General features: G+C 41.2%; 1 long non-coding RNA gene across 1 annotated transcript; it reads right to left on the reverse strand.

Annotated features, from left to right (window-relative positions):
* Positions 1-12,117: 12,117 nt before the first annotated feature.
* On the reverse strand, positions 12,118-37,483 carry LOC120397011. Its single transcript, XR_005593616.1, has 3 exons — positions 37,313-37,483; positions 20,764-20,871; positions 12,118-12,260 (listed from the first exon to the last, which is right to left on the reverse strand). It is a non-coding gene; the product is annotated as an uncharacterized LOC120397011 (long non-coding RNA).
* Positions 37,484-72,089: the final 34,606 nt, after the last annotated feature.

The raw sequence follows: 72,089 nt of genomic DNA on the forward strand, positions 1-72,089 counted from the left end.
TGAATAATTGTCATGCTGTTTTTATGAATTTTGTTTTGTGTGAGCTTTGCATATTTTTCCTTTGTCTGGAATGTGCTGTTTTGAATGTGACAAAATAAGAGAATGGTCTTCATAGGAATTTGGATGCAGATTGGATCTTGCATTTTTTAAAACATGCATTCAAAATAAACAATGCCACCCATGCAGCGTGATTAAATTACCACTGTTACTTAATTCAGTGGCTATAATCACCAGTTTTTCGAAGCTACGGTCATCCAAAGTTCATCCAAAAGCTTGCCTAAACCGATACACCATATACTGTGGCCCGAATGCTCCTTAACTGTGGTTCTGGCAAATTGTCTGAAGGGGCAAGTTACTGCAGCAAGGCCCCTATACAAAAAATGCCGCCAGAGTCCGGGTTGGCGTCCGGCCGGGGACCGAGCCGAGCCGCCCGCCCGGCCAGAGTCCGGGTCAGCGTCCGGCCGGGGACCGAGCCGTGCCGCCCGCCCGCCCAGCCAGGGACCGAGCCGCGCCGCCTGCCCGGAGCTGCACTGCCAGCCCGCCCGGGGTCCGAGCCACGCCGCCCGCCCGGAGCCGCACTGCCAGCCCGCCTGGGGTCCGAGCCGGGGGCCGGCCTGGAGCTGCGCCGCCTGGCCGGGGATGCGCGGCGCCTCCCCCCACCCCACCCAGCTTACCTGCAGGAAGCTGCTGCTGCTTTCTTCTCAGCCCTCCCAGGCTTTCCGCGCTAACAGCTGATTGGCGGGAAGCCTGGAGGGAGAGCCTTCAGAGGAGGAGACAAAGCTGGAGCCAGGTGAGCTGGGACTGGGGGCGGGGCTGGGCGCGGCGCTGCTGGAACCTTTGTTAAATTTAAAAGCCCTTTACAACCGGTTCTAAAAGGGTTTCTAAATTTAACAACCGGTTCGCGCGAACCGGTGCGAACCGGCTGCAGCTCACCACTGCACACACCACCAACAGAAGAAGGGCAATGTGGAAATCAGCCACTGCAGTAATTACTGTGGTGGCTGTAAGTCGACCTAACATACATCGACTTAGGGCTATAATGTAGACATGCCTTCAGTGCCTTTCAACTGGCTGCCCCTATCGTCTGTAACCCTGTTTATTGGAAGGTTTCTGATGCCCCTGAGGCTTTTGGATAAATGGAGTTTATATTGTATTTGAATGATGTTGCTCACTTTCTCTCCTTGTTTAACTTTTCTTAGCTGTGAAAAACCCCTCCAACATATGTACAGTTTGTAGTAATTGGGAATTTAATAGTTGCATTTAAAAAATGTTTCAGATGGCCTCTGTAAAAGCAACCAAGGATATTTTCTTTAGCTGCTCTATGCTCCAAACTATAGTCTTTCATCTGAGTTATGTGTATTGATTTTTTTGAGGCTATTTTGATCTTGTGTTCATTTTCTGTTGTCGGGTTTTTTTCCGCAAGCTTTCTCTGCCAAGCATGATCAAATTTATTAGTTAAAAAAAAAACAAAACAACAACAACAAAAAGAAAAGAAAACCATAAAAGCCACAAGACATATCTAAAAATTCTACCTGGCATCAGTGTTGCATCACAGGGTGAATCATGATTCTGACCAGCAAAACATTACAGTTTTTTTCTTTCTTCTCTTGCTGGACTATCAAAAAACCTATCAATTATGTTTAAGCAATTCTAAAACCATAAGGTTAAACTAGGGACATAAATGTTTTTCATTAGGTAGCAAATACTCCCCATGAATCTACTACACAGAATTTACTATTCACTTAGGTAACAGAGCCTATGTGAAAATTCTCTTCCAAGAGTTTAAGTACTTTTAATCTTTAAAGTATTTTATAAACATTCATTTATTAATCCTCATAACGCTCCAGAGAGGGAGGTAAACAAGTATTATTATTATCTGTTATAGACTGAGAAACTGAGATGGAGAGGCTAAGTGACTTTCTTAAGGCCACAGAGGGAGTCAGTATCAGAGCTGGAATTGGCAGTCAAGAGTCTTTGTCATAGGTTGTAAAGGCCAGTGTCATGCATTTGATCCTTGGCTGATTAAGAGCGATGAACATTAGGTTGCAGTGAAAAGCCCATATTATTTATATCTTTTTTGAGAGTCAATGGGTATATGTTGTTGCTCTATCTCAAATGCAGTGACACTAGAGCAAGATTCAGTAGAATTAAATTGAGAAGAATGCAGGGTATTTGTTACAGACATTAGCCTAGAGTTTCCTATAATGACATCTCTATATAAATGATAATTCAACAAGTCTATGTTAGAATTATTTGCTGGTGACAAAATTTTCAGACTCAAAGGTATGGGGATAATTAGGCCTCTTGTTAATCATTCTGCAGTTTTTTTCTCCTCAATAAAATGAGATTCACACAGATTAATTACTACCTGCTATAAATAAACTCTGAGAAAGGCAATCTGCATAGCAGAGGCAGAGGGTAACTGTCATTTAATATATCACAGCTTTCCACGCACCTGTTCTCCCAATGCTGTTACCATGGAAACCACACTTTATAAGAGAAGCTATGCATAATTAGCATGGATCGAGGTCTATATCAATCAGAATAATTCGGAAGAATACTAGGAGCCCAAAGGAGAAGGCAAAGCTACTTGTCTCAGTAGGAAGGTATCAGACCTCTGCTGTGTGGTAAATAGGGAGGCAGCTACTGTGGGAAATCAGATCAGCAGAATTAGCAATTCTGAGGTTACTGAATTACATAAAAAGCAATGTTACTTTCACCAAAGGAGAAAAACTTTGTCCCCTTGGTTTTCATTAAAACATTGTTTAAAAAGGAAGGGCACTAAAAATGAACAAATACATAAACATATACTAATATATATACTAGCATTAATGCCTAGACACAAACCTGGAAATTCTAGGAATTTCACTGATAAGGCTGTCAGTTCTGCAAGAATGGTGTGACACAGAAGCATGCTGGTAAACTGATAACTTTACTGCCTGGTCCCAGTCACCTGACCTTCAAAAGGGTTACAAAGATTTATAAGGCACAGTTTTCTGACCTGTGAATTATTATAGTCGCAATACTGTGAACTATGGATGGAACAACAGCTTTAACTTCATTTTTTCTTGCTTTTGTCAGTTTGTGTCACAACTACAACTTTTAAGAGAGGGATTTAATGGATCTTTAAAATGTCTTTAAAAATCAAAAGTAGTTTTAAAAAGAAGTGGTAGGTGTGTGTGTGAGAGAGAATGAATCTTCTGCTAATATTGTCTTGGCTCTGAATCTCTGTTGAACTTGATAAAATTTTAATAAAACTGCTACAGTACTGAAGTTGCCTCACAGTCTTTGTGGTAGTACATGAGACAATATCTTTGAATTCTTAAGGGGTCCAATTTGCGTGCAAGTGTCAGTACGTAGCATTATATATTTCTATACTAAATATAATAAGCACTAATGATAAGATCCATCAAAAGGAAAAAAATGAACAAAAGGAATTTCAGCTCTTATCTTTGTGACGGTGTTTCTTGGCATTAGTGATAGTAGGAAATAGTTTCAAATACAAAGACCAGTATGCTAGCTACAGGTATCCAACTAAATAACCCCCACTTACCTATAATATGTCTAGATGTAGTAGGCTGTATTGTCTTGACTCTTAAAGATATATATTGAAATTACATCAGACCTGAAAGATTTGTAGACCTTATACAATGGAACAGTTAAAGTCTTTTCATGAAACCAGAATGGTCTTTGATACTATATAATACAGAGTTCAAGAGTTCACTTTACATTACTATATAGATTGGACTCAGTGTGAAATGGAAAGAAAGTCACAAATTGCTTCAGTTTATTTCAGTGGACTTTCGTTCCATATATTATGAAGGTAAACTCCACTTATCTCAAATATTTTCTTTATCCATAAGCAGATTCCACTATGAAGTGCTACAGTACAAACTGGTTAGGTCTCCTCCTTTGCTCAATGAAAACTGTAGTAGGAGAAGACAAGTTTGTTGACCAATATATGCGGATAATATGTATTATCCTCAGCATTAAGCACAAATATTACGGCAGTTATGTAGCTTAGATTGCCCTATACCTTTAGTACAATCCTGTTCACTTGTGCTAAGTATCCCATAACACCTTGCATTAGCTGAAGTAAGCTTTGGCTTAAGTAGGTAGGAAACTGCCAGGTTCAGGACATATGAGTATTTTACCATAGCAACAGGTAGGGAGTTGCCTTCATGGCTTTTAATACCCAAAACAAAAATAAGGAAAGGAACAGAACAACAAGTAAAGGAACTGGGACAAACTGATGGGTTGAATTTTAGTGACTTGTAAAGAAATGTGTAACTTGTAAAATTATCCTATAAATACTACCAGCTGAAATGTGTAACTTTGGGAACACACTTTCTCCATAAGGTGAATGTTGCATGAGCTCATTTCCTGGAGACTGGTATCGTGTAGAACCTTTGTCCTGTACTATATTACTATTATTGGCTCAGAACAATAAACCTGACTGATATTGGTTATTTGCTTCCTTGAGTATATCTAACAATGAACCAAAGTGTGGGCAAGCAATTAACTATACAATTTATCAACAAGTTGTTGCTATTTTTCATCTCCACACACCCCAGGGACTGGAGATGGTGGGGCAAAAAGTTGACATTGTCAGCTTCCACCCAGGGAGTGGAGGCCATGTCTTTTTTTTAATGTGACTGTGGCAGATAAAGAGATGATGATGTTGGTTCCCGTACGTCTATTGGGACTAGTATAGTCTCCAGCTTAGAACATGACTGTCAGAGGGTGAGATGAAGAGACCCTGTACATTATGCCTGATGCTTGTGGGGAAGGAGAGAGAGAATGCAGCATTGAAAAGCTGGGTTGAAGCTATAGTGAAACATTGTTTATAGGGAATTATTTGTGCCAGATCCTCACCCAGGCCAGTTCTGCACCTGTTATAGGTGAAGGGTACAGGGAACGGGACCCATAGGACATTAAAGCCTCTGAAGCCTCATGAGAACAGTTTATATGTCAGTATTGTTAATTATGTCACCGCCGATCATTTTAGCACTAATATCCAGGTGATATGCTTATCTCAGAATCTTTAACTGAATCTCATACCTTCCTGATGCCAAAAGCCCTGATTGTCCCCTAAGCAGCTACTAACATCCCCAGTTTCTCCTTTGATAACTTTTGTATCTGAACCCTTTGAGGAAGACTCAGGAAGCAAAGGTAAGGCGTATTCTTCTCAGTCTTTCACACAGCTCACACTCTTCTTTTCCTTCTCCTCTCTCACCTCCTCTTCCCTTGGTGCATCCAGGGAATTGTAGTTTCTGGACCAGAGGCTACAGGATCCACTGAGGAACAAACTTGCAAACACAAACTGTGATAGCTGTCTGTCCAACCTAGATACAGTATCTACACTACAAATATGTGTTGTTGGTACAGCAATACATAGGTGCAGGAACTAGGAGTGCTGGGGGTGCTGCTGCACCCCCTGGCTTGAAGTGGTTTATATCATATACAGAGTTTACATTTGGTTCAATGGCTCTCAGCACCCCCACACATTGTTTCAGCACCCCTGCAACAACATGTGCCATTTGAGTACTTCAGCCCACTTCAGTCACCCTAAATAACTTTTCAGACTGAATCACATATAGATCTGATAGTAATGATCTATCCTACGTGCCTACACAAATTCACTTAACGAAAATAACATTCCCTCTGGTCAAAAAAATACTTGATCTTGTAAAATATCCCTTTGAAATCTATAGATCTTAATAACAAACAAACCCCCAACACCAACCCCCCAAAACAAAGAATCCTACTAAATTATTAATATTTTTAAAAGAACAACTTTGCCCATAAGTTAGGAATTTGTTTAGTATGATTCATCCAGTTTCATAAACCTCTTATAATTGGAGTTAATCCTGATTTACATTTGTGTAACTGAGAGGAGAATTGGGCCCCTTGACTCTAGCTTTGCAAAACAATTTGCAGTTGTAGTGATATAATAAATGAAAGAGAAAACTTCAGTAAGAAAAGTCTAAAATGTATGAGAATATAAATTTGGAAGGGAATGTCTCTACTGCATTAAGGCTGAAGGAGGATGTGTAGCTGATCAGTTAGAAGCTCTTTCTAACCTAGACCAAATTATTCTGTGGTCCAGTAAAGCAGCAAGCTAAATCTTCTTTGTGTGCCTGTTTTTATTGTTTCTAGCATTCATTTTTGGATGAAAATAGCTATATATTTTGTCCCCTCTATCAAAACCAAGAGTGAAATTATGTATAAAGTTGCCTTGACACATAACACCATTTGTGCAAGTACCAGGCACATATTAGAAGGAAGATGATAAATAGGAAGTTCTGACGGTACAGAGCCATGAACAATGTAGAGGGAACAAAGATTATTTTAAGAAATTGCTTTTAAGGTTTGCTAAAGGTGCTGGGTTGACAGGACTGGAAATGGATGTCCTGCATTTGTCAACAGAAAAAATACAGTCTGGGCACATCTGTCACACTACTCCACCAATGTGCTTCAACACTGACACGGAGGGACCACCACACAGGATGAAAGAATAGTGCATTCTCTCTCTCTCTCTCTCAAGTCTTGGCCTCTGAACTGAGTCTGCCTATTGTGGTAAGGACACTTGTATACTAAGAACTGGATTGAGACCACTAGCTCATTTCATGCAGGTTACCTCAAAAAACCTTTCAAAGGATGATAATCTTTTATGACTACCAACAATGGCCACATTTGAACCCGTGAACTCAAGATGAGAGCCTCTGTATCTTATTACCAATCCTTCAGTGCCAGCCAGTGTGTTTGCAATAAAAATTTAATCATAGTCTCTGCCTAAATTTAATATGTCTTTTTGAGGAATGAAAGGAACACACAAAAGTCCTTCACACTCTGACCTTACAGTTATTGCAGCAGACCTGCATGAAGATGACAAATCCTCTCCCTTCTTAATTTAGGAAATTAGGTACCAAATGTTCCACAATATCTCTGCTACTTTGGAAAGCAGCAACAGCTGAGTGGGCATCATCAGTTGTTCCATACAATCTTTTGGTGGAGCTTTCCACCCCCACTTGAGATGGAATGTTCGGGGGAGGGGGGGGAGGGAACGACTGTTTTATTAACAATAGTGGATGCAGCAGGTAGGCAGAGTTATAGGAACGAGACCTTTATTGAATATGCAGAAGCCAGCATTATATCCTGATAGGCCTGTGTTTGTCTCATAGCAGACTAGCCCCAGAGCCTCATGTGCCCCACTAAACTGGATCCCTCTTGAAGCCTGAGCCTTTTTCTTCAGTTCCACTCACCATAATACCAACACCACCTCTTGTGACTACATGTTTTATTTCCATTTTTTTCCTCTTTCCTATCCTCTTCTGACTGCTCTTAATTCCTTCGTGCTCACGGCTGGGAAATGATGGACTTAAATATGAAGAAAAATGGGGAAATCACATGCAAAGCTGTAAATTACATAATACCTTTTACAGATTGTCTGGGTATAAATATTGTCCCTGATTCACCATCACCCTTACGCCAATATTATGCTAGTGTGACTGCATTGATTTAAATATAAAACTGGTGTAACGGAATGATGACTCATAAGCCATGATTCATATATTTCTCTACCTATCCCACATGTGGCTATGGAAGACAACCCCCTAAATCTGAGCTCCGTATTTCAAAGGAGATGGAAGAGAATGTGAGCTCACTTGCACAGCCCCCTTAAATCCCATCTTGTCATTTGCAGTGGGGGCACATAAATTTCTCTGCCCCTAAGAGAAATGTGATGTATCATCATCTTGCTTCATTAACAAAAATCTTGACTGATAACTAAAACTAGAAGAAAAAAAGCCATAAATAATTATCATTCTAGAATAACTCAGCATTTTATCCCCCTGTCTTTTATCCTTAGGGAGGCATAGAGTTTTTAAGGTGCAGGGGCTGTTTGACTTCCTTAATGAAGACTTCTACCACCAACGTAGGCACACACAGCTCTTCACTTTTATTGCTAATGCAATGGATTCGTGGTGATTCCCTGTTACAAGCCCCATGCAAGTTATTTACAACTGCAGCAGAGGGATCAAAACAACACGGTGATAACTAGCCTCCATTGACACTGTCAGGTTTCCAGTTCTGAAAGAAAAATGTTGTTTCTAGCCCGCAGCAACCCATGTGCCGTGCATTTTGATGCAGATTTTTATTACACAGTCAGAAGCACAGGAGTCATGGCTTGTAAAGGGGCCTAGATCAATACCTGAAAGTGATGAAGTCATGTCAGCAACAGGGTCAGCAGGCAACACATGTGGTACTTGCCTCTTGGCATCAATCTCCAGGGAGGAGGAGGAAGTGCCTTTCTAAAGAGCCTCAGACTGTACATGCACTTAATTAGAGCTTTCACTAAGGCCTACAATTAGTTAAAATAATGGAGTGTTTCTGGAAGAGTTGGTGACTAATCCCATCTTGTTCTTATTGTAGGTATCCAGCTGGTTGTTACTATTCATTGTTTGTATTGTGGCAGCACCTAGAGGCCCCAGCCCCTTATGGTTATGCACTGTTTAGAACAAAGACGTGACCTGTTCTGTAGAGCTTAAAAAAATCTAAGTATTTTCCTTCCTTGATCTCTTGATCTTTGTGCAGCAACCTGGGCTGCTGCCACTGCTGCTGCAGCAGCTTGAACTTTTTGTGTGTGTGGTGAACTATAATTTAGGAGTAAATTTTACAGCTCATGAGAATGAGAGACTAACCCTTCTGGCAAGGGCAGAGCACAGCACTGGCAGGCAATGGCCAGGGTTCCCCACTTAGCTCTGCTCCTGTGCTTTCAGCCTCATCTGGGATATCCCTTGCTCTATCCGGCTTACTCTGTCATTATCAGAGACATCCAGCCTAATCAGCAGCAGGACCCAGTAATCTTCTGCCAGGTCCCACTGATCTGCCATATTAAACTTCAAAAGGTTTTCTCATGCTTACCCTGCACACTGTGCCATTGATGTGGCATTGCAAAAATGGCTCAGCTATGGAAGGGCCTCATCAAAGTTTCAGGGCTGATTCAATTCTAGGTTCAGAGAGTTGAACTTTAACCAAACTATGCTTACCATGAAGCATTACCTTTTGATCTATGTCTCTTTGTAATGAAATATGCCAGAATGGCAGCTAGTTCTACAGTTTTCCTGTGGCAGAATCCAGCAAGATGTCTGTAAGCAATTTCTGCATTATAGTCCCTATTTATATCTGCAATTAAAGAAACAAATATCATGGTTATCTTTCTAATTTCATAATTACCTCTTTGAAATAATAACCGCATTCCAGGTGTTTTCTAAAATAAAACAGCCAGGGAAATTAATTTCAATTAGAAGGGGAAAAAATACAAACTGAAGTGGAGTTGGAAAAAAAAATACCTGACACACTTTTCTTGGAGGGTACTTCATTTAGATAATTAAATCTCGGCAGTGTGAATGAACCATTGGCTGTGATGCCCTTTAAAGAATGACATTCAAAATACATTAATCTGCTGAATTCTGAGGCTTCCCAACAGGTTAAAACACATCTGGAGGCAAAAAGCCTGTAAATTCTTAATAAGAATGGATAGTTTTTTGGTAAGTAGTACAGATGCTTTAGGCTTTCTGGCTTAGATGAAATAATAGTGTATACATGTAAATGCATATAAAGCAATTACAAATTTATTGTGTGTGTATGTGTGTGTGTCTTGGCGTTCAGAAGAAACATGAGTCTATACACTCAAAGGATGGTGGAGAGTCTACCAAGAACCACAATTACGTTTTAATGATCCATTGCAGACATTTCTCTTTTTGTTTTGTATCCCCCTCAATCACTCTGCCTACTCTCTTTGTATTGTCTTGTGAACACCATGCATCCTCTTTTCTTCCTAATGCTTGACAGGGTAGCAGGGAGACACCATTTGCAGTGAGATATATGGAAGGGAGCTTGTAGAGACCTGCCAGTTTTGGCAGCCTTCAGGAGAAAGTTATGCTCATTAAAGCTGCAAGTCTAAAACCGAACTGCATACTAACGCTTCTCTCATTCTTTAGTTCAAGGCCACCCCAAAGAGCCTGAAGCAGAGCTCACAAGAATATACAACAAGTCATAAAAACAAATTCTAGAGGTCACAACTTTTCTTATGAATATTTAAAAATACATTTGTTGACACTAGGTGTGTTAGGAGTTGTCGTTACTGAGGTGCGACTGTCAAGAGGTTTGGCATTTTGGTTCAGAAAAGCACCCAAAAGCTTGGATCTTAGACTTTATGTGAAACTCTTAAAACTGGGCTAGGAATTTCATATGAGCCGGCTGGTAATGCTACACCAACAAAATTTCTTGTGGCACTGATGTACTGTACTCTGGGTCCTGATTGGAATCAGGAAGTACAGACAGAGAATGGCCAAAATTAAACATAAATGTGATTCTCTGGTATGTCCTCTCCTGTGAGCTGAGTCTACTCCTGTGGCCTCAGTCCGAGGGTAAACCACTAATGTTTGTGTGCTGGTATAAATGTTTGTGTAACGTCTAGACCAGCATTTACAATTGTGTTAGTTACTGTGAGTAAATTGGCAATCCATTAACTCAAATTTAAACAAGACCATAGACTTAAGTCTAAACAAATCCTGTGTGTAAACTCATTAAGGGGCATGAGTGAGAAACAGAATTCAAAATGGGCAGTAAAAATACTGTAGGCCTGGAGGGGGAAAAGTTTCAAATGGGGTGTGGTTTGACACACTGATGGGGTAGATACTGAATATAGGTATAGATATATGAAATCCTTCACATCATGACTTAGAGAGACTTTCCTTGCAGAGAAAGCATTCATAATTATCTCAGTAAGGTATATATTCATTTGCCTTAGACATATTTTTCATAATTGCTCTTCCTTTTTTTGCTAATAAGCAAAGCTACTTGTATTTAAAGACTTGCTCCCTCCTAGCCTGCCTTTTTCTTCCTCTTTGATCCTGCAGTGAAATCATAGTGCTGCGTTATTTGTGATATTACAATCATTTCCATGGCAACAGACTGATGTCCAAAGCACAGGACCATGACTTCAGTGTGGGATCAAGCAGGAGGATATAAAGTCCTTATTAAAACACATACTTTGTCAATAAGAGTAAAGGGAACTCATAAAAAATCCATTAATTTTATTATTCATTTTCCTTTCCAAGTTAGCACTAGCACAAATGAAAGTACCCCCTTTAAAGGATAATTTGGTTTCTGTTTGTTGGTTTTGATCGTTCAGACTTTGGTTTTGATGGCTTTGGGGAGATATGAACTAAAAGGCAATGCAGCAATGATTTATTCAAGAATTTGTTTAATGTCCTGATTGTGCAGCTTTTTCTTCTATTGAGTTGTACTGACTCACACAAGTAGTCCTGTTAAGGTCAATGAGACTGCTTGTAAAAAAAACTATTCAATGGGTGAAATTCACACTGGCACAAAAGGGTCACACAAAGACTATGCCCCACTTAAGTACTCAAAATATGCGGGACTTAAATGGTGCATAAACCTTGCGCAGACTCTCTGCACAGGGGTGAATTTTACCCTCCGTGAGTCAGGATTGCACAATTGGGCCCTGTAATGTGGTGCTGCTCTTGGGCATGAGTGCATATTCCAATGCCCTCTTCCAAGGCGTAGTTCCTTAAGGCTGAAAAGTGACTGCAGGCTGAAAGCAGCACCTGCTATAAACAGAAGCAGTATCACTCAGTACAGAGAGACTCAGGATCAGGGAAGGGGAGGGCTCTCTCTGCACTGGTCCGGTGGAAGGCCTAAGAGGGAGACACTTGCAGGAGTAGCGGTTGGCTGGGAGGACATCTGAGCTAGGGCCGGTTGTGAAGCTCTGAAAGAAAAGCTGCAAGGACAGTGGCGCTCTGGAAGAAGAACTAGACAAGTCCATAAGGGGGCACCGAGACTGCATTCAGTTTCTTTGTTTTGAATCTTTGTTTTTAAGTTAATACGGGAAAGCTCTGATCAAAGAAACTGAAGCTGTTCTGTTGGGAGTACAATCTCACCTACCTGCCCTCGCTGGTGCATCTGCTCCAAATGTGTATTTGTTATGGGGGCTGGTGAGACGCAAGGGAGCAAGAAGGAGAGATGGACAGAGTGGAGACTGTGCAGGCCTCTTAAAGATTTATTGCAATGATAACAATAATGGCCAATGTGAAAACAACATGGACGACAGGCTTGCTGGGCAGATGGCTCCCCATTCTGTTACAGCATGGAGCCATGTTCCTGGAGATCAAGAATGTCACAGATGTGTCCAAGGGGTGGGAGTCCTAAGGTTTCTTTTGATCCCAGGTCTCCTGCACGGCAGAGAATGACATAAGGCCATATGTTATGGTCCCCTCCCTCATTTTAAAATGTTATATTTGTTGTGTGCTAGCTTGAAGGATACTTTTTATGTTGAAAGTGCAATTCTGAATCTCTAAGCTCCAATCATTGTCCCAGTCACTTCAATAGGAGTTGAAGTTGCTTTTCCTCTACAGTTTGCTGGGGTGGCAGACAGTAGTTTAAAAAAGAAAAGGCCAAATTTTCAACTGGTGTAGCTCCCACCGAAGTTTCTAGCTTAAAATACAAATTCACATGAATTACATGGACAAACAATGCGCCTCCAGTATCCTGACCTGGCTGGAGAGGTGAATGGTATTCCTCCAAATTTCACTGAGAGTTACCATAAAAAAACAATACTAACCAACCAACCAAAAAAAAAAAAAAAAGAACTGCTGCCTGCCCCCACCTCCACAAAAAGGAAACGAGTCACTTCAGTAAGGGCCTAAAAATTAGTCTGGAGAATGATTGTGATCATGGCAGCACTATGAAAAGTCCCCCATTCTCGCACAATGGGCTGGTTCTCCTCTGACTTATGCCAATGCAAATCAGGAGTAACCCCATTAAGGTCAACGGAATTACATGGGTGTAATGCTGGTCTAAATAAGAGGGAAAATCAGGCCCGCATTTCAGTGGGTAAAGACAGCAAAAAGGCATCAGGATCTCATCTCCCATCGATGCATGCAGTGATTTATGCATAGAACTCCTCATTAGCATCACTGGGGGAACAGATATTTACATTATTAAACAGGGCTTTTTCTCTGATGCCTGAAGTCAGTGAGCATAGGGCATATTACTAAGCCTGTGGTGAAGGAGATTTAGGAGAAGAAATGGCAAAAAAAGGAACAGGAGAGATTGTTTTTAATCTCAAACTGAGTAACTAGAGGAATTCTTTCAGATTTTTTTTTTGAAGCCAAGAATTGTTTGACAAGCAACCTTGTTTAACAGTTTTGAAGCAGTGGTGCAATCTCATTTTTAAAACTGGTGTGTGTATGTGTGAGACTACACGAATCCTAGCGCTATAATGGGGTGGAGGGCACACACATAAAGGACAGTAAAAAGTTGAGGGTGTGGAAAATGAGCACCCTTCATTGCTCCCTAGTGGTTGTTCCAAATCTGAAGGAGCCCTAGATTACAATCCAACTTTCAACATTATAGCATTGGAAACACTGCCATGGCTCATGCTATTTCTTCAAGTTAGTTTTTCTCTCTTTCCCTTTTAACGGAACGAGGGAAGATTAATTTCTGATCTGGTTACTTGGCCCCTTCCTTCAAATATATCTAAGGCTAAATTATGTCTTTAAACACCAGCGTTTTGCTTTTTCCACTAAAACGCTATCACGGGATGAAATGGAACAGCCTCTCAATATAACCCAAAGCCAGGAATCACAGCAAACTGGTAAGAGTTAATCTTTATTAGGTGGATGCCTATAGGCCCAGCACAGACTCTATAGTCCCTCTATATTCTCATGCTTACCATTTCCTTTATTGATTTGCCTGTCTAAATGAGTACTTCTAAGCTCAGTGGGAGTTTTCCAATTAGATAAAAGGCAATTCATGTCACCCTGCTGCCGCACTAACAGCCATAACCAAGAGAGCACATTGAGGACTTCTCAGCAGAACAACCTAGTTTAATCAAGGCGACCCCCTTCAGAGCTACCTCATCGGCAGGACATTTCTCTTAATATGCAATGCTTTCTTTATTAGAAGTTTAGAATAATGGGCTGCAGCTAACCTAACAGCTGTGGATGAGTTTTATAGGCCAAATATATGGTTAGTGGAGAAGATGCATGAGCTTTCCTTCCATAGGCTGTTTTTGGAAAGTGCTGCTTCTCAAATGAGAGAGTGGGTGTTATGCACACGGCTCAGTGCACTGCTCCAATCAAAGCTGCCAGAGGCATGACCCTTTTTCAAATTAGAACAAAATGTCTCAAAAGAATGTGGCTGTTGCTAAAGGAATGTTGCTGCCACTGTGAAATCTGCCCCTTTGAATCTGACAACCTGCTAATGTACAGAATCCAAAGAAAGTTGTGCTCTGAGTTCTGTATCTTCTGGTGAAATATAGATTCTGAGTTTTGGTGTGGAAAATGTGTCCTCTTAGATGCTTAGAACTCTTTGAACACCCCAGTGAGAAAGAATGTGTATGTGGCAGAGAATTCCCGGACAGGGATGGGTAAACTACAAAAGAGGTGGGGATTGGGTTCCATTCAATTAAGCATGGAACAATTCTGCTGCTTATCCCAATCTAAATAATTTGAATTTCCTCTGCTACATGCTCCTTTCAACTTCTTCTGTCAAGTGGTCTGCCTTCCCAACTGATCTGCCAAGAGCCACTCCTGGCACTTGGTGACTCACCTTTTGGTCTCACAAGATCCCTGCACTTAGTGGCCCTGGCTTTAACCCCACAACTGGTTCTGAGAACTCTCCCATTTGTTGTTCTAGTCACCTAACCTAGACTCCTGGCAACATGTGGCTCTTCCTTCCTATGAACATGTGGACAGGTGCTAGACTTCGTGCAGCCTCCATTCCCAGTAGGGTCCCAACATTCCTCCTGTCACACATATCTAAAAGTTTCTTGGTGTTGCTCTACCCCAACAGAGTCCAGCAGAACCTCTCTCATTTTGGGCCACACTGTGGTATTAACCACTGTCTGTGGTAGAGGAGAGTGTGGAGTCAATCTCTCCACAGTAGTCTTGGGTGTATGGGACAGCACAGTCTGAACCATCCTTTGTCGATGGGAAGCAGGCTGCACCATTCTAATGTGCTAGGAGGAGGATTAGCTATGGCTCTGCCTCATCCTAGTCCCCTTTGGGAACACTGAGGGAGAAGTTCCCAGGCTTCTCTGAGCACAGGGATTGTAATTGTTGTAGGCTTTAGTGCAAGTTGTGCCAGTGGGGATTATAGGGATCTGTGAGCGATTTTTTAAAACTGATAGCAGGAAGCCAGGCAGGAGGAGAGATGGGGAAAGTTAGAAGCAGAAACTCTCCAGCGAAGCAGAAAGATACAGAACAGTTTTAGGTGTGTAGTATGCCTTTAAATTGTTTGTGAGCCCTCTGATGGCACTCATTGTGTGTAAGCCTTCAGGCCAAAACCTGTAGGGAGTTCTCTGCTCGCATATATCGATGAACAAGGAAGAATGGCCACAGGATGGCTGCTTCATGTGCATAAGCTATTTATCTAGAACTCCAGATGGACATGAGCTCCAGAGGGGAAGGAATTCTCTGCTCCATCTATTGGTAAACAGGGGGAAATATAACTATGGAGAGAGTTTTATTTGCACAAGCTTTCTACCCAGAATTCCTCCAGTGCCAATTTGGGAGTAACCATAACTAGACACAAACTCAGAATTGGTTGGGTAGAGGAACTGAATTAAGAAAGGGAGAAAAGTGCAGGGTCTTATATACCATTGGTTCCCTATCCACAGTGGATTCTATACTGTTGCAGAGGACTGTGCATTGGGAGATATCACAGAAGTGACTTCTAGATGGGGTGCAGCAGTGAGAGGAACTTTTACTGAAGTGGTAGCAGAGGACACTTTCCCCTGCTATACTTTGAGGAGAATAATACTATGACAGCTACAGTACAACTACACACTCAATATTTATTAGACAAAAAAAATGCAAACTGTTAATGAAGTACATCTCATTCATTTCTTTTCAATAACAATATCAAGCAATTTGCAGTTTGACACTGTCAGGTCCAATTTTTACAAAATTAAAGTAGTGTAATCCTAATAAAATAATAATAATTAATAATAATTCCATTGGAAGCTATTTTTTAAAACAAATAAACATTCCTCTGCAACATTTGCAACCCAAGTATTGTGGCATTCGGTTAGAGCATGAGATGCAGAAAGTGAAACTGACTGATCTATTTTCATTGTTCAAATTGAGAGAAGTGTAAAAAGTAAACATTGTGACTAGTAAAGAGTAATGGAGAGGCTGAAAATTATTTAATTCTAATAGTCTAAAATGTCGTTACTAACAAAGGTGAGGAAATCTGTTTGAAACTATGATTTTGAAACTTTTTAACAGATATTTTACACAATTACTTAATGACTGTTTATTAACTTTAAAAGTCCTTTTAACCTTGTTTCACATCATCTAAGGGACTTAACCTTGCCCAGGATTATGCAGTCATGTAATGGGCACTGCATCACGGGGCAAGGCAAATAGAACTAAGGTTGCATTGGCACCTTACCTCTGAATAGCTCAACTCGTGTGGGTTTAAATCCTACACATAAAAGTCCCAGCACTTTAAATTTTTTTTTTAAATTTTGCATTGAACACACACACATTAATAGCTCACTCAGTGCTGCAATGTAGTGATTGCTGTTACTATATACTGTCTAATTTCTTGTGTACAGACTAGCTTTGTTTTATCTAGTTCTCTACGTGTTTAATTGCCTAATATTTTGCTGTATGACATAAAAAAAACCTTTCTAGCTGTACAGGTAGTTAAGCTCTGGAAAAGGCTTCCAAAGAAGGTTATGGAATCCCCGTCACTGAAGGTTTTTAAGAACTGAAACACCTGTCAGGCATGGTCTAGGTTTACTTGGTCCTGCCTCAGTGCAGGCCCCTTCCTGCCCTACATTTCTATGCTTTTATAAAGAGCAGGTGTTCAGAACCTTGTAGCAATAAAAGAAGAGCCAGGTTATCTTCTGATCAAGAAATTTGCTCTAGTGTTTGGAAGGAGTGAGGTGGAAGATAAATGGAGATCAGCATTCAATTAGAAGTTTTATGGATACTATTGTAGATTATAAAAAATGTAGGCTTTGAATACAGATGTGTACATGGTACTGGTCAGGGAAATATTAGATCACATGGGATTTCTGACCAATTGTGTAAAGTTCTGAAAGCCTTCCATTGTTGGAAGATAGGGATGATGGGTTTTATTTCTGATAGCCTCAGGGAGTTTCATGGGAAGGTTATATTGAAGATATATTTCATGAGCACAGACCATGATTTTGGGAGACTTCAAGTTAACATGAGGATGGGCACTGCGTTAGAATCTAGATAGCTAGAACAACCTCATCGTAGTGCTTAATTCTGCCTCTGCTCAAGTTAACTGCAAAATTACCATTAACAGAATCAGATGCATAGATTCTAGATTTTGCTCTGTGCTTCTGAAACATGGGGGAAAGAGCACAGGCAGCTTCTTCAGACTTATAAGTATCTGGATAACATTCTCATCCTCTGTAGATTGGGCACAGGGGAAGACACGTAACGCATATTGACCAGTGAGTCACATGCTCTAGTTGAAGGTGTATGCTTCTCCACTTCATAACAGTCCCAAACTGCATCTGTCTGCAAAACTCTTAGTGCTCACCCAACAGAACACTTTCTACTGGCAGGAGTCCTAGAGCACAGGATGCATCTGCTGGCATCCCAGATCCCTTTAGCAGCACTGACTGGAGCAGGATTTGGCCCACAGAATTTAGTGATGGAAAGGACCTATTAGGTAATCTAGTCCATCTGCTTGGCTAGTTCATGATTGTTTCCTACAGTGTATTTTCTAGTGTTTCATCTAGTTTAATTGAGTCAAGTGACAGAGCTTCCACTACTTGCCTTGGGGAACATCTTTCAAAATCTAATAGACTTCTCTGTTAGGAGACATTTCCTGATATGCTGCCTAGATTTTCACTTGTTTAACTATGATTGGTAATTATATAATGGCAATGGTAATTATCATTGCTATCTTCATTAGCAAAATACTGTAGCCAATTCTGAATTTAGCTGGCATTTTAGATCTCTCACTGATGGTGGAAAATAGAGCTGGTCAAAACTCAGAATACCCATTCCGTGGGAAATGCCAAGATTTTGAAAAATGTTTTTCTGGTGTAAATAATTAAAAAAAAATAAAATATAAAATGAAATATCAAATATGCAAATAAAATACGGAATTCAAAAGTTTCATTTTGAAGAAAAATATTTAAAACAAAATGTTTCAATTTTTCAAACTGAAACTTTTGAATTCAGTATTTTATTTGCATATTTTAAAATTTCATTTTATATATGTTTTAAATGATTAAAAAACTGCTCAGATTAGTATTGAGTGAAACATCTATTTTCTTCTTCAAATTGTCTTCTGGTTGATGTTGTTATGACACTTTGAATCAAATGGCCTGCAGGATGTTTCAGTTCTGTGGAATCAGTATTTTCTGTAGGAAAACTGTTCCTTCTGAAAATTTCTGACCCTACCAGGTGGGAAAGTTGCTCTAGCAAGGTGACAAATAACTGCATGTTGGTTTTACTATTGGTGTTGGAATTCCTTCTTGTTGCTGAAGATACATTGATATGTCATCTGCCCACTGCATGCTTATGAGCCATAGTCAGGTGGATTTGTTTCTGAGTATAAGGCATATTCTGAGGCAGGATGAATTTTAGATGCTATTACTTTCATTAGAAATGCAGCACATATTGGTTTGCAAGTGTTAATCTTGATAGAGCGCGGTCATTATTTCAGCTTCAGTGCATTTTAATCATGCTTCTTTTGTCAAACATAGGAACTATTCCATTTTTTGACCAAAGTCTCTGTTTCTTTTTTTACACACACACACACACACACACACACACACACACACACACACATATATATATCTCTATCTATATATATATATATATATATATATATATATATATATCAGGAACATAACAGGACAAAAGTGCTATGGCAGTTGATATGCTTTAGCCAAACAAGCTATGGGTCTCCATATAGGAGTAACTGGGTGAAATTTAATGACCCGTGATGTTCAGGTCAGACAAGATGATATAACGGTCCCTTTGGACCTTAAATTCTATTAATCAATGATAGTAGCCAGAGGTAGAAAATTTAAAATGTATGGCTATTTTTTTAAGCATAACTAACTGCCTGATATTCCAGGATACATTTAATACTCTAGTCCACAACAGTGTTTAAGGGAAGAAGGACATCTAGTAACAGGAAGGGAAATTAAACAGTGGCTCTTCTTCTCCCAGCCCTATAGCTAGGAGGATTTGCAATTCATAGCCAAACCATAATAGTGGGCAATTTCAAATGCACAAAAGATGAGTACCAGCATGCTCTGCTGAACTGGGGTCTCAGAGATAGGAATTCCTGAGTTCTTATCCTGACTCCATGACTGGTGCATTGTTTAGTCTGAGACAACTCATATAGCCTCTCTATCGGCTTTTCCCCTCTGTAAAATGAGGACAATAATATTTCTGACTAATGCAGTCTGAGGATTAAAATTCAAAGCACTATATAAGTGTGAAGTGTTATTTTTCCAGCTTGAGAATAAATACAGGACAGTCTTCTCTTCTCAGTATATTTTTCTGGAAGTCTTTCCCCCTTCAGAATGTGTATATTAGATTGCCTGTGTTTTTTATACATTGGTAAAATGAAATGGCAGTAGACACAATAGTGCAGTTCCAACGGAGGACTGAAGCTCACTATTAACTGAGCACTTTTTCCAGTAATAATCACAAAATGACTGCTCTCCAATTTCTTGGTGCTGCAGGACCACAGAGGTGGTAATATTGACCATTCCCTCCCATTCTGAACTTTCACTTAGGGTATGTCTACACTGCAATTAAAAGCCCATGCCTGGCCCATGCCAGCTGACTCGGGCTAAGGGGCTGTTTAACTGCAGTGTAGATGTTCAGGTTTGTGCTGGCGCCTGGGCTCTAAGACCCTACGAGATGGAAGGGACCCAGAGCCCAAATGTCTACAGCGCAATTAAACAGCCCCTCAGCCTAAGCCCCGTGAGCCTGAATCAGTTGTCACATTACAATGTAGACATACCCTTAGAGACATTGAACGTGCCTGTGGCATGCCCCTGGTGTGAAATTCCTTTTACATACTCATACAGAACCAGAGGGTGCCTCTATCAAGCTGTGGCTCAAAGGGAAATCTTTGAGGGAGCCAGTAGGATATAAAGGGAAGGAGAGGAGCTTCATGGACTGATTTTGTAACTCAGCCAAAGCTTTTCTTGCCTGGGAGAGACTCAGGACAGGTCTACACCGCAGTTTAAGGTGTGACTGTAGAGTGGGTATGTTTACCTATGCTAGCTTTATTCCAGCTAGAATGAATAACAATAGTCATGAAGACGTGGCATTATGGGCTTCAGCACAGGCTAGTCTCAAGTCCCCAGCGGAGTTGTACTGTCAGCAGTAGAAGCAGAAGACACCACTAGCTCAGATATGGTGCACACAGGGGTACAATTTGGGATAGCTCAGACTCTTTTTCACCCAGATCATTAGTTGTTAGAGAGGCAGAATTCAGCCCCCTTTCCCTGAGAGCTCCAGCCATTTTGACTATCTGGCCACTACTGCACTCCCCACTTTGGGTTTATCATTTTATAGGAGCCCTTTCCCAGCATGCTTCCTGGGCAGCTGGCCCTTTAAACGTGAGATCATTTTGCCCGGGCCGTTGCAAGCTTGGACACCTTCCCAGGGGGCCAATAAGTATTTCAGCAGTTTTTCAGATATATTGTCTTACCTTCTCTCTCAGGAGGTGGCCCATCTTCACAGAACTGATGAGGAATAGGAGGAGGGCTGGGTTGAGCTGAGGAGAACGTTCATCTAAGCCAGAAGATGGCAAGAGTGGCTAAAAACAGAACAACAACAACAAAGACACAACTGTAGCAATTTTGGGGAATTTACACTTTCCCTGCTAGATACAGAGAATCTTATTTCCAATAAGCAGTCAAGTACATCTTAAAGGGTTTTATTTGTATTAGGGAAGCTTCTTTTGTTTATCATCACTTCTACTTGATCCTATAAGTGGTTTGTCTTAAAGAGCTGCTGTCTGCTGACATGCTAGCTTTTAAAAACATTCTTTTTACAAACTATGCTCCATATGTGCCACACTCATTTCCATATGTCTTTTCCTTCATTAGGACATACTAAAAATGGAATCACCATCTGAAGTCACTATGACATTTTCTGTGACATAATTTCCACAGTTATATGTCACTGAGGACTGAGGCAAATTCTGCCCTGATTTACACCATTGATATCAGAGGGGATGCATGAGACAGAAGTCCAAATACAATAACTGATCCTTTAATTCCCAGGAGAAAGAACAGGAGTGGATGAGTATTTTAAGAAAGAAAGGACCCGATTCTCATCCCACTTATCCTGATATAAATAAATAGGCTTTCTATTAAGACAATCAAATTACATAACTATAAATGAAATCAGAATCAGATACAAAAATCTGTTTTCTTAGAAATATCCTCTAGTGAAGGAAAAACAGGGAGAGAAATAAAGCAGATATCTGGAGTAATCTGAAGTATTTCCTAGCTCTGTAACTAACTTGGATAGTCATTGTCTAACAATTGGATGGCTTTGTGACTAGTTGGCCTGGGATGCCATCACACAGTAGAGATGGCATCATCTATAGCACCCTAGGTTATCCAATTATTTTAATGTTTCCCTTCAGATTGGAATGTTAACGTTTCACATGAATAGCTAACAATATGACATCGCAATTCCCTCAACAGAGTTTGAAATAAAGTTTTAATACCTTAATAAGAAACAGAGATTGTTTGTTAGTACAAGAGACTTTGTGACTATTGACTTATGTACACCGAATTAAAAAGAATAAGCAGTGATTATATAATATATTCTTTGGAGGATTATTCCATGTAGATGACATTTATGATTTCCTCATAAAGCCATCTTTGAATCATCAGCAGTTGATTTGCAGACATTTCCACATACACCATTGCTATTAGTCCAGAAGCTATTCTGTGTTTTTCTTTGTGTTTGGCTTCCTTTGGAACTTCACATTTTAAAAGAGAAATCTTATTTTCTAAAGCTTTCAATGGGAACAATCAAACAAACTAATAAGTTCCAGTCACGAACCCACCATTTCTGTCCTGGCAGAGTTTTGTACAGGACTATTCTTCCCATATATTCTAGAATCTAAAATGAAACATGTTTAAACATACTAATAAAGAGAACAATTTTAACTGGGGACAAAATTCTTCTTTCAGGCAACTCCATAACAGTCCTGTGGATGTTGAGAGAACAAAATATTGAGACAGAGCTGAGCAACAGCAGTTTAGACCAGCTGAGGAAATGGCCCATTGCAATTAAGGAATTAAGATTTGCTATGTAGAACTGAGAAACAGCTAGTGTAATGACACCGACCTAAATCAGAAGATAATAATGAATTACAATGCTCTGAAGAAGTGAAGTGCCATGTATGTCTTAAGTATTTTCATCATCTCATTTATATTCAAATAACAGAATAGGTTTTGCTTTGAGTGAAACTTAAAAACAAAAAGTTTGCTTCTCTTGTAAACACATACACAATTTTCCTGATGTGTTCTATTTGACTGTGGAGTCAGAGAAGGAAAAAAAATGATTTAATAAAATCTGACTTCCAGTACTGGTACAAAAGCTCCAGTGTTTTACCCTGAGAAGTTTTGGATTGCCGTGGATATAATTAATCACAATTTTTGAAGGTCGCTAGTGCCCCAGGAACAAAGAGAAGCAGCAGCAGTAGCTACAGCTATTTTGTCAGAGGAGGAAGATACTAAAAGTCTTATTTTCCTGAATTCTGTTATGCATGATGAGAAATCTTGGGATAATGTTATTTTCAGGATTCCTTTTTCCTCTTTATTTTAATGTAGTAGGATATTATTTGACTGCGATCTGTTTGATTTCTGTGAGAGGTGGAATCCCTGGTGGACATTGTGAAGAAGAAAGAATCATTACTTGAACATTGATCTGTCCACTAATGTTGCACTTCTCAACTAATATAAGCATAGTTGTAATTTTGACCATCTCTCAGAGATCCACATTTGCAATGGACCCAGCACATCAAAATGTGTCAGGCTTCAGCTCTAGACTGTTCCCAGGAAGAGACTTTTAGTGCTGCTACAGACCTTGATAAGATTCCACTGGGCACAGCTCTGATGGGTTTTTATTTTTCCTTGAAGCCATCTCCGTGCTTTTTGCCCATCTTCTCTCCAACTGGTGTGGTGGCTGGTATCTTTAGCGGTGTAGTGTCTTTGACACAAGAGGAGTATCTTCCACATTCTTACTGTAACAAATCTGTGACTTTTCCTGTATAGTCATTATGGTTATCAGCTATTCTACTCACATGCAGCATGTGGAATAGAATCCAAGATGATCATCTCCTAAAATTCAGGCCTTCCTATCATTTATGCTAAAGGAAAATCCTCCTTTATTTGTTCTTGTTGTTATGTGTAGTAACACTTTTATCTTTTGAGAGTCATCTCTAATATATTATGTCATGTTATGATATGACAGATATCCCAACCTTTTCCACTGGGCTTCTCTTCTTTTGCATCCTCCAGTGCATTCCAATTTCATATTCAATTACTTTGACCCTGCTCCCTTCTTCTTAGGTGAGTATGCCATTGATGCTTATGCACTTTATTATTTTTTTTCCCCAAGCAGCCACCATCTGCACACAGTTCAGATTCAATTAAACTAAAGCAAACCTTCCTGCTTTGTATATTTTCTTCTTGCAGGTCTTTGTCCTTCCTAGTGGGACTGTTCTGAATAACCATTCTGACATTCTTGCTATTTATTTTAAGTTATTAATAGACCAATGACCAATAGTGAACGGCACTTTTTAAATAATAGAGCCATTATCCTTGATAATATTGTATGCTGGCTGACTTTCTTCAATTAATAATTCCTTTTATTTAATAATTTCCTAATTAACATCATTTTTTTTAACATTTGCTGCTTTTGGGAAGGTTTGAATTTGCTGTCACCATCACATAATTTAAATGCATCATGCACATGTTTTAACTACTGGAAACTAATAAACAGGCAATAGCACACAACTTTGCAAATGAACACAGCTTCTCAAAAGACTGCCCTTTAATACAAAATGCTGCCATCCTGGTCTCTGATTCTAAGAAGGGCGAGTAATTTTGGGAAAGGTCAATGAAATGACCTTACATATCTCATAGGCCACTTCATATTCCATAGGTGATGTCAGTGAGACTTGTGCCTTGTAGTGTGACATGGTCTTTGATCCTACCCTGGAAACTGATCCTGGTGAAGCTCTCTCTAGGTCCATGGATTTGTTGTGGGCCTGGGGCCCTTTTTGTCAAGCTATTAGAAATCCCTTTGAAGTCAGACTCGGGGCACTGATGGAGACAGGAGTGGGATAGATTCTTTGTCCTTGTTCTAGCCCTTTTGCACCACATGAGCAATGGAGTTTGAATCTGTCCACAGCTGCCCACTAGAGAATTTCTGTGGTGGCGGTGACATTCATATGGTACAAAGCCAGGAAAGCCAACTCCTATGTCAACTCCCCCTCCTACCCCAATTTAAACCCTGGCATAGAGTGTATATCGGGGGGTATGGCTGAGGAGGAAATATAAGGGTGAGAAAGAGTGTGATAGTGCACCACAAATTCTTAGCTAGCATATGGTCCCTTAGGCATATAGCCAGCTGTTGTAAATTAAATCAGCCCATAGGCTATGTTAACTTAGTAGGGGCAGCTGGAGCTTGAAAATCAGTTAGCTGTAACCGTCTCCCTGAGAATCCTCCTCCTCTCACATGAAGGCAGACAACTAAAAAGTAACAAATTTTATCAGTGCTTGTATAGAAATGCTAGAAGTCTAAATACTAAGATGGGTGAACTTGAGTGACTGGTATCAAGTGACTGGTATCAAGTGAGGATATTAATATACTAGGCATCGTAGAAATTTGGTGGGATGATGACAATCAATGGAACATGGTAATACCAGGGTACAAAATATATAGGAATGACAGAGTAGGTTGTGCTGGTGGGGGAGTGACAATATATGTAAAAGACAGCCTAGAGTCAAATATAGTAAAAATCTTAAATGAAACAAACAGTACCATAGAATCTCTATGGATAGAATTTCCATGCTTGAGTAATAAGAGTATAGCAGTAGGAATATACTACCAACTACGTGACTAGGATGGTGATTGTGACTGTGAAATGCTCAGGGTGATTAGAGAGGCTATAAAAATAGAAAACTCAATAATAATGGGGGATTTCAACTATCCCCATATTGACTAGGTATATGTCACCTCAGGACAGGATGCAGAGATAACGTTTCTAGACACCATAAATGACCACTTCTTGGAGCAGCAAGTCCTGGAACCCACAAGAGGAGAGGCAATTCTTGATTTAGCCCTAAGTGGTGCACAGGATCTGGTCCAAGAGGTGAATATAGCTGAACTGCTGGGTACAGTGACCATAATATCAATTACATTTAACATCCGGGGGGAGAGGGAATACCAAAGAAGCCAGGCAGAGTAGCATTTAACTTCAGAAAGGGGAACTGCACAAAAATGAGGATGCCAGTTAAAAGGAACAGTCACAAACGTGAAAAAGTTTCCATGCAGCTTGCCGGCATTTAAACACAACATAATAGAGGCTCTAATTAAAAGTATACTGAAATTAAAAAAATAGTCAGAAGACCAAAAAATGCCACCATGGCTAAACAACAGTGTAAAAGAGGTGATTAGAAGCAAAAAGGCATCCTTTAAAAATTGGAAGTCAAATCCTCCTGAGGAAAATAGAAAGGAGCATAAACTCTGTCAAGTCAAGTGTAAATGGATAGTTAGATGGACAAAAAAGAATTTGAAGAGCAACTAGCAAAAGACTCAAAAATTATCAGCAATTTTTTAAAAGTACATCAGAAGCAGGAAGCCTGTAAAACAATCAGTGGATGATTGAGGGGCTAAGGGATCATTCAAGGAAGACAAGGCCATTGCAGAGAAGCTAAATAAATTCTTTGCATCATTCTTACTTGAGACTATTGCTCCTTGTTCTGTCATCTGCCACCACTGAGAACAGCAGAGCTCCATCCTCTTTGGAATCCCCCTTCAGGGAGTTGAAGGCAGCTATCAAATCCCCCCTCACTCTTCTCTTTTGCAGACTAAATAAGCCCAGTTCCCTCAGCCTCGCCTCGTAAGTCATGTGCCCCAGCCCCCAATCATTTTTGTTGCCCTCCACTGGACTGTCTCCAATTTGTCCGCATCCTTTCTGTAGTGGGGGGCCCAAAACTGGATGCAATACTCCAGATGTGGCCTCACTAGTGCCGACTAGAGGGGAATAGTCACTTCCCTCAAACTTCTGGCAATACTCCTACTAATGCAGCCCAATATGCCGTTAGCCTTCTTGGCAACAAGGGCACACCGTTGACTCATATCCAGCTTCTTGTCCACCAATCCCCAGGTCCTTTTCTGCAGAACTGCCGCTTAGCCAGTCGGTCCCCAGCCTGTAGCAGTGCATGGGATTCTTCCGTCCTAAGTGCAGGACTCTGCACTTGTCCTTGTTGAAGTGCAAAGGATTTCTTTTGGCCCAAACCTCCAATTTGTCTAGGTCACTCAGGACCCTATCCTTACCCTCCAGCGTATCTACCTCTCCCGCCAGTTTAGGGTCATCCATGAACTTGCTGAGGGTGCAATTCATCTAATCATTGAGATCATTAATGAAGATGTCGAACAAAACTGGCCCCAGGACTGACCCCTGGGACACTTGATACTGGCTGCCAACTAGACATCGAGCCATTGATAACTACCTGTTGAGCCTGACAATCTAGCCAGCTTTCTATCCACCTTAGAGTCCATTCATCCAATCCATACTTTTTTAACTTGCTGGCAAGAATACTATGGGAGACCGTATCAAAAGCTTTGCTAAAATCAAGCTATATCACATCCACTGCTTTCCTCATCTCATTATAGAAGGCAATCAGGTTGGTCAGGCATGACTTGCCTTTGGTGAATCCATGTTGACTGTTCCTGATCACCTTCCTCTCTTCCAAGTGCTTCAAAATGGATTCTTTGAGGGCCTGTTCCATGATTTTTCCAGGGACTGAGGTGAGGCCGACCCAGTCTGTAGTTCCCCAGATTCTCCTTCTTCCCTTTTTTAAAGATGGGCACAATATTTGCCTTTTTACAATCATCTGGGACCTCCCCTAATCACCATGAGTTTTCAAAGATAATGGCCAGTGGCTCTGCAATCACATCAGCCAACTCCCTCAGCACCCTTGGATGCATTAGATCTGGGCCCATGGACTTATGCATGTCCAGCTTTTCTAAATGGTCCTTAACCTGTTCTTTCACCACTGAGGGCTGCTCATCTCCTCTCCATACTGTGCTGCCCAGTGTAGCAGTCTGAGAACTGACTTTGTCTGTGAAGACCGAGGCAAAAAAAGCATTGAGTACTTCAGCTTTTTATATCTGTCACTAGGTTGCCTCCCCTATTCAGTAAGGGTCCCACACTTTCCCTGACCTTCTTGTTGCTAACATAGCTGTAGAAACCCTTCTTGTTACCCTCCACATCCCTTGATAGCTGCAAGGTCCATTAATAGCTATTAGCCAAGATGGTCAGCAATGCAACCCCATGCTCTGGGTGTTCTTAAACTTCTGTCCTCCAGATGCTGGGACTGGATGACAGGGGATGGATCACTTGATCAATGCCTTGTTCTGTTCTTTCTGTTTGAAGCACCTGGCATTGGCCATTGTCAGAAGACAGGATACTGGGCTAGATGGGCCATTGGTTTGACCCAGCATGGTTGTTCTTATGTTCTCTCCTGTGCCAAGTGGATCTTGGTGCAGGACAGAATATGGCCCAGATTTTAGGAGCAAATGAAGACCAAGATTAGCTTTGGCCCAACATCCTTAATAGGGATGTTTTCTTGTCTGATGTGGCTGCTGCTAATGTTGCCTAAAGCAGACAGAAAAACACAGCTGACCGTGCTGGGAATGGGAAATACTGATTGACCTGAAAGGCAGAAAAAGGAGAGGAAGGAGTTAGTGCTGTTATCCAGCCTCAGCTGTCTTATGTCTTGCATGAGGTTGTGACCAGGAACCCCACCCTTTTCTAAGACTCAAAATTCTAAGACTCAAAACTAAGCTTGGTGAGTTAGAGGGTCGAGATTGCCACATATCATAGGTCTTCAGCCTTCTACAGTTTGGTTTGTGGATGTTTAAAAATTAATAAGGGCAACTTAAGAGACTCCAACCCAAACCAAAATCCCAGTAGATTCCTGTTTTTGTGGCTAGAATGGGGATATTCAATTTATTTGGGTAAATAGGGGACTTTTCAATGCAAATGATGTATGGGTGGGGGTCACAAGCCAATTTAGAATGAGGTTGGTCTGTAATACTCTCCTCAGAATGACAGTTTGAAAGTTCACAAACCAGGAAGCATTTCACACCATTACATACCTTGTTAGGTTTAGTTGAATAAAAAAAATTAACACACTTTTCCTCATTTTAATTGGCATTTCTGAGTCTCCAGCTGGTGAGGCCCAACTTGCTTAAGAAAAAAGGTGATATCACTTGTGACATAACGTGAGAGACTGCAAGGAAGTGTTAATCTAGATTTACTATAGTAGTAGTTTGACACTTGGATTTAAATAGTACGCATTTCCCTTCTATGCTAGTACTGATAACAGATTTAAGCTGCCTGTATCCACCTATAGCATTTATACCCGAGCAGATATATCTTAGATCATGCCATAGATCCCTAGACAGACTCTAAATAAAGAATGGGTCTGGGAAATTATGGCTGATTAAAGGCTAGTATATTAACCAAATTAGTGCTGTGTGGATGCACATAGTTTGCTGTGTGAATCATAGACATTGCCACCAATATATTAGAGTTGTTTTGGATAGTAGAAAGGGTGGCAGTTGATCAAGGAGAGCTGCTGCTTCCACCCAATCTGAGGCTCAGGGTGTTGCAGGGTTTAAACTTCTGAGGTACAAAAATCCAGGACATCTGGGATGATCCTGAGCCCATAAAACTGGACAGATGGGAGTGTGTACTGAGCACCTTTACAGATTTCCCAAGGAGGCTACCTAAAAAAATGGATGATCCTGGGAAAACCTTGAGAGGTGGTGTCACAGGGTTTGCTGCTCACTACCGGGGTGATTCCTTGTGTCTCATCTTGGGATTAGCTCTCAACCAGCCTGATGACCCCTCCAGTTGCTTGCCCTGTGATCACTCTCTGGACTCAATTGTTCCTTCCTTGTGGCTCATGGTGCTCCTTCATGGCTTGGCCCTCCAGCTAAGTCTGCTAAACCCAGGGTTGTGAGTTCAATCCTTGAGGGGGCCACTTAGGGATCTGGGGCAAAAATTGGTCCTGCTAGTGAAGGCAGGGGGCTGGACTCAATGATCTTTCAAGGTCCCTTCCAGTTCTAGGAGATTGGTATATCTCCAATTATTATTATTTATTAGTATATCAAAGTCTCACTGGACTGGCTGACGAGGTCTTGTTCTCAGCAGTCCTCTAATTCAAGCCTATGCCACTTCCCTGTGGCTGGTTGGGGAACCTGGGCCCACCCTCTACTGTGGGTTCCAGCCCAGGAACCATACAATCATCAGTCAAGGTCTGCACCGTCCTAAACCCTGCCACCTTTCCCATGGGCTGCTTCCTATTCTACCTCAATCAGGCTTCTCTCTCACCAACCCTCTGTGCAAACCCTTCCTTCAGGAATTGGATCCTGGGCTCAAATTTCCCTCTGGGTTTCCACCTTTCCCTCTCTAAGCCCAAAGAGTGACTGCAGGCATTCACACTGGAGCCCATTTTGCTCTCATTTCTTGGATTTATATAAGCCCCGCCTGCTCCTACCCAGTTGGGCTCCACCCTCAATCAGTGTTTGCCTATCAAGACTAACTCTCCTTCAGGTGTGGCCTACCAGGTTATTCAACCCCCTCTGAGCCTCATTCACTCTTTTCCGGCTAGTGGGGGTTGCACAGCCCGTCACAGGTGAAAACCCTAGCATGCTGGATCTCACATGATTGTGGTGATTTCATTGTGGTACTATTATATATCTCTTTCCCCCATTTCCATTTCTATTCATTCAGGGCCTATCCTAACTCCCAGTGAAGTCAATGAGTCTTTCTGTTGACTTCAATGGCATTGGATCAGGCCTTTGAACAGGAACTGTTATATCTGATATGTCCAGACAGAAGTCATCCCTCTGCAACCTGGGTACTAGGGATACAATTGCAGTGATATAACAGTGCTAACAAGTGGTGTAATTTGCCTCTGTGCAAGAGGATCAGCACCAATCCTCTAGAAAAACTTATGTTCCACTTCATCTCTAATTTGAAGGCATACGTGGAACTTAAGTGTTGGGTAGGCCTTTGGGATGGATTTCATTCATGATGTACCAGTACTGTCCTCTTCTTCCCTCTTTCCAGTCTTTGTAATATAAATGTATTTTCTGAAACTATTCTTAAGCCTTGATCCTAAGGTGCCACCAAAGTCAAATGAAACACTTCCACATAAATGATATTTTCAGGGATGCATAACTTGACTTGTTGCCTTGTGTATTTTTACCCCAAATCCTTTCCCCCCATAGACTATTAATGCTGACTTCCAGTAAAATCACCTATGTAAGTAAATTCTGGGGAAAACTTTCTGATCATGCCATTAAAAATACACCGAATCTTAGTACAATAAAAACAAATACCTGGTCTCTGGGGGAAAAGACACATTGGAAAGAGACGAGTATTATAAAACAATACATGAGCATAGCCATCACAGCACACAATTCCTTAATCACAAGAAGTGTCAACTACCCTCATTATCACAGGGCTTAAAAGAAAATCTCTCAAAGTTTTAAGAGCATGTGTGAAAAATACCCAAAACAAGTGCATGTAGTGGGGTTGCAAGCGTATGCCAACCGATGTAGATCTGCAACTGCTCGATGCAAATGCATGCTTCGGGAAAGAAAGGCCAATAGCACTGGCATGTTTTCAAGAAACAGCTTCAGAGTAAAAAAGAAAATGTGCACCCAGGTGCGTGTGCACACACACACACCGGATTTTAATATAACACTATGCTGAATAAACAAAAGAAACATATTTTAATTAGCCTCACATTGAGCCGAGCAGTGTGCCTGCTGTGAAAAGGTGGATACAAGAGGACTTTTGCAAATAAAGAAAAAAGGAAAGTTGGACACGTTCAGGCCAGACTGAAAATTTCTTACCGATTCAATGAGAAAAACACAAAGTCAGATAGTTTACGTGAATTAGATCTTTGGAGCCAAATCCTGCTCACCTTCCTGTGTGAGAAGTTTCACCAAAATCAATGGAATTATTTTAGACTTACACCAGTGTAAATGAAAGCAGAATTTGGCTGACTGACCTCATTGGGCTTACTTGCACAAGGCAGGCAAACAGGATTTGGCCTTGGTTTTTTTTATGTATATATCAAATCTCTCTCTCTCTCTCTGTTAGAAAGCTAATAGGTTCAGGTTTTTAAAATGCTACTTTACATTTGCTGCTCTTAAATCTAGGAAATGTATTTGACTTCATGAGCAAACTTTAGTCTTCCTGATGAGTACATGCAAGAAGGGCAGGTGACAAAAGAACAAGAACTACCAGGGTGATGCTTAATTGTACTAAATCTACACATTAATTCACACGCCGGTGACGTACTGCAGCATTCAGATGAAATAAACCATGCAGAAGACAAGGCAAATATTGGATTGTGTCTTTTTGTTTTTAATAATGGCATATTAAGTGTTGTTTTACAGTTGCTTAACACCATGGATTGGATTTCACTAGAATGTCTCCTGATTCGCCTCACTGTGAGAGAGAGGAGAAGCAGGCTCTCATCCTGGTTTTATTTCATGTTAGTAAATTATTCACTATTGTTAAAGATGAATGGGCAGGCTTCAGTAAAACTTAGGAAAAGTAACATGAGCTGCTAATTTCAAGATGGTTAATGGTTGAAAATGAAGAAGTGCTATCCCTTTAGATCTGGCAAAGACAAGCAGCTGTAGCCTTTGTCCATAATCTTTGGTGGCTATAATCTTTTATCATGGGAATGTTTCTCAGGGATTCTCTTTGGCTTCAGTTAATTCAGTTAATAAAGCCAAATATCTCTGTGGTTTTCCCAGCTGCAGAGTATGTGGAAGGTCAGAGATATTTTTTCCTATTCAGGTGCCAGTTTGATTTGCGATATCAGGCCATGAGACATGTTGTACAGCAGGGAGCAGCAGAGCTGATGAAGGGAAGAGAGCTCAAGCAAATGTGCTTACCTACCTTCCGCACATTCATCACTCCTTCTCTTTGGTCCTAGTTGAGGCTGGTGACATATGAAAGTGGGTTTCAAACATGAAACTGACGCAGTGCCATTTTACAGCAGCAGGTAAGATCCCACTCTAGCCTTTTGATCCTGCATCCTTTGCACACCCCAAACTCTAATGGAAGTCAATGGAGCTTTAGGGCACTACATCTAACTCAAAACCAAATAGGCACTTGCACTTAGGAGTCTTTATCATTTTCTGTGTCTTTGTTCCTTGCTGTGGCTATATATTCTGTGGGAATCACTCCAGCTCTGCAGGGTTTTTCCATCAGGCAAGATGCAATAGCTCAGACTCCTTCTAAACACCAATGTTCTTTTAACTAAAACATGTGCCTGTACTGGTGTTATTTTCCTTCTTGGTTATCTTATTTTTTTAATTAAATCCCATAATATTGTGGATTCAGAAATGCAGAAGGGGATGTTTGGCTCATTTGCCAAGAAGGGCAGCTGGGGTTCCTGGCATCTGCTCATTCCTGATTTCTGATTATTCTGACACTGCATTGGCCTTGGCTGTTAAGAATCCCTGTCTACCTCTTGCTCCAAGCTTTGGTAAGTTTGAATTCTAGAACAGCTGGATCCTTTTTGAAAAGCAAAATCTAGGAGTCTCTTGGGTCCTAGATTCAGCAACTTCTTCCTTGTGGCCTTTCATGTCTGAGTGTGGCAGACAGTATTGGACTTTATAGTTCTTTCTTTCCAGTCATGTTTGACAAATTTAGGAAAAATCTGCTGCTAGGTCTTCAGAGCAGCAATTTGCCTCTGGTGTCTGGCTGGATACTTCACTAAGGTTTTGTAATCCAGGGATATGCTTTTTGTGAACTGGATTATGAATGTAGGTGTCAAATTTTCCTTCAGTCAGAATCACAGTGGGAAATGATTGCTTTACAGGAGAAAAAAATGAATATAACAAGGTACGTGGGGGCTAGCCATTAATGCCAGTGTAGCCAAATTCTGTCTGTATGCAGGTTCAGGTTTTCCATTGAAATCAGAGTGAGTTCTACATGTGTAGAATTTGTTCCACAATAACAACCCTGATAGGCTGGCCCCACATAACATCCACCTTGTGCTTGTATTAGGATAACAACAACAATCTGAGTTCCAAACTAAAAATGTAACATTGTGATCTAGGTTTTAAGCTTTCCTGAAGGAATGGGATGTGTGCATCTCCTGGATACATTACAGATGGATAAGAGCTACTAGACTATCATCCAAGTCCATTTCCCTGCCATTGCAGGACTGTTCTCTACAGTACAGTTTCTAGTGTATTGACCAGTTAGTTTTAGATGCCCCCAGTAATGAGGTTTCCATCACTTCCCTTGGGAAACTATTCCACAGCATAATACATTTGATCATAGTAAATATTTCTGGTTATTCAGCTTACATTTTCCCTTTCTAATAGCCTTGGTGTAGCTGAACTGGTGCCAACCCATAAGCATAAAAAGGTCAAGCTGGGCTTTGCGCCATTTCAGCTAAAGGGGAATTACCAGGGGACCACACCTGCAAATTCAATTGATTTATAGCTAGTGAATGGTGCACAGTAACTTTGAAAATCAGGTCCACCAGGTGAAATTCCCCTGACTGCTCAAATGGGGCAAACTGTTGAGTGTACTTAAGAGGTCAGCACTGATTTCTGACCACTGATTGCTAACGTGGGGCTATTCCCAAGTGTACAGAAGGTTTTAATTCTATCCCATTCCTCCCAGTTACACCCTTTGGGCTGCTCTAAATAATTCTTCGCCATCTTTGCCGTTAAGCCCCTTTGAACATTTGCAGACTATTATGTCTCCCTTTCGTCATTGCTTAGTCAACCTATACACATTTAGTTCTTGTAATCTTTCCTCATAACTTAGTCCCTCTAGCACCCTGCTCTTCTTTGAACTCTATCCAGTTGGTTGACATGAAAGCAAATGTAGTAATGTAATGCCCTAGACTGAAAGCCCAGCACATACAGTCACACTGGAGCCATAGAGAATACGACTTGTACCTCCCTGATTTCAAAGCCACACCTATAATATCAAATGACAAGTTTATAATTTTTCACTGCAATGGCTCAGTTTTTTAGAGTTGGCAACTACTTGTTAAAGTCAATATCGACAGTACCTACAGAATGACAGGAAGCCATTCAAAAGCAGGCCGAATGGCTAGAGATATATTACTAACTATAAGCAGTAATGATGTTTCTCCTCTTTAATACAGAGTCCAGTAAAGCTTTGATGTGCATGCAGTCTTCAGAGATATTTGCAGAATTTTAAGCCCTCTTTTAGCTGACATTGGTCCTGATGCCCCAGCTCCGACTTAATGAGACAAATTCCACTGTTGGAGCCATGTTGGTCCCAGGATATTAGAGAAACAAGATGGGTGAGGTAATATATTTTACTGTACCAACTGCTGTTGGAAGAAGAGCTCTGTATACCTCGACAGCTTGTCTCTTTCACCAGCAGAAGTTGGTGCAATAAAAGATAATACTTCACCCACCCTGCCTGTTTAATGAGGCAAATGATAGGGGACAAAACTTTGACAGTGAGTGCAGAGGACAAAACAAAACAAACCCGTTTAAAAATATTCTGCTACTTTCCTTTACTGAAGGCTCCCTTGGGAGTTCATTGGAACTAGTTGTATCCATCTGCTGCAATTGGAGATTCATGCTGCAGTTTAGCTTTCCAGCCAGGAACACTCAGTGATCGAATAGTAAAACATATTACAGTAATTCAGTTATCGCATCACATGCTTAGAAGTATGTGAAGTGTGATAAGACTAATGATAAGGAGAAACAAAGATTGATGGATCCTGGAGATAGGGGTGGAGGTATTAACTGCCAGAAGCTACATTTTGTTTTGGCCATTGGTGGGCAGGTTTGCCTTTTGTCATTAATAACTAACTGGTGAACATTTTGGACCAAATTCTACTCTGATTTACGTGGGTGTTAATCTGAACAAATGCCACCAAAGTCAATAGAGAGGCTATGAATTCACACCAGTGTAACTAAGAGCAGATTCTGGCCCTTTGTCTGCACAGGCTTTTTTCTCAGTACGAATGTGATCCCCTAATTTCCTCTTTATGTACTTTCTTGCTCATATTGACATATTTATTAGTCTCTTTTGACTGTATGAAACTGCTAAATGTAACATCTCTTTAACGTATCAAGTAGCACGGCAGTGTGTTGCCGAGCCCCATTAATGTCCCAAGTCTCCATTCTTTTAGGGTGAAATTCACCACGTGCCAGGGGCTGCCTAGGCCTGCATTGGCCTGGACAGAGGGGAGGGAGGTGATGGAGCAGCCATGCAAGAGAGTCTGTATGATGCCACTCAGTAAGGCTATGTGCCAGCACCAAACAGGCCAATGAAGAGGTCAAGGACACTAAGGCAGGACAGGGACAAGCTGGAAGAGGGGCTACTGGATCCGTACTTATGTGAACCCGATGCCCCAAGCCCCCTATATGAAGATTGTGGTTGGGCTGGCAGGTCCATTGCAGCCTTGCAATTGCCCTGTGGGACAAAGGAGTGATTCCATGGTCGCAGTTGAGTTCCCTACATAATGTCTGAATCCTTTCATGTGTGTATGATTCATCTCTAAAGCGTAGTATCCCTGTGGAGTTTTAATGCTTGTTTATATCACTGACAGCTACATGAGAAAGAGATTATTAATGAAGTTATAGTCATTTTGCAAAACTGCTATGATTTGATGACTTAGAGAAACACCAAGCTTTAGAGTAATGAAAAAATGAATTGTGCATTTGGATTTGGTTCTGGACACTTTAAATCTATCATGACTGAGACAGACCCAAGACAGCTTTGAGATATAACATATCATCTTCACTCAGACATGCATAAAAAACACATCAGTGTGCTCCCAATAGAAATAAGTTTCTATTTTTTCTAGTAAATGTTTATCTGTGTCTTTCTGTTTTGAACATATTGGTGTAACTATGTGGATAACTGAAACATATGATTTTCTAACCTTTTCATGCTGAGAACCACAATTAAAAGTAATTGATTTTATCTCTAAGGTAAAACATGCCTTTTAAAAAGTATTATACACACTAGCACCCAGGGGACTCTGTTATGTCACATAGAGATGGTTTTCTTGTTTCACTCTTGAGGTTCTCCATCTGCCTATGTTAAAGCAATTGTCTCTGAGAAATGAATGAAGCTATTCCCTGACAAAGAGGCAGTGTAAGAGGAAGAAAAACACAATGTAACAAGAGGTAAAAAAAATTATATAAATATGATCATTTGTAAGAGAGAAACACTAAACCTGCATCAATCGAAAGGCATTTGTGCAAATTGCTCTATAAACATAAACAGCGTAGACTGCTGTGATAAATAGAGACATTTAAGACTGAGATGTTTTATATACAACTCTGATGCTAATTGTAGATCAAAAAGATTCTGTTGGTAAATGCAACTTGCATTGCATTTTTGCTTATAAACTAAAGATACAAATTGCACAGTCTGAAGTTGCTATACCTCTGTAATGGCTTCGAGTGGTCAGCCTCGGAGGGAGGCCACCCCGTCTCGCTACACCACTTAGCAAGCTATCACTAATCAATTGGCAGGGGATTAGCAAGGTATACTAGTAGTCAGTGGTCTACGGCCCTGGCCCTTTGGGGTGGGGTCTGATAATCAGCAGTCTGTCACTTCAGCTCCCTTGCTTGGGCAGAGGCAACCACCGTCAGGCTCTAGCACTCTGGGTGAGGCAAAGCAGTTAGCAGTCTTCAGCCCAGCCTCCCTAGCTGGGGCAGACAGCAAACAAACACAGGCCTTCCTGCCTCAGGTGGGTAGGCTGCTCCCCAGGATGGGGTTGGCGACGGGGGGTAGGGAGGCCCAGTCCCACCCTACTCCACTGGATCCTAGCCCAGGGCACTAGCAGTGGTCCCTGCCACTGGGTCAGCAGGGATCCCACTGCAACATGCTGACTCAACTCCTGGCACCAAACTGGACTAATGTCTGGTTTCCCTGTGCTCCTTCCTACCCCAGTCTGTTCATAGGGATCCGTCATTCATGGGTCCTCCATCTTCTTCGGGTATTCGGTGGATGGCAGTCCCAGCAGCTCCTCTGGGTATTTGGCAGATGGCAGCAAGGCAGGGACGTCTGCCTCTTTCACTGGCTCCAGCCCAGCTAAGCTGAAGGCCCAGCCTCTTATACTTCCTGGCTCCTCCTGCTTCCGGTGCAGAGGGTGGGCCCAGCCTGGCTCCACCCACCACGGGGCATTGAGTGGTTCCTCCTGGTCAGCTTCGGAGGTAGGCCACTCTGCCTCACTACAACCTCTATCTTATTATGACTAAAAGGGACCCAAACCAGGACCCCAGATCTGAATTTGGGGGAATGTGGTGGAACATTGGTGCCAAAGAAGGGCTGAATTTTGCCCTGCAGCTGTAGCTGGAGGAACCAACCCCCCTCCTCTGAACAACTCAGACTTTGAAATCTCTGCATCTGAATAATGTGGCTTGAGTCTGTTGGGATGAAGGCCACAAACACACAACAAACCCACGCTCAGGTACCAAAGGAACAAATTATTGAGGTTAAGAGGCAGAGAGACTCCTTGCCTAACTCATGGCTACCCAGAACAAACTGTTGTACTGCCACAGTCAGAGCCAGAGGGAAGCATACAGAAAGGGCATAGAGGGATCTGCCCCTAAAAAGGACAGGCAAGCTCAAACAATGCATACAGAGGCTTTAACTACAGAGACTGGGGTAGATTCTTGCGATGTCCAGCTTGTGTTGGGCACAGTGGAGTGAAGTCGGGAGGCAGCCTGTTGGGACCAGTTACAGCTCCCTGATTCGCTGACCCAGCGGCAGTGCAGGTTAGAGAAGTTTGGGAGCTGCTTTAAATGATACCAACTGGTGTAAGGCCCCACGGGTGCTTCCCTGCTGACAACATGCCCTTGTGCTGGGCCCTAAGGCCCATGCCAAGAGTTTCCCAGCTGGTGACATGTGGCAGCTTTGTGCTGCCTGAGGGACAGGAGGGGAGCAGTTTGGGACAGACAATCTGCCCTTCCATCTCCAATTCTAATAGTGCTGTTTTGAACTTAGAATTTCTTAAATATATTTTGAATAAACTTTTTTCAATTAAATACTGCATTATGTCGCTTCAACCAGATCTCTTTTAGTTTTGCTAGTTGCATTTATGTTTACATTTCATGCAATGTAGGTACAGTGCATACATTCAAATACTTCTGAAATATGGAAGTATAGGACTAGATACTTTTAAAGGTATCCAAAAGCCCAGCAACCTCTCTGTTGTACAGAAAGCATCCTAGCTTTTGGTATACCTAAGGGGCCAAATTCAGTTCTGATTTACACTGAGGCATCCCCACTATAACCCTGCCCCACAGATAAAACTGAACAAGGTACTCAGGTCAATACATGATATTATGGACCAGATTCTTAAAAGAGATCAGGGCTAGATTTACAGGCTCTCATCATTCACAACTGGGTTCAGATTTTCTAAAGTGCTCAGCATCCCATATGCTGAACTCTCCTAAAAATCTAGCTATATATTGGGGAAAAATTATAGGTAAATACTTAATAGAGAGCAAGGATGATCCTGTGCCAGCCTAGGATTTGTGACACCTGGATTCAGTTCCCAGCCTTGTCACAAATTTCTTATATGACCTTGGGCAGGTCACTTAGTCTTGCTGTGCCTCAGTTCCCCATCTGTAAAATGGGAACAATGGCACTCCCCTACCTCACAGGCGTGTTCTGGGGATAAATAAGCTAAAGACTGTGAAGGGCTCAGATACTATGGTGATGGGAGTCAAGATAGACTGATATAATACATATGTTCCCTGAACATACAACATGTATAATATATTCATATACAGTTTGACATCACATTGGGCCTGATTCTGAACTCATTGGTAAATCCACTGATTTCAGTAGGAGCAGGACTGAGCCCACAAAGATTACCATATTCACAACTCGTTAAATATAATTATATTTGAAGTACTATAAAATTGGGTCAGTAAGGTAACTCTTTAATATTTTGCTTTATTGTTTAAAAAGATGTGCAGGATTTTAACCCCTTTTCTGCATCTGTTGTCAAACCCCAAAGCTGTGGGGCAACTGGAACAAGCTGCAGCAGCATTAACAAAGCCTTGAAGCTACCCAGAGAGAATTTCCCAAGTGCAGCCATGTAAGAGCTCCTATCTCCTGCAAGCCCTGTTGTATGGAGTGTGCTGTGGGTGGGACAGAGGGCAGGAGGATGTGGGGGCTTGGAATGTATGGAACTGTGGGCCTTCACAGAGATGCCAGCACTTATTAGACATTCTGGGGAGGCTGCTGTGATTTAGGGAAGACCACTAATGCCTAAGATACAATTGGGGCTGATTTGGCCTCCAAAGTAGCTTGGAATCAAGAGGGGGGAAACATGGCATGAAGCCACATTTGCCTTCTCTCCCCCGGGACTGTGAGATCTGTGTTGTGTGAGGCACAGCAAAGAATCTCACCCGATCTTTCTAAAGAAAACAAGAAATGAAATATAGCAAGTATTTTTGTTTGCAGAATATATTTTTCTCCACACGGATAGACAAAGAAATACCAATTAGATTCTGCTCATGTTCAAAGGTAAATGACAAAGATATGTAGGTCTCTCACCTAGGAGACAATGCTAGGCTTAGGAAGCATGTTTTCCTAGGTAGTGGGCAAAGTCATTGTTATTAACGTGATGAAACTTTGTAACCATTTAAATGTGAGAGTTAAAATACACTTGCTGTTGGCCCTTTTTTTCTGAGTGTGTACCTGAAAATAAATGCCTAGAAAAAATGGTTTGAAAAGAGTGCAGGATGAGGTTCAGGCTGAAGCAAAGGAAGGTGAATACAGCATGGCAATTGTAATAGCTGGGATCTACTCCCTTAAGGATCTAGAACAACTGGGCTCAACGTGAAGGTGCTTTTTTTTTTTGGTATGTGTGTGTGTGTAATGACATACAAGTCACAGCATAATTACTTCATCTAAGCCTGTGATCTTGAGAGAAATCCCAGAATACTCTGTCATGCTCACAGATGGCGTGACTTGGCATCTCTCTGAACTGCTTGGCATATCTTAAATATCTTTTCCCCTTGCCTACTCTCCACATGTCTGCTTTTCAAGACTGAAGAATTATTATAGTGTGTCCAGGGGCTAGACGGATTCACCAATCTACTTTTCGCAACCCAAGAGTATGGGCGTCTTTAGGAAGAATTTTTTATGGTCTAATGAATCTTCTTTTATCAATTTTCTCTATAAACTACCTCCCTCTTCCTCTATTTGTGTCTCTTTGCTATTCCATCATCCAATTTTTAACCAGTTGTTTTTGCCCACTGTTCTGTTCGTTTTTTCAACTGCCTTGAAGCTCTGATCTCTGACAGTAAATGCCAAAGTAATTTAGCAGCTGATAAAACAATGGAGTAGCCAAGTGATGTAGATTTGCTAAATGATTGTGTGTGATTTTTGCTGGGCACCCACCTACCCAAATATGAATGCTGATTAAAAACTGATCACAAGAAAAACTATTAGATTATTCCTTACTGGCTGTATGTTGTCAGGACTTTCTTTACATAGGTCTAAAAACAAACCAAACTGAAAACCTCACACAACAGGTTAAATTTTCCTCTGAGATCCACATGATGGAGCTCAACTGATTTCCTTTGCTTTCAGTGTTATCAAAACTCCTATTGATACCAATGGGAGTTCTGTATATACAAAGCGAGCACAATATCAGTCTGAAACTGCTCAGTGGATCTGAGCTAATTTTGCTGGTAATTAGTTTTCCTACCACTCTTCAAAAAAAATCTTTGAGTCTAAACAGCAGCACAAACAGGCTTCTCTCCATTTGAAGATTCCCACAAACATTATTTACTGACAGGAAGAGTCAATCCTAAGCAGTTTCCAACAGGATGAGATGAGGCTTCCAAGATTACACTGGAAGGAAGGAAAGGTGTTAGTCACTATGAAAATCTAAAAGGAAGTTTAATTTTTGTTATTCTTGTCTCTGGAAGTGATCAAGTCAAGGGGCAAATTCTAATCTATGCACCCCTGAGTGATCCCACTGACTTGCAGTTTTTCTTTTTCATGCCTAAAGTCAAAGACAAGATGATACAGGAATAGACCATATAGTGTGCCACCAATGAAAAACTGATTTATAGGTTGAGGAATAAGAATTTTTTTTTAAATGGAATCTTTTGCTAGATAAAACACATCAAACATTGTAATCCACTGGCAGGATTCTCTGGTTGGTCATGGCTTCTTGCACTATACTGGTGGTCCAAAGGAGTCATACTCTATTTAACGGGCTAGCGGACTGTAGCACACAGTTGTTGGCATAGGGAGCATGACCATGGCAAAAAGGGAATGACTTGAGGTATCCCTGTGCCCCTATGTTAGAATAATCCTGGTGAGTGGTTGGTAGCTGGAGTAAAATAGAATAGTCTTCAGGCTGGTCCAGCATCCAGTGGTCCCAGGATCAGGGGACTTAAAATGTGGCATGATCCACATTTGCACTGAGCACAACTTAGCTGGTCTGGAAGAACTGGGCTCCTATGTTTGTAAAATCAAAGCCCTGCTGATACTCTTTGTATATTAATTTCAATGAAGGACTCCTTTTTTAAAGTGATCATTCTAAAAATAATGCAGCTGGCAGCTCCTACTCTACTGAACAGCAGTGTCCTCGGCACCACCAACTGTAGTAGCAGCACCTCTTCATTCAGTCTCACTGCAGAGACATTTGTTATGATGTTTAACCTCAGTAAAAGAAACAATGGGCCCAATTCTTTTCTTACTTAGATTGGCTTTACACCCAGGACCAGCACTAGGCATAAGCAGACTGAGCAATTGCTTAGAGCTCTGAGCAGTTCAAGGGGGGCTCCTAATTCACTTTTTATTAGATGTTGTGTGGGGGGGGCCCCAAAATATACCTGTGTAGGGCCCCCGCACTGCATCTGTTTACATCAGTGGACCGCTCCAATGTAGTTCTGATTCTCACCAGAGTGTGCTCAAGAATGGAGCTCATGGAGGTCAAATCTGTAAATCTGAAGTATCTCCATTGACTTAAATGGAGATAATATAGGTGTAACTGAGACTGGAATTTGGCCCACTGAGCCCAATTGAAGTCAACGGGAGTTGCAGCTTGTGTCCTTTATCTGAGGACTGATTTGGCCCATTACTGCAGTTGTAACAGACCGTTCTTCCATAACGTCACTGGCACATATAAGAAATTTCATTATCATTTTAAAGAACTATCTGTTCTTGCTCTATAACTCAGCTCTTCCTAATTATTACTCATGGCTCTGTGTTATGTCCTATTCTCCCATATTCTGATTAAAAAAGAAAATAGCCAGGGAAAACTTAGTAATTTTTTACAGCAGCTTCAAAATAGCCACTACTGCCCTTTCAATGGCATCACAAAAAAAGGAAAAAAGAAAAGAAAAAAGAAAAAAAAAAGGGGGGGGGGATTCCAAAGTGATGATATGACAAAAATATAAACACTTGACAAACCTCATTTTTCCCCGAAGAAAAGTTAAATCATTGGCACCACCTAAGGGTAGCAGATGTTCAGGGCCATATATCCAGCAGATACAATTGTGCAGGAGATAATTAAAAAAGAAAAAGATTTTGACATCTCAGTCTTTGCACAGTGCTGCTTTTAGTATTATGTTCTAAAACCTGAATGTCTGCAGAAGACTCTCTGCTGCCAAGTTTTCAACAACTGCTGAACTTTCCCTAATGGAGGAATTTACTCCAATGGCTTTTGCACTGGGCCAGGGATATATCAACCTGATAAAGATCGATATCTAAGGATACCTGATAGAGACATCCCATCTGCTTTCCTCAAGAATTAAGATTATCCTCAACTTGGAAAGTGTTTACATAGTCCAAGGATGAAGTTAGTAGATAGGTTTAAGGTGAAATTAGCTCTGAGTGCTTAGCATGTTCTCTTCAAAATAAAATATTTATCCTGAAAAAATATCTATAACCTTCTTGGTCATACAAACTGCAGAAAACATAAGAACATAAGAACATAAGAAAGGCCGTACCGGGTCAGACCAAAGGTCCATCTAGCCCAGTATCTGTCTACTGACAGTGGCCAATGCCAGGTGCCCCTGAGGGAGTGAAGCTAACAGGCAATGATCAAGTGATCTCTCTCCTGCCATCCATCTCCATCCTCTGACGAACAGAGGCTAGGGACACCATTCTTACCCATCCTGGCTAATAGCCATTTATGGACTTAGCCACCATGAATTTATCCAGTCCCCTTTTAAACATTGTTATAGTCCTAGCCTTCACAACCTCCTCAGGTAAGGAGTTCCACAAGTTGACTGTGCGCTGCGTGAAGAATAACTTCCTTTTATTTGTTTTAAACCTGCTGCCTATTAATTTCATTTGGTGACCCCTAGTTCTTGTATTATGGGAATAAGTAAATAACTTTTCCTTATCCACTTTCTCAACATCACTCATGATTTTATATACCTCTATCATGTCCCCCCTTAGTCTTCTCTTTTCCAAACTGAAGAGTCCTAGCCTCTTTAATCTTTCCTCATATGGGACCCTCTCTAAACCCCTAATCATTTTAGTTGCTCTTTGATTTAAATTTAAATTTAAATTAAATTTAAAACGTTTGATTTAAATTTAAATTTCAACTCATTTGCTGTATGGCTTTATTGAATACTGAAGATAGTGCTTCTGCTGCTGCTTTTGCATCTGCTTGTAGTCTTTTAGTGAATATTTCTTTGTTTAAGGAAGCAAACTAGATGTAAATGACATTGTAATTTCTCTAACATTTAAACTGAGATTTCATCAGCTGTCTGTACTGAGAGAAAGAACATTCTCTGCTCCAGTAAAATTAGCCAATAATCCCATTATTAGAAGAGGGGGAAAAAGTGAGACTTTTTGTCCTTAAAATGTTCCTAAGAAAAGTTCAAAGATGTGATGTTGTTTAGAGATCAATGAAAACTAGATGGAATTTAAATATTAAGAGGCAAGAATTTGCCTTCAGGTAAAATATGACATTTGCATAATACCGAGAATGACTCCTATGTTGGGAGGTGAATGTTTGACTAGAATCTAAAATTCAGGTGCTTGAATGATCTTTTACCTTAGATGGCAATAGGAAATATGCTAATCTGGGGAAGTTAGTTATCCATCATATTCAGCATTTTCCATAGGAACGAAATGGAGTGAATTCACACACAGGGTATAATGTAACAAGACACTGAGCCAAATTTTCCTCGCAATTACACAGGTGCAACTCTCACTGTTTTTAATAAAGTCAATGGATTTTACACCACCTGGCCAGACATGCAGTTAGCATACAAATAGAGTCCATAAGTTATTTCTGAAGTGCTTACTTAGTCAAAATTCCCACTGAGAGTTTAGACTGAGTAAGAACTCCAAGATCCATTATGAAAATTCTGCAGTTTTCCCTATTTGGTAATAAATGCAAACCTAATAACTTTCATTGATGCTTTTGCTTCATCTTTCTCTCTTGCTGCATTTCCTCTCACTCTTTATTAGTCATTCCTCATTTTTCTTTTCTTCTTCTCTTTACCACACATCTCTCTTCCTCTGCCCAGTTTATTCCCCACCCTTCGGTCGCCCCATCAAACATGGCTGTAATTTCCTTTCTGTGTTTTGGATTATAGGAACATATGCAGTGATCTATCTGCCTAACCATCTCTCTCATCTGCATGGGAGATCCAGTTTTCAAAACTGGGTACTTAAATCTATATTTAGGCACCTAATTACTTGTGTTAAGCATCTGTGGTGCCTAAATTTAGTTACTCAGCTCAACCATAATGTACATTTTTAACAACTTTAAAAACAATTTTTCCCCAGAGCAGCTGGGTTCAAATATAATTTCCTCATTTTTTAGTACATTGTATAGTTGCGCTGACCTCTTGAGGCACCTGGATATCAACTTACTCTGACAAAGACTCTCATTGGGTCAGTAATTCAGCCACAATGTGAACGGGAACTCTTCTGGCCTGCCATTTGCCTGTTATCATCAAGTCATACTGTCTCCTCATCTGACACCTCTACCTAGCCAAGCAATCTTCAGTTTTGTCCCCTGTGAGGTAGTTTCAAGTCCTAGTTTGGTGTTTTTAATAATAGTTTCATTTCCACTTGTTTTTCTCTTTGACATTTTCAGTTGTGTGTCTATAAATTACCTGGTTATTGGACCTTGGAACTTTTGCAGTACAAATGCCAGATATAACATATATATATATATATATATATATCTTCGAGGATATAGGTGAAATATATCACAACTTCTATTTTTAGTTCCTTTTTTTTTTCCCCTCGGACAAGCTTCTGAGTAAACGTAGTGCTCCAAAATGCAGAGAACTTGCTGTACAACATTGACTTGAGCCAGGCAGAATGCAAGTTGTGACATGAAATCTTCCCTGGCACAACTCTGCCAATGCCCCTTGTTGCTGACTTGCAGCATCCCCTGGTTTTCCAGTCACGGGTTATTTTTGAGAAAAGGTTGGCTGTTTTGTGATGTGCTCAAATCAGGGGCGGCTCTAGAAATTACACCGCCCCAAGCAGGGCGGCGCACTCGCCGCCCTTCCCCGGTCCAGCGGCCGGGGCAGAAGTGTCTGCGGCGGGTGCGCTGGTTCGCGGCTCTGGTGGAGCATCCGCAGGCATGCCTGCGGGAGCTCCGTCCGAGCCGCGGGTTCCATCCGAGCCGCGGGACCAGCGCACCCGCCGCAGTCATGCCTGCGGAAGCTCAAGCGGAGCCACGGGAAGAGGGGACCCTCCGCAGTCTTGCCTGCGGCAGGACCGCTCATCCCGGGGCTCCGGTGGACCTCCCGCAGGCATGACTGCGGAAGGTCCGCCGGAGCCAAATGCTGCCCTGCCGGGACAATGCCGCCCCACGCGCCTGCTTGGCGCGCTGGGGTCTGGAGCCGGCCCTGGCTCAAATAGATATTAACCTAAGACCAGAAAACTTATTTTTGCTTGTCATCTAAATATAAAGACTGATCGCCAGCTGTTGTAAATCAGTTGACTTCAGCTGGGGAATCAGCTCCAGGTAAACAACCATAACAAATATTTCATGGAACCCCTGGCACAGTACTACACAGGTAATGCAAATTTTTTTCTACTATGGCATCAAGACCCTGATTTTGCTCTGATTTCTATCAGTGTAAATCAGGAGCAACTTGATTCTTTACTGAAGTCAATGGAGTTTCAGCAGTGCAAAAGGAAATTAGAATCAGGCTCCATATGAGAGTCTTTAACAGCATGTTTATGTGTGACTCTGATTGTCTCAGCACTGTGTGACAGATGCAGCAGTAATCTTGTGCATTCATTTCCGAGCCTGAGTGCAACATTATTTTTCAGAGTGACTGAGATCTTTGGCAATATAAATGAGATACTGTGTGTCCTAACAGTGTATCTGTCTACTCCCCAAAATTATTTTGGCCCACAGATTTAATATTCTGTTGGCAACATACTGAAGGAAGATTTCAATATATTTTTGCAAGATTTGCTTTTAACACATAAAGATATAAGAGCTGTGCAAGTTATATCCCTTTAGTTCAGTGGTTCTCAAACTGTGGGTTGGGAGGGACCCCAAAGTCTGAAGCCAAAGTCTGAGTCCCACTGCCTAGGACGGAAGCCGAAGTCCAAGGGCTTCAGCCTCAGGCAGCAGGGCTCAGGTTACAGCCTCCTGCCCAGGGTTAAAGCCCTGGAGCTTCGGCTTCGCCTGCCCCACCCTTCCAGGTGGCAGGGCTTGGGCTTGGGCTTTGGCCCGCCTGATGGTGTGGCAGGGCTCAGGCTTTGGTCCCCCTTCCTGGGGACATGTACTAATTTTTGTTGTCAGAAAGGGGGGGGCATGGTGCAAAGAAGTTTGAGAAATGCTGCTTTAGGTAGTACTCTTTACAAAGGTGATAGCACAAATGTTTTCTCTCTTTGTCACATAATGAACTGTTACAGTGTCTGTGGATGTTTTGATTCGCATTTTGGAACACTCTAGCACAAAATGAGCCCCTCCAGCTGACTGTTCAGTTCAACATTATTTTAGTGACTTCTTATTGGTATGCAAGGAAGCTTTTTGCCTACCGTATTTTAGTCAGATTTGGTATGATCTTTACTCAGTGCTGTTAATTGGTTCTGACTATGCCTTTGTCTCATTTTTTCCTACCCTCTTTGAGCTGTCACCAGCCTTCACTTCATTTTTGGGCATAGTTTAACTTCTAATCATTCTCATTTAATTTTATTTTAATCTGTTTTTTGTTGCCAGCTCTACAATTGGGTCACGACAAGCCACGTAACCATGCTGTGCCTCAGTTTATCCATCTTAAAAAAGGAGATGTAAATACTTGGACTGATTACTGTTTGTAAAGCACTTTGAAATATAAAGTACTATATAAATCTGATGTATTATCATTATTAACGCCTCAAAACTGAGATGGCTAAAGTATTCTTTAACAAAACTTAGTGGATACTTAAACAATTCAAAACAGGCATACTTATTATTTGGATGAGTATGAGAAAATATAGCGTATGAATATTTTCAAGAATAGAAAAGACATGAGTTTGATTTTATTTCATAGTGTGAATCGGGGGAAAAGTCTATTGATGTCAGTGAGGTACACTAATGTAACATTGGCGAAAGTGAGGCCAGACCTGGGTCCAAGGTCTATACATAATGTTAAAGTTTATTCTTGCCTTCAGGTCTGTTAGTAATCTTTTCCTGTGACCTTTCAGAGTTTTTTTCCTTGATCCTCTATTGGCTGCATATTTGATGGCATAGAAGACTGAGCAGGAAGTAGAATTTGTTTCTCAGTATTAATTGCTTGAAAATGTGTTGCTTTTTTATGTCGATTGTCTTCATAGTTCATTCCTGTTCAAAGTGCGGGCTTTCTGTTACATTGTGTTAAAGGGCTCTTAGCAGGGGAATGATATTGTTTGTGATGAGGAGGACGTTGGGCTTTGATCAGCAGCTTTTGTGCTTGTTGAACATCCTTGTTCTGTTCTGTATGCTGTGTATGTGCCTGTGGGTTCTTGATCTATGTGCAGTGAAATTTGTTCACTGTAGTTCTTGTCACAGTATTATGCAAAGCTTGTTAAAATGCAGAAACTTTTTTCCCTCTGATTGTTTCTCCTATGTTATTCTAGTGACCTCTGGCTGAGGTATAGACTGTATATCCCTTATATACTAATGAGCTTTTGTTTATGCCAGAAATTTTGGTTTGTCCTAACCTGTACTATAAATCTATGTAGGTTACTGCAATATATATTCAGCATTGCAAACTCTCTGTTTCTTTCTTCTCTGCTTTCCATTATATACACGAATAAATAGATATTGAACTGACAGAAAACTAATAACAGCTGCTCTCCCCTGACAAATTTCAAAGTTGTCAGGACAAGGGACTGACATTCTCATATAGTGGCAGCTATCCCTGCTGAGTCACATAGGTTTCTCTATACTAGACTTTTTTATGCCAATTAACTCAAGATAGTTAATATATTTATAAAAGCTTGTGTGGACATTTCCCAAAGGTTTTGTGTCAGTATGTAAGCTGAGGCATTGTCTTCCCTGCTAAACAAAGGTATGTTTTTTATCTTTGGGTAACTAATGCTCATGAGCTATCCCGAGATAAAAATTAGAGCTGGTGAAGAATTTTTTTGACAAAATGTTTTTTTGTCGGAAAATGGCAATTTGTTGAAACTGAACCTTTTTTTGGAAATGTATCGACTTTGATAAAACTTTCATTAGGAACGTTTCTCGGGTCCAGGATGGAATTTCTGGTCAAAACCAGAGAAAGAGAGAAAATGTGTGTGAGAGCCCAGAATAACCAACAGTGGTCAGGTGCAAGTCCGTGCTCTGTAACCTGTGTCCCCCACATCCCAGGTGAATGCCCTAACCACTGGTCTATTGACTATTCTGCGGTCTGTTTTTCTCTCTCATTTTTCATGAAAAATTTTGGAAGATCTCGGTGTGTGTGGGGAACAAAACCAAATGCTAAAACCTTGAAATTTTTCACAAAATTAAATTCTTGTTTTCTGGTTAGCCCTAGTAAAAACATGACAAAAACAAGGCACTTTAATTTTACCTTGAGGGTAAACTAGGGAAGATCAACCCCAGTCGGGGCAGAGTGCCGACCTTGCCTAGTTTACTTCATAGTAAAATTCAAATCTTCACTGTTTTTTTTTTTTAAACCTTGGGCTAGCTCATGTGTGTTAGTTACCCAAAGGTAAAAAATGCCTCTTTTTTTTAAACAATGAAGATAAGATCTGGAACAAGCATAAATGTTTGCATTTTGGAACAAATGCTTAGTGAGTTCCATGCTAGCCTTTACAAATGTGTTAAGTATTTCATGTTAATCAGCAACTACTGTAGTTAAAAAAGCCTAGTGTAGATACCCTTACTGTCTACCAGCCTCACTTCATGGCTGCACTGAAGCTGATATTTGCAGCAAAGGATGCATTTGCATGTAAAGCGTACTGTTGAAGGTGTTAGTGTCAAACACAGTATCATTACTACTGCTGTCTCAGTATTTTCTCAACAGTACAGCATTGCTTGTCAATCAAAATTAAATTGCTACTGTATTTCTATACAAACTCATTCACAACCAAGCAATCTGAGCAAGAGAGTGAGAAAGAGACAAGCACTAAGAATGTTCCAGAATGAAAGCCAACTCCATTACAATATCAACAAAAACACAGTCAACATAGCGTGCTGACTGTTTTCCAGTTAAATATGGAAGAAGTGGAATTTCTAACTTGCTAGGCACCTCAGTTCAAGAACTTTGTTCACTTAAGCAGAACTTTTATATCTCAGTAAATGAACTATGCATTGTGTTCTGTTTTCAGTTATTCCAGCTGAGACAGCATTAATTTAAAACAATAGTTACTCTGGATTCACACTGGTGCAACTGAGAGCAGTATCTGGCCCTGTTTATATAAAATGCTAGGAGATTCTGAGGATTTTTCTCTCCTTTGAAAATCATAGGGAGATAATAAAGTGGGAGGAAAACATGATTTTTTTCTGCATGAGATGGCTGAATTATGAAAATCCTACATTATACCTCTCAGAAATAGTGGGCCTGATTCTGATTTCACTTCCATTGGTTTTATATTGGTGAAAATGTATTGACTTCAGTAGAGGTAATCCTGATTTACAATTACATAACTGAGATCAGAATCAGGGGCATTAACTCTTGTATTTAGTATCACATATTGATTGATAGAACATAAATCTCATGTTATGGTTTTTAAAGATCTAGCATTACACAAGCATAAATAATTAACAATACAAAATATTCTACCTTAATATAAAAACGTCACTCTTCAAATGTATTTTTAAATTACCCATAGAGAACGCAGCACAAATAGCATGGGCCAAAGAATTCTAGCAAACAGAGGCTACGCCTGACAAGGCAAGGTATTTAAAAATGGTCCAGCTAATCAATCCATCCTTGCACATAATAATAGCATTTATATAGCACTTTATGGGACAAATCCCCAGCTGGTGTAAATCAACATAGCACCAGTGACTTCACTGGTGCTATTTTGATTTCCATCAGCTGGGGATCCATCCATTCATGTTCAAAGTACTGTACATACAGTACATACAAACAGCCCAGCTCCATGTTGAAACACAATCTCTATTTTTGAAGTTTTCCATACAGTATTTGAAGAAGTAAATTTAAAATTAAAGCTCATGTACATATGAGAATTCTTCTGGAGTAATAGGGGAGAGAGAGATCAGATTTGGTCTTGAATGTGGCTAGTCCTTTCCTAACCAACTGCCTCTATTATCGCTCTGCAATGCCATGTGAGCATCTTCTCCCTTGCAGCATGCCCCATTCCTCATGATTGGCTCCCAAGAACACACCCCTTTCATTAGGGGAAAGTCCCAATCCCCCCAGCTCAAGAGCAAGGATCCAGGCAGATGCTTTAAAAATAAAAACAGATCACCAAGGCAGGTGGGTATCTCCTTGATTCAGTCTTGCCATGTCCCCCTGGTGCTACATGAGCTTCCCAATACTGCTCACACAGCTGGTAACCAACAGGTGTGGTGAGATTGTGACACTACATGGTTTGAAATCTATGAGGCAAAATTCCGCCAGCATTCATTCTCGTGACTTCAGTGGAGCTACTTCTAATTTTCCCTGGTGTGACTCAGGGCAGGATCTAGCCCTTTCCTTTTGGCTCTCTTCAGTTATATTTTTAAGGTTGATTGTTTCTTCTATCTAGTGTTTGTGTACATGTTGCATGGAGCTGACCACACACAGCTAGGTACCATAAGCCATAGTTAGTACTCTGTAGCTGTATAGAGGTGTAGACCAGTGGGGTGTAATATTCTCATTAGTTCAGGCTAACTAATAATAAGTAGTTCTATCCTAGTTGCCAGTTTTTTGATTTGTGAGTTGAGACATCTTGAACAAAATGTTACTGAGAACACTTCTGCAGTGTCTTGCTGACTGCATACAAGGTGCTGCCGAGTTTGCCATCTGCCTGCACGCTCACAGTGGTAATTATATCAGAGTCTCACAAGTGCTGGAACAAGAGGGATGTCAAATGCACTTTCCTTCCTTTTGAAGGTAATTTTCATTTTCTCAGCTCATTTGGAACTGCATATGATTATCAGCTGCAGGTGTGAGAGCAGCACAGAAAAAGAGATGCACAGAGAGAGAGAGAGAGAGAGAGAGAGAGGTCTTTACTCCTAGAGTGCCCAGAGTAGAGTGCATATGCTAATCTTGGCAATTTTAAATTAAGTGCAAGGCTGGAAAAATTCCTTCATTATTACCGCACGTATTTTTGACTGCTATCTTAAAGTCTTTTTTGTTAGTCAAATAGCCCAAAAAGCATGTCCCTTTGTTTGAATGGCATTTGGAATAAAAAAAAAAATTGGAAAGCTATTGAAAGTGAAGCTGTACTCAGTTTGCTGCAGATGCAAGGGATTCTTTGTATTGTTTTGGTTGCTGCTGCTGTTTGGGTTGTAGTTTCAAAAGATTATGGGGTTAAGAAGGTTGGTGGGTAGCAGGGGAGGTGATTTAGTCAGCAAGAGACTGACTTAAAATATAGACTACAGGGCTCTAGACAAGCAAGGTCTAGTATAAGGAGGACTGATAATTGTCATTTCTCTCAGTGGGGGAAGGGGAGATGTCAACATCTGTTTACATCAGCACCCTCTGCTGGCTGATCTGGAAGAACAGGGAGGTTAATATGGACAACCATGATGCCTCGTGACGTGACCAAGAGATTTGTCAGGTGGCCTATAGAAGAACAGGCAGGTAGGAATTGACCTTCATTTTAGGAAGTATTTGAAGAACTCTCTGGATCGGAACACTCCCAAACTTTGGGGAAGTTTGGATCTGGCTCTGCAACAGATCCCTATTGCTACAGTGGGCCGATCCAACCCTCAAACTCTGGGAATGATTAGGGTAGGATCGAAATGTTGTGGCTTTAATCCATCTCATGGAACTTGTGGGAATAGAGCCATGTGGGAGGAAATCTTCATGAGGGTCCTCTTCCATAGTTTCTTCCTGATTGTTCTGTCCGGGGAGGAAGAGATTTGCTCCTCAGGAAGTGAGCTGTGGAAACTGCCAACAAACTGCAAAGATCCTGGGGGAATCCACTGGGGAACTGGACCATTCATAGCCACTTTGGGCCCACAGCAATCTCTGTCCTGCTCTGTGGCAACAGGGCTGTAAGGAAGTTTTGTATCAGAGACTTCTCTTGGTTATTGCCCTTTGAATCGCCCTTAGAGGAAATCTTCACTGTCCAAACTCAGCATCTCCTCCAACACAAGCACAGCCCCCACCCCACTGCAGCCTGTCTGGTCCTGCCTCCTTATATCCCAACCTCAGGGAAGACCTACCTCTGGGTCTTGGGAAGAAGTTGATACTGTGGAGGAGTGGTTGTGAGATTATGTAGCGGGGGAGATTCACACACAGAGAATCGTTTCCATGCATGAATTTTGAGGGGCACAGGATCTGGGACCCTCCCCACTCATGGGGCTCAGTATCCAGCCTGAGTCCAAACATCTACTCTGCTATTTTATAGCCCAGCAGCCCAAGCTCCACAAGCCCAAGTCAGCGGCCCTGGGACAGCCAAGGGCATTTTATTGCAGTGCAGACATACCCTCTGTGCCTAAATGTTTGCAGGTTCAGGACCTAAGTGAGTTGCCCAAGTTTACTCAACAAGTCTGTGACAGAGGCAGGAAGAGAAGCTGGCTTTCCTAACTCCTGATTCCATGTCATAACTCAAGTATTACCCTTAAAATCACTAATTTCTTTTAAGAGCTCCAAATAATTCTGAGGCACTCAAAATTCCTTGTTCTTTCAAGAAATAAAACTGTGTTAATTCTGAACATCTTTCACCATTCAGTATTATTTGAATCACTTTTTATTTTCTTTCCAAAGCAAGACTTCTGCAGCTCTTTATTAATATTTGTGGTAGATTTTACAGACAAGATTGCCAACCAACAAATGGAAAGTGGACTATGTATTTACTACACCGTCTGCATTCTCCCCAGCAGATTTAGTGACCCACCGCATAATTTAAAAACATCAAGAAGAAACAAAGAGTTGAACATGTAATCTCATAGACCTGAGTGTTATAGCCACAGAAACATACAGTGCTATATACGGAGAGTCCATTGAGCATTAGGAAAATAAGGTTTAGGTCTTGGGACTGGATAACTTTTATCTCATTTGAAATTTTTTTAGGGTAGTGGCTTTTTTGGTGACAAACCCATATATTATTAGCGAGTTATAATAGCAAAACAAAAATTGTCACTCATCCTCCGTGACTAAGATGGAGACATACAATTGAGGATGATTCTGTTCCAATTTCCAGATATAAAGGGGCAGTGAACATCCCTTTCTATAAATTAAAGGGTAGGACTATTGGATAATATGTCTTTAGAAAAACAAATCACTCTAGACAAGTGGCTAGCTAATATTTTCCTATATTGCCAAACTCAGACCCCTCCTAATTGTGTCTTTAGGCCTCTTTTGGTTCAAGCCTGCGCAGAATTCTAGTTTCAATTTTCAGGAACGTATTCTCTTCCCAGGGCACTTTTTGGATTTCTCTCAGCACAGTAAAGGTCCTCTCCATCCTCCCACAGTTGTTACACTAATCACCACCAAGTCTCCACATCAGAGGCACTAACAAGCTTCTTTCTGATCAGAGGAATGGGCACAATTCCATTTAGAATCTAAATGGTTCAAGCTTTAAGTGACATAAAACCCTCCTTTTCTCTAGGGGGATAAAGGCGCTGGACCTGATTCATCATTGCCCTCCACTTGTGTACTCATTTAGGTCAGTGTAATATGTGTGTGAAATGCAGCCATTTGGATCTGGTGGCATTTTACACCCACTTTGTAATCATACAAATGCAGGGTGATGGTGAACTGGGCCCTCTGTCACCATGGAATTACTGGTACCTAGGACAAGAGACCAAGACAAAGACTGAACCTGTATCTCCTGTATGGTAATTGTCATGGACCCATGGGTTGTATGCCACTCCTCAGCTTTTAAATGGTTCCTTGGAGTCCCTTCAGTGTGACAGACCCCCAAACGGTTGCACTGAGCCTCTAGACCAGGGGTCGGCAACCTTTCAGCAGTGGTGTGCCGAGCCTTCATTTATTCACTCTGATTTAAGGTTTCGTGTGCCAGTAATAAATGTAAATGTTTTTAGAAGGTCTTTTTCTATAAGTCTATAATATATAACTGAATTATTGTTGTATATAAAGTAAGCAAGGTTTTAAAAATGTTTAAGAAGCTTCATTTAAAATTAAATTAAAATGCAGAGCCCCGCGGACCAGTAGCCAGGACCAGGGCAGTGAGAGTGCCACTGAAAATTAGCTCGTGTGCCATAAGAACATAAGAACATAAGAACGGCCGTACCGGGTCAGACCAAAGGTCCATCTAGCCCAGTATCTGTCTACCGACAGTGGCCAATGCCAGGTGCCTCAGAGGGAGTGAACCTAACAGGTAATGATCAAGTGATCTCTCTCCTGCCATCCATCTCTATCCTCTGACAAACAGAGGCTAGGGACACCATTCTTACCCATCCTGGCTAATAGCCATTTATGGACTTAACCACCATGAATTTATCCAGTTCTCTTTTAAACACTGTTATAGTCCTAGCCTTCACAACCTCCTCAGGTAAGGAATTCCACAAGTTGACTGTGCGCTGTGTGAAGAACTTCCTTTTATTTGTTTTAAACCACGCGTGCCATAGGTGCCTACCCCTGCTGTAGACTCCAGCACTCCTGTTACACAGTGAGCTCTGCCCAGTAAGTCCAACTGAGATACTCTTCTTCAGAGAACGTTTGCCCTCTTCAGGGATCAATACATCTCTGCCAGTATGTGCAGTGACTCCAGACAGCTTTTTCAAAGCCGAGTAGGGTTTATTAGCCAACTGGAACACAACACCAGGAAGTCCTTAGGTTAGAACAGAAAAGCAAATGTGAAGACATAGTCCATACTGGCCAAGTCAGGGCTTCCCTGAGCCATGCTGCTGTGAAACCATCTTGGCTTCCTCTCTCTGTCTCTGTCTCCCAGTCCCAACTGAATTCCTTTGGTTCTCCAGAGACCCACTCTTACCCTAGCTGCCTGTCACTTCTCTGTCCCTCGTCCTCCTCCTGCAGACCCCTGCTGAGTTCACATATTCATATACTGGAGTTTTCCATTGTTAGGTGTCAGTTGTTTGGTCGTTGGGGTTCCCATCAATATGGGTGGGTTTCAGCCAGGTCTTTAACGACTCATTCATACCACCACAGACAGTTACATGACACAGTTACCTCATGTTTCCAGTTCTACCCCCAAAGCAGATTTTGAATCCTTTTACACCCGCTGGGTAGCAATTCCTAGTCAAGTCCGTCACTGCCATGCATAGCGTTTATAACATTATTACAGAAAATTCTCACTTCATCACAGTCATGATGAGCTATGCTTCTAGGCCATCGAGCTGGCCACAGTTTTACCTGCTTTAGAATAACTTTTATACTGAGACAAGTGTTTTATGCTAGATCTAGACCAGTTTTTTCATATTGTGGGCCACATGTTAAAGAGATTGTCTGCGGGACTAAAAAGATTGTACTGTGGACCACCTACCTCTCTTCTTTGTGACTGTGCAGCCCATAAACTCTCCCATTCCTGGTCACACAAGATCCCTTTTGCAACTGCAGTGATTACACAGGAGAGTATTTAATGCCTTTTTAGTTGATTTTAATGTGATAAGTGTGTTGTGCTTTTGGAAAAAAATTAGGTGCGCTGTGTCTGCTTTTTGCTTTTCATTTAATCTCTCCCTCCCATTTCTTCTATGTCTCTTTGATGCAAAAAGGAGATGTGCCAGCACCAAAGCCCATTGAAGTCTATGAAAATGCTCGCACTGACTCCAATCGGCATTGGATCAAGTCCTATGTGACTAAGCAACTCTCTGTGATCCATGGACAAGAGTTTGGGAACCTCTGTTGTATTCATGATATTAGTTATTATGTAATGCTGTCATTACTTACTAGATATTGTCACCCCCTGTACTGAGAAGTAGTAGATGCCTGGGGCTTTGCAGATTTGCCCCCCGCTGGAGGAGAAATCAGTGAGACAGAGTCTGGGTATATGCTTAGTGTGACTTTATTTTATTTACACATATGCACCACTTCTAGAACAGAAGTCATCACAAAAAATGCACAAGAAATATCTTCTTTCAGGAACTTAACTGAAACACCAATGCTTGGATCCTATGGAACAACTCCTTTGCAAGAATTGACTTTAGTTAGAGAGATTAAGGCAGAGAGAAAACTCTCTTGCTGCTTGCCACAGCTCCCTCAAAGAATCTTCATCAGAAAAACAACATAAGAAAAACAAAAATACACAGCATTTTCTTCCAAGACTAAAAATTTGCTCAGACACTTAAAAAAAAAAAAGAACTTTTAAGACTGTTTAACACCACCACCTGGTGATCTCGTGTATAACAGAATAGACAACTCTGATGGAGGTCTAACTGACATATTCAGGTAGGCAATGAAGGGGGTTGGATCAGCAATGTCTGGTGTGATTTTAACTAGACCTGAGCAAACAGTAGAGGAAAAATTATTTTATAAATATTTGAAAGCAAATTTAGATTCAGCTGTTTGCTACATTTTTATGTTCATTTTCCTTGAACATTTTGGTTTAGCAGTGCAAATACTTGCAAAAAGTGAATTTTAGCTAATATTCACCACAAGAAAATATCAAATTACATATTCAATTGTAACCCCCCCACCCCAAATTGCAATCAGTGCCTCATTGGCTGATCATCCAAAGAGGGAAACAGAAGCAATTCTCAGCAACTTATGAACCACACCAGCAGCCAGCATGAATTTTGAATTGTGAGTATTTGCAATTTGCAGTTTTTGCTTGATCTGCAGACCAAGAATTAATCACTGAAGAAATTTTGTATTATGAATAAATTCAAGAATTCCACAGTCTGTGGACAGCTATTGATAGGGGGAAAAAGGTGAAATTAATCAAATAAATTATTCATGATGAATTATTCACCCAACTCTAATTATAACAGGGTAGGTAGAAAAGTAATTAGGTTCTGAAAAGTGGTGGGATGATCCCTCTGACAGCTGGCATCTCACACACACACATGCACACACAACTACATGGAAATGCATCACAAGCACACTTCTTAGGGAATACTGCCTGTTTTAATTATAGCCTCACATAAGACTGATGGGTTTGAATCTGCTACGTGGAAAACTCTTAATCGCATTTTAGTTCAGGCCACTAGATAAACATGAGTGGTAGCAAATGGTTGGTTATACTGGCTTTTTTCCCCTCATTTAGTTTAATAGCTTTAAAATGTTTTCTTTCTGCATTAGAGAGAGCACTAAACTGCTGTGTACCTCAGGAGAGGAGTGCTAAAAAAACAACCCAAACCTTCAGTTCAAACCAAAAATCCATACTAAATTAAGAAGGCTTTCTGACCTGCAAAAGACCTCCCATTTCACCGACTGCAAAATCAGAGTTCTGTAATCTCTCTCTCTCTCTCTCTCAAAACCAGTTAGTTATTTAAAAATAGTAGCCTCTTTCTTCTCCAGCTGTCAAGGCCTCGGTTTCCTACCTCAGAAGCCAGCATTTACTGATGTTCTTTGAGTGACACCCTCCTCAGTTCTAATATGGAGCAGAGAGTGAAAGAATGTAGCATTTAACTGATGGATGCTGAGACCTTATCAAGAATGTTGCTTAGCAACCTCCCTGGTGCTGCATTTTGGAAGGGTGGGGGAGAAAGCAGCATAACATACAAATTAAGGAGAATGTATGAACATGTTTTTTTAAAAGGTAGCCAGAATGAAGAACCACTGAGCAGTTTATCTCCAAGTTCCTTAACTATTTGGTAGGACTGGACCTGGCAAACCTTACCAGACCCACAAGAGCAGTTGAAGTGGGACTACTCACTCCAGCAAGGAGTGCACAAGTGAGTAAACAAGATCTAGTCCTTTAGCTGTCACCTTTATTCCCCCTTCTCTAAAAAGGTGAATTCTTTCCCATGTGTGCCCTATAGCTACAAAGCAGGTCAGAACTATATGATTCTTACTTATTACTATATTTAATTTGTATCTGACCCTATAGATAATGTTTGGCAATATAGGCCAGAACCCTCTTCTAGTTGCTGAGGGTCCTTGTGCAGCAAGGGCTAGCAATACTTGTGGTGCAGGGGTTGTGACAAGCTGTGGGTATTAACAGTGAAAGGTCAAATAAGCTGTGCTTTTTAGGCAACTTCTGGAGTTTTTGTTCGTTGACTTTTTACTATATTAACCACTTGAGGGCAGTGTTTGGACTGACTGTCAGGTGGAAGTCATTGGTGGAGCAAAAACAGAACTTGCATTTGTGTGTGTGATTGCAAGAGAGGGATCTTCAGTGCTCTTGTTAATATCCTATAAATAAGTGAGGACTCTATATTAAAGTGTACGTGCATTAGTGAGATTCATGTAATCTGCACATGGCAACTTTTGTGGACAGCAGCAAAGAATCCTGTGGCACCTTATAGACTAACAGACGTTTTGCAGCTTGAGCTTTCGTGGGTGAATACCCACTTCTTCGGATGCAAGCAGTGGAAATTTCCAGGGGCAGGTGTATATATAAGCAAGCAAGAAGCAAGCTAGAGATAACGAGGTTAGATCAATCAGGGAGGATGAGGCCCTGTTCCAGCAGCTGAGGTGTGAAAACCAAGGGAGGAGAAACTGGTTCTGTAATTGGCAAGCCATTCACAGTCTTTGTTTAGTCCTGAGCTGATGGTGTTAAATTTGCAGATGAACTGGAGCTCAGCAGTTTCTCTTTGAAGTCTGGTCCTAAAGTTTTTTTGCTGTAGGATGGCCACCTTAAAATCTGCTATTGTGTGGCCAGGGAGGTTGTGGACAGTAAAGAAGTAAAGTGTCCTAAACAAAATGAGTGGAATGGCTATTTGAACTTTAAGATGCTTCATGCCTGTGGATTCATTCCAAGTGTGTGTTCTGTCTACAAGTGGTACAGTCTTGTATTCATCTTTGTCATAGATTCCCTCTTTCTCCATCCTTACAGCTGATATTCTAACTCAATTTACTGCAAAAATGCCTATAATTCAAATATAAATATCCCAAGCTGCTAGCTTTCTCTGCAGTCAAGTTTTAAAGCAGAGTGTGACCTATATACAGTAAGTACAAAGGGACTAAAAAGTGAGGAGGAAGAACAGGAAGGATGATGGGGAAAGAGGAGGATTATGTGTATTTGTTACCATTGCCTTTGTTAAGGTGAAACCATATCATATTAATAAAATTCTCACAAATAACACATTCTTACAAATATATTTACATTAGATTTTTATTGTCCACCATCCTAGCAAAATTCACATTAGAGAGAAATTGCTAGTCATTAATATACAATAAGGCTTCCATTTCTTCCTCTTGAATATCAGGTCCCCAAATACCACATAATAATCCACAGTATGCCAGTGACTCTGGGATTTTATAACACTAGCAATTTGGAATGTACTCTCAGTGTTTTTGCCCGGATGATATGAAATCAATCAGCACTTCAGAAAAGGAAAAGAATCCAACATCATGTATTAGTCAACTTCAAAGCATTACAAAACTCGGATTTCCACATGCTGAATACAAATGGGGCTAGATGTGTTCAGATATTGCAATCAAATAGCTTTGAATGTCAAATGAAATTACTTTGGGAATTTGCTAAGCCCTCTTCTTAAAGCACATTGGTACATAAATCCCTTTCTTTCACTTGATTAGTCCAAAAGGCTATAGGATATATTATTACATAACAGAAAACATGACCAAAGTGTTAGTCATTAGCTTCATTGAATGCACAAATTCCCCAAGGTTGTAATTTATTCTAGTTCCATATCTTCTGAATGGAAAGCAGTCAGTGAACTTCATAAATAAAAATATACTTTTAGACTCATTCACACTTGTTTATAAATACATTTTTTCTAAGAAAATCCCTGGAGACATTAGCATCATCCCTATCTTGCTCAAACTGAATGTGATAGCAAAATAAAAATATAGTTATTACATGCATATTAAATAAGCATTATGGACAAAACAGTTTTTGTTCCCCGTTAGATGATTAAAATCCTTCTTGCTGACACAAACTCAGATAATAATAATGATAAACTTTAAGAGTAGATTTCTTTCTCAACTTAATTAAATCACAAAGATACATACTCAGTCTAACTTTGACAAGCTGCTGCAGCAGCAGAGCCAGGTAATCAAATGTCGCTATAACCTGAGAAAATGGTCATGAAAAGTGAAGGCTTCGTAGTGCAGAGACATTGACATGAACACTGGAAGAAACACAGGCTCCAATTCAGGAAACCACCCTATTCAAGCAAGCACTTCAGCATGTGCCTAAGTTCCAATGAGACTTAAATATGATCTCCAATTTAAGTGTGTCTTTGAAGTGCTTTTCTGAATTGGATCCTAATGTGTTGCCACAGGGTTGTATGGAACTCCTAAGTCTCATGCGTGTGCTCTTATTGGAGAGGTTGCTGCCACCATACCAAACCAGGAAAATAGTAATGCAGAACCTTTCATTGCAAATCATTATTTGACAGTTTATTAACTAGTCAGTACATACATCAGGCCAAGTACTGGTGTAAAAGTGGCATAGCTTCATTGACCTCAGTGGATCTACACCAGGTTATACCACCAGCTGAGGGACCTGCTCAATGGAATCTAGAGGAGAACAGATTGGACTCCTCTGAATTTAGTTGTTTAACTTAACCATGGCAATTGTTCTTTATGATGTACAAAAAACTGTGATAAATAAAAAACAGAGACATAACTCTCCTGTTTTCTGTATGATAGTGGTGAAGGGAATATAATTTTACTTACCTCAACTTCCCCTACAATTTAAGCCTTGTAGTGTAGCTGGATGCTGTTAAGCAGTTATTGCAATCCACCCTGGAGATGGTTACATACAAATGTTTGGTGAAAAAGTGTGTCGCTTGTATTTAGTTTAATGATCTTATTCTATAACCTGAACTTGGGTGAGGGTGCATGGAAAAATGTTCCTGAACAAATCTGGGGTGAGGCCCTACATTTCTCCACATTGAAGTCTCTCCTGAAGACCAATTTCTGTCATGATGCCTACAAGAAAATTGACAGTGTCACACTTGAAGGAACAATCTAGGTATAATTTACATCATTTTTATACATGTATTTACTCCCCCCACCTGCTTTGTTTGCTTACATGTCAGTCTTTAGACTGTCAAATCTTGGGGGGTGGGATAATGGGTTCTGGATGGAAAACACACTTTGGATGCTACTAGATAGAAATAAAAAACAACAATAACCATTCTTACATGAGAATTATTTGCAGATGCTGGGCCTACATTTGTAAAATACTCTGGGTATACTTGGGTATAAGAGGCATTATATATTGTCAATGCAAGCTACTATTACCATTAAATATAGTACACATACAATCAAAATACAATATACTCTTCCAGTTTGCAAATAACAGGAGAGAAGGGAAAACAATAGAATTCAAAGATGAGGCTGGAAAACTGGGGAGGTTTTTGGATCTGTCTAAAGATGTGATTGATTCTCTATTCTACTTCAGTTTATTTGTGCTCAGAAGTCAGCTTCTGTGTGAGAGAAAAATAGAAAGACTAAATCAGCACTTTTCCCTCCACCCAAGATTTGTGTATATGTTGCAATTAGGGTAACAGATTATACCTCCAATTTTAGAAAATTTTCTGTTTAAATTTGCAAGTACATATACGCCTCTACAATATCTGACATCTGCTCATGCATGCAAATAATTGTTTTGACACTGTGACAGTTGCAAGAATGTTTTTTAATTTTTGATACATGTCAGACTGATAATTAGAGTTTAATTCCTATTTGCCAGTGACATAGATTTTTGAGTCAAGGATTTTCTGACTTTTGCAATCCATTTTTCCTAGTCTACACTGGACACTTCAAAACACTCAAGGTGTTTTTGTGAGACTCAAGCTTTTTCTTATTCAAGAGCCTGCTTTCTGTTTTCCTTACTACTATGAATCAAGCTATTTCTGGTTGTTTATGGATATTTTAATTGTTTTGAGACTTTTTTTTTTTATAAAAAAAAGGAAGGATGGTCTTATGCTTCATGCATTGGCCCAGATTTGAGGAGATTTAGATTCATTTCCTGTCTCTGCCACATACTTTGTGTATTTATCGTTTGTATTGCCATAGTCTCATCAGACCAACTGAGCCAGAGCCCCATTGGGTATACACACATAGTAAGAAACATATCCTGCCCCAAAAAGCTTACAGACCAATAGATGAGACAGACAAAGGATGGGGGGGAAAGTGTTTATCTTCATTTTATAGATGGTATGGAGAGATTAAGTGACTTACCAAAGATCATCTTTTCTTTTAGTTACACTTTTTTGGGCAAGGACTGTCATTAATGATCTGGAGGATGGTGTGGACTGCACTCTCAGCAAATTTGCAAATGACACTAAACTGGGAGGAGTGGTAGATATGCTGGAGGGTAGGGATAGGATACAGAGGGACCTAGACAAATTAGAGGATTGTGCCAAAAGAAACCTGATGAGGTTCAATAAGGACAAGTGCAGAGTCCTTCACTTAGGACGGAAGAATCCCATTCACTGTTACAGACTAGGGACCGAATGGCTAGGAAGCAGTTTTGCAGAAAAGGACCTAGGGGTTATAGTAGACGAGAAGCTGGATATGAGTCAACAGTGTGCCCTTATTGTCAAGAAGGCTAACGGCATTTTGGGCTGCATAAGTAGGGGCATTGCCAGCAGATTGTGGGACGTGATCATTCCCCTCTATTCGACATTGGTGAGGCCTCATCTGGAGTACTGTGTCCAGTTTTGGGCCCCACACTACAAGAAGGATGTGGAAAAATTGGAAAGAGTCCAGCGGAGGGCAACAAAAATGATGAGGGGGCCGGAACACATGACTTATAAGGAGAGGCTGAGGGAACTGGGATTGTTTAGTCTGTAGAAGAGAAGAATGGGGGTGGGGGGTTTGATAGCTGCTTTCAACTACCTGAAAGGGGGTTCCAAAGAGGATGGATCTAGACTATTCTCGGTGGTACCAGATGACAGAACAAGGAGTAATGGTCTCAAGTTGCAGTGGGGGAGGTTTAGATTGGATATTGGGAACATCTATTTCACTAGGAGGGTGGTGAAGCACAGGAATGGGTTACCTAGGGAGGTGATGGAAGCTCCTTCTTTAGAGGTTTTTAAGGTCAGGCTTGACAAAGCCCTGGCTGGTATGATTTAGTTGGGAATTGGTTCTGCTTTGAGCAGGGGGTTGGCTTAGGTGACCTCCTGAGGTCCCTTCCAACCTTGATATTCTATGATTCTATGATTTACTATATGTTTGCACAATCCCTAGCGCAATGAGGGGGGCAGTCTCAGTTGGGGCCTCTAAGCTTCTGTAACACATTGTTAGTAATATGCTTCAGTATTTTTTCTGTCTGAAGCTGATAAATATACAGCACTGCCTCGAATATATTAAATAAGGGTTCTTCAAAGAGGGAGGCTGATCTCCTTATTGATCTCTTCCAGGTGTCCTAAGTGAGTGTGGTAATCATCTTGATGCAGAAAAAGCCCCTTCTCTACAAGTGCCTTCCTCTGTGACTAAGTCTCCACAGTCTTTCCCCAGTCCTGGGGGTTGGCCTCTTATGGGAACTATTTCCCAGAGGCTTTTCTGGGGTCTGGTCCTCTAACTGTGGCAGAGACAAGCAGCTGCAGCCATTAAGTGGCCATTTTGCAAGAGAATGCTGCTGTTTGCATCTCCCTGCAGTCCAGCTGGTAAGTGTTCTTAGCTCCTGCTGGGTTTTTGCTTTCTTGTTTTGGCAGAGATGACACACCATGACAGGCCCTGTCTTTACAAATATTAATGCACCTACATAACTTATCTCATATATGCAGTCTCAATAACTCTATACAAGAAAGCCAAAGGAAACTGGAAAAATAGTTAACTCTCCTTTCTTATTGTCTTCTCTAAGGACTTAGTAAATGTGGACTCATTATTTGTGCTGAGAATGTTCTCTGGATGGCCTTTACATGGTTCTTAAATGGAAATGGGATAGTGTGAAAGGAAAACAGAAAGGCTATCCTTGTCCATGTGTTTAAAAGATGCTGCTAAAAAGGCCCTGTGTTCCCTGAGGGTATGTGGGGTGTACACATCCACATCCCATGTTCTTCTGGAGAGACTTTCACTCTTTCTTTTTCAGTGTTTCCCATCAGTAGAAGCCAAACCATTCCTGTACGTCAAAGCAAAGAACCTTAGGACCAAGGTTTCATAAAACTTCATAAGAAACAGAGAGCCAATACACCACTCTTGGCACTACTTGTAAAAATAAAACTAAAATAGTACCACTGAGCATCCCTTACAATGTAACCCACTGGTGAATGTGTGTTCCCCTCTGTGCCTGATCCCCAGGAGATATGAGTCTGTGAACAGCCTCACAGGCGGAGCTTTGGATCAAGTTGTAGCAGTCCAGGATTTGGATCTGGCAGTCCCTTGTTCAATCCTGTGTGTGTTGGTCCAAATGTCTGCTGTCACAATAGCGCCTGCATCCAAGGATTTTAAAGTGCTTCAGGTGTATTCGTTGATTAAGCCTCACAACATCCCGGGTATGCTAGGAAGTACTATTTAGTAATAATAGCTAGGGAGATTAATAAGTGAGGCATGGAGAGTGTCTATTAAAACCGTGATCCCTTGACTTCCAATCCTATGCTATAACAATTAGATAATGCTGCTTTTGTAGTAAAAAATCCTGTACTGAAGGGCTCATTTTAGTAGGCATCTTGTTTCTCTCTCCTCTCCCAGGAAAGCTCTGTCTGAGAGCTTTCAGATTCGCTACCTATAAAAACATACCGATCTCACTCAAAAATGTCTCCTTTGACTGACAAGTTTGAGGCTGCATCAATAAAATCAAATGATCTGGATGAATTTGTGACTAAGTTGGGGCAATAGCTGAATGAAGTGACAGTATCCACAGTACTAGAGGTCTCTTTGGAAAATTTATGTCTATATTACCAATGAAATAAGAAGGTGGCCTGAAATTTTGGTAATAGGAAAAATATAGCTCTCCCAAGAAAGACCTGTTCATTGCACATCTTCAGCAGTAGCCACTGTAATCACCTTGTAAGGGTGTCTTCTTGAGAAGTTAACCTGGATCCAGGATTTTCTTGGGAACCTGAAGGGGGTTTAATGTGCAGGGATTTTTTTAAAGAAAAGGAAACTGACAGGCCCCAGGCTTGAGAGGCATATGGCTAGCTTTATGCCACCTTTACAGCCTGTTGATTGTTGAGCAGGACAGGGGTTGGGTCAGCCTTTGGCACAATTTAAAGCTATCTCGCGCTTGCTCTGAGCTGTGCCTGTGGCTCAAAGAGGCTGTGCCACCAGCTAGAGATTACTGTGATGCTCAGTTTTCCATTTTTCCTGCCACACTCCCTCCACAACTCCTGTGCTGACAGGTGGGGTGGTCTAGGGTTGGTGTTGCCTGCTTTGCTAAGTGAGGGAATCTTTAACTTGCAGTCAAGGTGGCTTTATGGTCCCTTTGTGACGGGGGCTAGGAGACACTCTGGCAATAGAAAAAAGGTTGTGGTCAAGAATATGGCCCACAATCTGAGTTGAAACTATATCCACTTTCAGCTGTATTATTTACAGAGGCACCAACAAATTCATTCTGTTCTTTTCCAGTCTTGCCTGCATTCAGTAGACAGCTACTCCTGCATTAAGTTTGCATCTTGTACCACTGTAACAGGAAAAGATGAGAGCAGGATACACAGGAAATTTCTCCCAATTTCCCCTTTAAGAGAGTCGCTTGGAGTATCTGCTTATGCTGTACTAAAGAGTTTGGGGCAGTTATGATTTGATATCTGAGCTCTCTGTAAAAAACAATGGTCAGACCTAGGCCCAGGAGGATGCTGGGAGTATGTGATTTCCCTGACATCTGGATCCAAGCCTTTTAGGTTTTCCTCTTAATGCAAAAGAGGATTACAGAGATTACAGATCCAGACTAACACGGCTACCCCTCTGATACTTAATGCAAAATGTTAGAGATGCTAAATTGAAAATTGACTACTCCCCATATGTAGTCATTCCCCCCCCATAACACAGGTGAATTTATAGTACTTAATGTACAGTGCTTGTCCTTGTTAATGTCGAAACCGCTCTCATGATACAAACTGTCACTATATGTTACCCTGTGATATTTCTCAAGAAATCTGTTTCACAATAAAGGGCTAGACTCTGCTCTCAGCGACACCCATATAAACCTGGAGTAACTCTTCGTACAGTTGACATTAATAGTATGTGACTATACACTTATTCCAAGGCTCTGAGACATAATTTATGGATGTCATCTCTGTCCAAAAGTTCATACAAAACTCAAACGCCTAGGAAGCGGTTCTAATTCCTCATTCTGTATATTTCCTGTCTTTGCACCATTCACTCATTCCTTTCCACTGGGTGAATACACTCATTTTATAGAGTCATTCTTACTCTTTCTCAATGACTATTTTAAGTGTTTCTTACAAACTCGAACAGCTTTAACAGGAGAGATTCCCACCTCAGAATGCCCCTCCTGTCGCTCAGTGGAGAGGGTGCTCACCCACGATGTGTTCTGTGTTCAAATACCTGCTCTGAATTAGGTAGAGGAGGATCTTGGAGCTGGATCTCCCACATCCTAGGCATGTGCCCCATTCCCCATTCCACATCCAGGGTTATTGGGTGTGAGGGTCAGAACCACCACCACTGTGTTTTGTGCACAGCCCCACTGGTAGTTATGTTCTTAGATGGCCTCTGAGCATGCTGACTGGATCTCACTGTGGTTGTGGAACACCTGAAGTGGCACTTAGGTGCTCAAGTCCCCCATGTGAATCTAGCCCCAAAGAAGAAGAAGCTGCATAAGCAAAACACCTGCAGCAGGTCTTCAGCCACCATTCCACTGCGCTTTTTTCCCCTTGCATCACAGCTCTAACCCACTCCCCCTGGCACACCACAGAGCTGGAAGTATTAGTTCCTTGAATAAGCCATTGAACACCGTGAATGTTCCCACTGTATCACAATTACAGAAATACAGGCACTAAGTGAGTTTATGCTGATCCACTGGGAACATTTTTAGAAAGTGTAATAGCCCTGAAAATTTCTCATTTCTAACCTGTCATGGGTTTGCCTAGAGGCTGCTCATTTTGCTGCACTATAAAGCATGTAGGGAATCAGGAATCTGGCTCAAGACATCATTAAAATCTTCTTTTTAGGCAGTAATAGTCACATGCCATATAGGTCACTGTGTCCATTTCCTGCTGCACTTACAGTGGGAACACAGCAACGTATTCCAGGCCTTGAAATGCTTCTGATCTAATTAGAAGGGCTTACAAAAACCCATGTAGAGATTATGTGAAATGTTCAATGGAAGGAATAAATAAAACACAAATCTAATGTTAAAATCTGGGCATATTGCATATGCAAAAGAGTCATAAAATATGGATTTTGTTAATAACATTAGATATATCATTGGTGATTATACAGGCTTGATCCCCTGATACACAAACAGAGGCAGTTCCTATGCTTCATAGGCTATGTCTACACTTACGGCAGCATGTAGAGCACATACACTGCATGCTCTCTTCCCTAGCACAGGTATAAATAGCTCTGTAGACAGTGAGGCACTGCCTAGGTGTATTAAGTATCAGAGGGGTAGCCGTGTTAGTCTGGATCTGTAAAAGCAACAAAGAATCCTGTGGCACCTTATAGACTAACAGACGTTTTGCAGCATGAGCTTTCGTGGGTGAATACCCACTTCTTCGGATGCAAGGTGTATTAAGATACTCACCCGAGCCTTAGGGAATGTCCCCTACATGCCCAAGAAGTGTCTCTTTTGTCTACATTGCTGATTTTAGCAGTGTAGTGTCCGGATCCAGTGTGGACCGGATCCAGCAAAGTACATAAAACATGCTTACCATGACACATTTGAGAAGTCCCATTCACTTCAGTGGCATTACTCACATGTGTAAAGTTAAGATAATTCTTAAGAGCATTGCTGGGTGAGGCCTAAAGTGTTCATCACCTTGAGGATCTAGCCCAGGGGTCGGCAACCTTTCAGAAGTGCTGTGCCGAGTCTTCATTTATTCACTCTAATTTAAGGTTTCGCGTGCCAGTAATACATTTTAACATTTTTAGAAGGTCTCTTTCTAAAAGTCTATAATATATAACTAAACTATTATTGTACATAAAGTAAATAAGGTTTTTAAAATGTTTAAGAAGCTTCATTTAAAATTAAATTAAAATGCAGAGCCCCCCGGACCTGGGCAGCGTGAGTGCCACTGAAAATGAGCTTGCGTTCTGCCTTCGGCACGCGTGCCATAGGTTGCCTACCCCTGATCTAGCCCTTGGTGCATTTGTGGAGGAAAGTCATTTTACAGTACCGTTTAAATAGATTGAAAATGTTAATGCTCTAAAGATTGAAGACTCCTGTATTATATGATACAGTGTTCAGTGGTGGAAGAACAGAAAGATGGGTCCCTTCCCTCAAATTCTGATGAGTGTAACACTTATTTGTTCACCTCAAGTGTGCCAATTCAACTGTTCAATACTTCAGAACATTTAATTCTGCTCCATTCCCTTCCCTCTGCACCCCACATCCAGCCCTGCTCCCCTCTCCCTCTTTCCCCCCAGCCAGTCCTGCTCCTCTTCCTTGTCCTGTGTTCCCCACATACAGGATTGCTGCCCACCTTCCCCATTCCACATCCAGTCTTACTCCAACCCCCAATCCAGCCCTGCTCCCCCTCTTGTACCTGGGGTCTCTGGACGGGAGTTGCCATCACAACCTGCAGTGGGCAGGAGCACACACACCAGGTGACCCTGTTCCAGTGATGGTGGGGCACACACTCCCCCTCTTCCCGTCACTCCCCTGCGGCTGCAGCTCCCTGCTAGGCCAGAAAAGGTGAACAGCCTGGCCTGCTCCTCATGGCCTATATAAATCCTTGCCCCTCCCTGCTGACTCAAGGCTTCCTGTCAGTCCCTGGTGCTGAGAGAAGCTACCGCAGGTTCTGGCAGGAGGGCCCGGCTGGCAGAGTGGGTCCGAGGTGCACATCTGGGCCTCATTTCTGTGGATGCAGTTGTACCACTGAACCCTGCCTAGAGCCACCAGTACTCCTGGGCTCCTCTGAGTTAGATGGGCCCCTGTGCACCTGCACCGGCAGCGGGCAGATTAGAGAACTAGCCTAAACAACCACTCTTGATGGGAAATCCAACTGATATTAAGAAAAGAGTTGATTAGCGGTTTCGATATAGCTGTACAGAAAGGTGGTTAAACACCCCCTCTGTGAGCTGACAACCTAAGAGAAAATTCTGTTGCTAGGGAGACTGCAACCACAAAATGTCCTGCTAATTCATGTTTTTATTTTAAACAAGAAATGTTGATTAATGAATAGATTTAATAGATTCTTTTCATTCTCTGGTCCTGTATCAATGATAGATCAAAGCCTGGGAGCTACTCTAATTTGTGCTGGAGCACCAGTTGGACATAGAGCTGTCCCAGGATTGTGGGGGGACTACAAAGATAGTGTAAAGATGTGTTGGGCACTCCTCAGCTGGAGCCAAGGATCAGGGCCAGAAGCTTGAACTGAGGGGGTTTTAAGAGGAAGAATTTACCTTTTGTTTTTTCCTTCTGGTACAGTAACATAAAGACTTAAATTAAACTTAACACCCCCAAACAATCTCCTTCACTAACACAAGAGTCCCACAATAGATGCTATTATCCTTCAGCATGCAGAAACTATTCTAGTATGTTTGTACTGTCAGTGTGAATTGCATCTTGCCAGTTCATGTGCCATTCTTCATGGAGTAGATGATTCACTCTTTGACGTATAGAGACAGATGACTCTTCCATGTCCTGCCCCTCGCAGAGGCATAATCTGTACTTTGTAGGTCAAATTTGAAAAAATAGGCAATGAGGCTCAGCTCCTGCAATGTGCACACCTGTCGGACCCACATTGAGCCCCATAGACTTCAATGGAACACTGGGGGGTGGGGGGCACAGGTGTCTGTCCCAGTGCATCTCATTGTAGGGTTTGGGGCTTTAATTTGCAAAATATGAGCGTGGTGGTTTGTCGATAACTATACATGCCAAATATGCTGTTGCAACCATACAATGGATGGTTGCATGAAGAGCAATGTGCTTTGCATGCACAAAACCAGCTCCTGAAGTTCTTACTCTGTGAAAAGCCCATGGACCTCAATACGAATTTTGTTTAGTTAAGAAGAAGTAAGAGCTATGCCATTTGTAACGCACTGTCCCGATTATGCTGCTACATATGTGTATAAATTAGCAACCTAGTTTTGGCTTTAAGGGTCTCACAGGCGGAGGAGAGACTTGAACTGGGGTCTCTAATCACAGGCTTAATGGTTGGGAGAGAGTGGGAGGGCTCGTCCACCTTAGTTTTTCTTGACAAAGGACTAACCTGGCTGGTTGAGGCACCTAACTCCAGGACAGAGCTCATAGCTGTGAATCCCAAATGGAGATGGGCACCTAACTCCCACTGAGGAGTGGAGCTTAGGTCACACCCCTCTCCTCAGCATTTCCTATTGGCTAGTTAGGCATCTCCCTGCTCTGTGCCAGCTTCAGTGGATCCCATTCTTAGGCACCTCACTCTCTCATGCATTGGATAGGGAGTCTGGGCACCTAACTCAGGGCTGTGAATTCTACCTGGCACCAGGCAGTGCAGTGCTCAGCAGGACAACACTCAAGTCCGCCTTGTGAATTGCACCCTACAGTCTTTATTCTTCCCATGTAACATTCATGAAAACACAATAAAATGATTTAAAATTGATAGGAGGGGAAACAAAAGAGGCCATGACGTGACACAACAATGTTGAAGAAATACATGCCGCATGCGTGAAAGTGATGAAAACTATTTAAGATATGCATCAACAGACTGGGAGCTTTGTGAGAAAGCTTAAATAACTCTCTCATTAAATACAGCAAAATGAGTATAAAAGCAACTATAGCAGGCTGCAAAACTGTTGTGCCATATAATAGAATAAATATAAATCATAATAAAATGGATGCAGTACAATGTTAAACCAACTGCATGTAGCTAGCAGAAGGGTTGTAATGCATAATAAAAAGTTTAAGGCAAAACAGAATGACCACAACATAGAATGGACAGAGTATGTGGTGAAACTTTGTATCAAACAGAATATAGCCCAGGGAATCAGACAAAGAAATTTGGAGTGAAAATGATGAACGATCAGGTATGCTTCAGAATTGTCCACATTCTTTTGTCT

This window comes from Mauremys reevesii, linkage group 2, assembly GCF_016161935.1.
Source record: "Mauremys reevesii isolate NIE-2019 linkage group 2, ASM1616193v1, whole genome shotgun sequence".
NCBI classification, from domain to species: Eukaryota; Metazoa; Chordata; order Testudines; family Geoemydidae; genus Mauremys; species Mauremys reevesii.